The 60,948-nt window shown below is 40.7% G+C and overlaps 7 protein-coding genes and 2 long non-coding RNA genes across 12 annotated transcripts in view; 1 reads left to right on the forward strand and 8 right to left on the reverse strand.

Annotated features, from left to right (window-relative positions):
* LOC118227038 (non-muscle caldesmon-like) overlaps window positions 1-5,450 on the reverse strand; it is a 12,174-nt gene extending 6,724 nt beyond the window's left edge. For both annotated transcript variants that reach the window (XM_035417122.1, XM_035417121.1), the window contains exons 1-4: window positions 5,200-5,450; window positions 2,177-2,419; window positions 760-1,090; window positions 395-531 (exon numbers count right to left, since the gene is read on the reverse strand). In XM_035417122.1, the coding sequence (XP_035273013.1) occupies window positions 395-531; window positions 760-1,090; window positions 2,177-2,419; window positions 5,200-5,258 (770 nt within the window). In that variant the 5' untranslated portion in view covers window positions 5,259-5,450. The remainder of the gene's footprint in view (window positions 1-394; window positions 532-759; window positions 1,091-2,176; window positions 2,420-5,199) is intronic.
* A 5,146-nt stretch (window positions 5,451-10,596) lies between these two features.
* Window positions 10,597-14,675, reverse strand: LOC118227073 (troponin I, fast skeletal muscle-like). 2 transcript variants are annotated; one of them, XM_035417189.1, is made up of 7 exons: window positions 14,602-14,675; window positions 12,431-12,466; window positions 12,158-12,194; window positions 11,751-11,879; window positions 11,451-11,540; window positions 11,156-11,332; window positions 10,597-11,044 (listed from the first exon to the last, which is right to left on the reverse strand). In XM_035417189.1, exons 2-7 carry the CDS (start codon window positions 12,436-12,438, stop codon window positions 10,955-10,957), a joined length of 531 nt encoding a protein of 176 aa, XP_035273080.1. In that variant the 5' UTR covers window positions 12,439-12,466; window positions 14,602-14,675; the 3' UTR covers window positions 10,597-10,954. The 2 variants fall into 2 exon arrangements, with proteins under 2 accessions (XP_035273080.1, XP_035273081.1); XM_035417190.1 differs by having other exon boundaries at window positions 14,606-14,673.
* A 1,399-nt stretch (window positions 14,676-16,074) lies between these two features.
* LOC118226936 (troponin I, fast skeletal muscle-like) lies at window positions 16,075-20,890 on the reverse strand. Its single transcript, XM_035416939.1, has 7 exons — window positions 20,786-20,890; window positions 19,427-19,459; window positions 18,215-18,251; window positions 17,514-17,642; window positions 17,171-17,260; window positions 16,892-17,068; window positions 16,075-16,476 (listed from the first exon to the last, which is right to left on the reverse strand). The coding sequence occupies exons 2-7, from the start codon at window positions 19,432-19,434 to the stop codon at window positions 16,390-16,392; spliced, it is 528 nt and encodes a 175-aa protein (XP_035272830.1). The 5' UTR covers window positions 19,435-19,459; window positions 20,786-20,890; the 3' UTR covers window positions 16,075-16,389.
* LOC118226935 (troponin I, fast skeletal muscle-like) lies at window positions 19,426-27,911 on the reverse strand. The gene is made up of 10 exons (XM_035416938.1): window positions 27,879-27,911; window positions 25,635-25,667; window positions 24,993-25,029; window positions 24,496-24,624; window positions 24,000-24,089; window positions 23,368-23,544; window positions 21,761-22,858; window positions 21,595-21,625; window positions 20,786-20,908; window positions 19,426-19,459 (listed from the first exon to the last, which is right to left on the reverse strand). The coding sequence occupies exons 2-7, from the start codon at window positions 25,640-25,642 to the stop codon at window positions 22,772-22,774; spliced, it is 528 nt and encodes a 175-aa protein (XP_035272829.1). The 5' UTR covers window positions 25,643-25,667; window positions 27,879-27,911; the 3' UTR covers window positions 19,426-19,459; window positions 20,786-20,908; window positions 21,595-21,625; window positions 21,761-22,771.
* On the forward strand, window positions 25,767-27,898 carry LOC118226938. Its single transcript, XR_004765128.1, has 3 exons — window positions 25,767-25,907; window positions 26,158-26,241; window positions 27,034-27,898. It is a non-coding gene; the product is annotated as an uncharacterized LOC118226938 (long non-coding RNA).
* A 1,673-nt stretch (window positions 27,912-29,584) lies between the features above and the next one.
* Window positions 29,585-33,626, reverse strand: LOC118228346. The gene is made up of 3 exons (XR_004765459.1): window positions 33,325-33,626; window positions 33,038-33,118; window positions 29,585-29,644 (listed from the first exon to the last, which is right to left on the reverse strand). It is a non-coding gene; the product is annotated as an uncharacterized LOC118228346 (long non-coding RNA).
* A 676-nt stretch (window positions 33,627-34,302) lies between these two features.
* Window positions 34,303-39,063, reverse strand: LOC118226760 (troponin I, fast skeletal muscle-like). Its single transcript, XM_035416619.1, has 7 exons — window positions 38,989-39,063; window positions 37,576-37,608; window positions 36,792-36,828; window positions 36,462-36,590; window positions 35,688-35,777; window positions 35,380-35,556; window positions 34,303-34,998 (listed from the first exon to the last, which is right to left on the reverse strand). The coding sequence occupies exons 2-7, from the start codon at window positions 37,581-37,583 to the stop codon at window positions 34,903-34,905; spliced, it is 537 nt and encodes a 178-aa protein (XP_035272510.1). The 5' UTR covers window positions 37,584-37,608; window positions 38,989-39,063; the 3' UTR covers window positions 34,303-34,902.
* A 3,480-nt stretch (window positions 39,064-42,543) lies between these two features.
* Window positions 42,544-47,281, reverse strand: LOC118226761. Of its 2 annotated transcripts, none has more exons than XM_035416620.1 (5): window positions 47,202-47,281; window positions 46,776-46,866; window positions 45,996-46,070; window positions 44,640-44,824; window positions 42,544-44,018 (listed from the first exon to the last, which is right to left on the reverse strand). In XM_035416620.1, the coding sequence occupies exons 2-5, from the start codon at window positions 46,861-46,863 to the stop codon at window positions 43,131-43,133; spliced, it is 1,236 nt and encodes a 411-aa protein (XP_035272511.1). In that variant the 5' UTR covers window positions 46,864-46,866; window positions 47,202-47,281; the 3' UTR covers window positions 42,544-43,130. The 2 variants fall into 2 exon arrangements, with proteins under 2 accessions (XP_035272511.1, XP_035272512.1); XM_035416621.1 differs by lacking the exon at window positions 47,202-47,281 and adding an exon at window positions 46,969-47,194.
* A 3,360-nt stretch (window positions 47,282-50,641) lies between these two features.
* LOC118228049 (synaptotagmin-1-like) lies at window positions 50,642-59,920 on the reverse strand. The gene is made up of 9 exons (XM_035419259.1): window positions 59,736-59,920; window positions 56,038-56,195; window positions 55,493-55,659; window positions 54,802-54,897; window positions 54,279-54,446; window positions 53,647-53,814; window positions 53,187-53,304; window positions 52,748-52,881; window positions 50,642-51,915 (listed from the first exon to the last, which is right to left on the reverse strand). Exons 2-9 carry the CDS (start codon window positions 56,168-56,170, stop codon window positions 51,676-51,678), a joined length of 1,224 nt encoding a protein of 407 aa, XP_035275150.1. The 5' UTR covers window positions 56,171-56,195; window positions 59,736-59,920; the 3' UTR covers window positions 50,642-51,675.
* Window positions 59,921-60,948: the final 1,028 nt, after the last annotated feature.

Here is a 60,948-nt window from a genome sequence, read left to right on the forward strand (position 1 = left end):
CAGGCTGGGGATCATGCCTCTGTGGTGCTGCATCTGAAGTTGTTATAATGATGACATTATTATATAAAGATAAAATTAACATTAAATAACCTCAGTGGCACCTGATTTGATGCCAGATGATGATGTTAGAAGCCCTCCAAAGCTAAGACAGAAACCCTCCCATGTCTGTGTCAGTTTCATGCAATGCTGCAAAGTAAATCACAATAGGAGTCAATAAAAATGTACGCTACTCTACTTTGGTTTTACAAGGTTCGCTAAAAGTATATGCAATAATCTGGTGCTGCTACTTGCAATGCAATTTAATTGAGCAGACATATGATTTAGATTTTGAATGCACCATTAGCATTCACCTGTGGAGAGAAGCATCATTCTTATTCATGTATATGCACGCTACCTTTGTGTCCTTTTAGTCGTAACTGTGCATGATGTCATTTCCTCTCCTGCTGCATCTCCATTGGAGATTATGCGTCTCTTTTCCTGGTGCAGAAAGATGCTGGACACATATGTTACCTTTGTCTGTTTGTCCTCACCCTGGAAATGCAGAGTTCAGTAAGCATCCTTCCAATCCTCTCACAAAAAGTCCCCAGTAGTCAGCTCTGTGATATTGCACATCCAATCAGACTCAATCATCTTGTTCTTATGCCTTTGTTTTACATACTGAGAATATGCTGATCCTACAACATCAAATATAGTTGTACAGAGGATCTATTCATGTCATGGTTTAAATGGTAGAAAACAATATTCTCTAGTGAAAAGCACCTTTTCCTCTGTTTTTCGTGTGTCCAGCTCTGCCTTCTTTGAATCTGTCCGCTCCTCCTCCTCGACTTCTTCCCTCTCCCTCTGGTCCTGCTCCCCACTCCTCTCTCTCTCCTTCATCGCATACTCATCCCTGTTCTCCTCCTCTTCTTCTTGCAGTTTAGAAGTCAGGTGTGCTGGGAAGAGGAGGCTCCCATCAGCGCTGGGGGCTCCTCCAGGGCTCCGTTGCCCTGGGTGATGCTGATGGCTTCCCCCCGGTTTCAGGGTCCAGTTGCTGAAGCCCTCGTCCTCCTCCAGAGTTGCCTGGCAGCCGGGCTTTAAACCAGCGTCCAGTCTGGAAACAGAGCAGCACAGAGCATCAGCACTAAGAGTCTTTCACTCTTTCCCATTCATTAAAAACCTTGTGAGGAAAGTTTGTTCTTTCTGCTCAGGAATTTCCCAGACAGAATGTCCCCCACATCCCAAGCATGACAGTTTTTCTATGATAGAGCAACAGTGTGCACACAAGCTGGGACTCTCAGATTAAGTACAACAATATTTTCTCAGTATAACCCTTTTGAGAGATAATCCACTGGCATTGTAACATGCTTTAAGCATAGACTCATTCAACATTAAACTTTGATTTACAAATACACCCAAGTGAAATTTATTTTCTGCCTAACAGTTTTCCAAATTAATTTAGCTTATTACTGAAGTTGCTAAACTGCGGTGAATTCATTTAGGTTATTTCTGAATTTACTAAATTGTGCTTGTGAATTAAAAAAACAACAATAATTTACTTGTGAGAAAAAGTGCAAGACAAACATTGGTTGTGTCAAGGTCGTAGTTTTAAACCAAATGTTAAGGCATCGTCTGCTCACCAGCGTCTCAGCCAGTAAAGGTGTCGACTGGAAAACGGTGTGAAGGCATCGAGTGGAACAGATGGAGAAACGAACTCCATCCTGTGGGACAAATATCTGCACACTAGCACATTCTCCCTTCCGTCGGCACAAGTCCTCATTCTCCCCAGATAACTGCGAAGACCTGCCCTGAGCATTTCTACCACAACCAACAGCGTGTCTCTCACAGCCCAGACCCGCTCGTCACGCGCACACACGCTGACGACAGCGCAGCGATTGCGGCATTGCAGAATCGCAGTCAGCATCCCGGCGCTGTTGATTCCACCTTCCTTAGCATTTCAGGCCCTGCGCTAATGAAGCCAACGGAGACGTGGAACTGCTGAACATGCTAATTTTCTGCATTCACCAGGAACACAACACGAAAACAACCCCCCCCCCCGCTGTGGCCTCCCACAGAGACAGTTTCACAAAGAGACAATTGGGACGCTCTGGATGATATCAGGTTCAAACTGCCTATTGTCTCCTTGTAATTAACAGAAGCTGTGAGGCCCAGTTGGTCAACGCGAGTTGTTGTGACTTACGCTCTCTCTTTGTTTGCGGGTGCTCGGTCCTCAGACTGGGGCACGCTGTCTTTGGATCGGGGTTCACTGTTCTCAGAATGGGGCGCAGATTGGGGCGTACTGCTCTCGGGTTGAGGCACACTGTCCTGTAGGGCCCCCCCAGAGTCTGTTCCCCCACCACGGGCGCGTGCCGCCTCCCTCGCCCGCCTGCGGCGCTCTCGCTCGCTCTCCTCTGCATCGTCTATGCTGCGTTGTGCCGTCAGTCTGTCAGAGAGGGATCACGAAGCAGCTGGTCAGGAACTTTCCCATTTTAATGTGATCAATCCTCTCAGTTCACTAGCCAAACAACTTGCTATACAGTATAGATTGTAGCCTCAGATACACTAATCGTTTGGGAATGGGGGTTTTCGGAACTCTGAAATGTCTGTAAATGTTTGAAAATGAAGACTTAAGTACACCAACTTTAATTTGAATTTTTTATTTGAATGGATACTTGTCTTCCATTAGTCTTATTTTTTAAAGGCTCTCATTTGTAGCTAAACATAATAAAAATCTTGCATTCTCAAAAACAAAAATATTTCAGACAATTCATTTCATAAAGAATGTAGCCAATAATTATTGTTATTATTGTACATCAGAAGACATCATTGCTCTTTTTGCATTGTGTTGGGCCTTTCAGAAACATGCATACAACATGTTAATTTTAGATGGGCCCAACATGGGGTTTATAGCAGGAGAGGTGTGTTTTATTTTCAGACTCCCAAGCTAACATGACATCACCTGTTTTTCAAATGAGTATCAGTGTCTCTAATACCTTTGCAAAGCACACTGTGAGGTTCACATTGTGGTCATTAGTGTATCACTGGCCAAGAGTCAAGGTTAATTTAGTGTTTGGGCAGAGACACAGCTTTCCTGTGGCTGTGTCAACAGAAAGGACATGGACACAATGACATTCAGTGGTTTTCTCCTTGTTTTTGCGGACTTCATTTCCTGGATCACAATCCAAGCCCTGGATTAATTTCCTTGTTTGTTTGCAGATAATAAGTAGGAATATTCCACGTGTGATGAGTGAGAATTTTCTTCTCAAAACAGATTTCTTGTCTGCAATACTTCTATGAAGCCAAATTCCTAAACTTAAGATTTTTTCATTGCTGGCAGCAAAATTATCTGTGATTCCAAGTACTGCTTTCTTGCATTTTCTTTGAAGAATTTATTTCTCAGACTCATTCTCAGTCCCATCAGACACTTAAAGTAAATGCACACACTCTTTGGTGATTAAAAGTTAAAGTAATATATAACTGTCTGTTCTGAGATTTGCAACTGAAAGGGTTGTTTGGCAGGGGGGGGATGAGGTCATCGCTGTGAAGCGAGTTTCAGTGCAAATAGAAACCACAGAACAAGGCCAAATGTTGGTTTGATGATGCTGTGAAAACACACTCCAAGGACTTTAAACTCAGTCATTGGAATTTTCTGAAACAGGAGCTTTGGCAATAAACAGCACAAAAAAACTAGATTTTAGGTTCTAGACCATGTCAGGATTGTACGTACATTTACATTTAGACGTTTAGCAGACTCTCTTATCCAGAGCCACTTACATAAGTGGATACATGCAGGTTTAAGAAATGAACAGTCCTGATTTTGTCATCAGGCTCAAACAAAGAAATCCCCCCGAGATTCCAGTGCCTTTCATAACAGCTTATCATGAACAGCAAGGACCTGAAATTTGTTTTGAATCATTTCAGCTTTTTCCACTCCAAAAATTGGTGGGGATTTTTGAAACCACCCAAATTGAGGGGAGCTCCAGGGAGTGAACCCCAGAAATTTCATCCCTGTTTGCTGTCCTGGATCCTGGGGACAATGACCGCTGGAGCAGACGATGGAGGGCTGGATGAGAGTTTACTGGCCCACTCACTCAAACAGAGAAACCCCCCCCCCCCCCCCACACATTCCAGGGCCTCTTATCACACCTTATCAAAGATTGCCACCCCCCCCCCTCCCCCCCTCGAGCCCCTCCCTCCTGCCCCCAGAAACACACCAGCCACACATGTACCCTGCCTGTCTTCTCTAAGAACACACTGCATATATATCTTCCTGTTTTGTGAGTGACAGCATTCTGTATGGTTAGTACTCTGTTTCAGTGCCTCGATCTCTTTACAGAGCGAGGTCTGCAGTGACACCCACACATTAACACCCACTTGCAGCAGGTCATACTGAACAGCAGCCACACTTGTATATGAGGTGCAGGGTCAGTGTGCATGCTTTTTAACCCACCCCCTCCCTGAACAAATGGAGGCAGGAGTGTGAGGTCAGCTTAATGACACTGCAGGCGGAGGGGAGGAAGTGTCACCCCTAATAACATCCATTAGCAGGCTTATTCCCAGGGCCCCAATGACGGGTCCCACCCCACCCCACCCCACCACACCATCCTCCAGCCATCAGCATCACAGTGAGACATAATAAACAGCAGACAGAGAGCAGTGCCTGCAGAATCACTTTCTATTCTTTGTTTTTGTGGGAAACGCTATTATTTACTTATTCACTTCTGCGGCTCTGCATCAAACCACATTTCTTCAAAAGGATTCATAAACAGCATTGGTGGAACAGTTAAAAAAACACACAAACATTGAAAAAATAGTCATGCATTTCAAGTGGTGGCACAAACAGTTGTTAATATATCAAAAATTCCCTTGATGCATTTTAAGGGATACGTCATTTAAACATAAATACTCAGCTAACTTGCACAAGATCAATTGCACTAACATGACTTACTTCATACGTAGTGTATGTGTTGTATGCTTAGCTGTGATACCTCTCACCTATGAGATTTACCTGAATGGCATGCAAACGGCTTACGTCATAATGCATATGTAGCCCTGATGACTGCCTGAGGGCCTCTTCCTATGGGTCTGCTCAGAGCGAAGGGCTCTGACAGAGCTTTGTCTCATCCTATGATCTACTCTACTCCAAACACACTTCTCCAAAAACCAGGGCGAATTTCTAGTGAAGTGCCAGTGCAGACGCTGGCTGCCGTGTGCCACACTCACCTCAGGAGGTTGTGCAGTCCCTGCTTGCTGGTGTTTCTTCTGATGACACTGCCTGACATGTCTGTTTTCCCTCTGGGCTCTGAGCTTCTGTAAAATCAGCTCTGTCTCTGGACGGAGTTCTACTGAACCTAGCTTCAGTTTGATCACCACACCTGGCTTCAGTCAGGTCCTCACTGTGCAATCCCAAAAGGGTGTGTGGTCCCCGGGAGTGACGTGAGCTCTCTCTCTCTCTCTCTCTCTCTCTCTCTCTCTCTCTCTCTCTCTCTCTCTCTCTCTCTCTCTCTCTCTCTCTCTCTCTCTCTCTCTCTCTCTCTCTCTCTCTCTCTCTCTCTCTCTCTCTCTCTCTCTCTCTCTCTCTCTCTCTCTCTCCCTCTCTCTCTCTCTGCTCTTGCAGCTCTCAGATAGGACAGTCCACTGCACGTGAATCTAATTGAGAACTTTAACCCCCCTGGCCCTATTTCCCTCCCTGCACCCATTCTGCACAGTATGGCTCAATCATGAACCATGTGATTCTCCCCGCAGGGATAGTAACCTGATCCCCCACAACCAATCCACCTGCATCCACAAACAAACAAACACACACACACACACATAACAGCAGTAGCAGCAGCAACTTTCCTTTTCAGAACAATTCAATAAGAACAATATGATTAGTCTATAAGGCAATAACAATGCTGCAGAAATAGCAAGATTTTTTTAACAACAGATTTCTGAAGAAAAATTCATGCAGAATTATAGATTATATTATTATTAAGAAATTCAGAATAAAGTCTTTCTTGAAGATTTGTGCTGTCTGTCTGCTCCATATACCTGTTATTGCTGCTAGGCAACAAAAAAGCACCAACAAAAAATAAGAGGAGAGCAGCCCATGCAGCTTCTGATTTTTTACACTAGTTACAGAAGACTATTCTGGTCAGTGTTGCCAAATGCCTGTAATTTAAATCCCCAAAATATTAAATCTCCCAAACTGTATCTTCAGTTCCCTTGGAAAAGTTCATTTCCTCATACCTCCTTTTAAAATTGCCCATCTACCATTGACAGTTTATATTTAAATGAAACTACCCTCATGAATGTTTCACGGGGTTTGCTTGTTTAATTGCTTTTTTTAAATTAGAAACTGATTCAGACACAAGAAAATAGATGAGTGAGCTAACTGTGTAATACACTGCTTTAATCAATGAAGAGTAACAACAAAAAACAGATGTATTGCTCTCTAGGACTCTGGGGGAAATCTCCAGGGCATCGGGGCGCTTCTTTGTCTGTCAGTCCCTAATGAGAGGCTCATCATGGCCAGTAATGGACAGCTGAGCTGCCGATGAAGAGCAGGAGGCAGTAAAATATCCTGTTCACAGGAGCCTGGGTGAAATGGCAAACAAATCTTCAGACTAAAGTAGAATATAGGTAGCATTACAATAATAACAAAATTTCAATGAGACCTTTGTGCAAAATGATGATAGCATTATACATTATAGCCTTCTGTTCTTATATTTTACTCAATCTAGCTTCAACAAGCAGAACATTTAAATAATTACATGGACACACACAGGCATAGGGAATCCCTAATAAAACTAGAATAGTTCCAGGGTATACTTGTAAAAATTCAATGACAGCATCAATCGTACATTTCATAGTAGCAAGCTTACAGGGTGCCAACAACACTTGAATGAAAGCAATACAGAAACACATAGATAGAGGTTCTCTCTGTGGGCAGAGTCTTGTGCAAACACGCCCCCTACTGACAAAGTTGAGAAGTTGCAGAGTATAACAGGCATTTTGAGCGCACTACCTCAGCAACAGACCTGAACTTGTCCACACCCACTGTAGAAAAGTTTATGTCAGGTTTGTTCATTTTAAAATTGTTGGTAAACATGGTGTATTTTATCCATGTTTTCTGCTTTTTTGGCATTGTGCAACAGAAACATAAGCATTATTTTTAATAATTGATGTTGATTATAGTAACTTTTGGCTAATAAGGATTGGGTTTCAGTCAGTGCTACACATCCCCTAGACAGTAGGTAAGATCATGACCCTAGATGTTTCCCTTTTGAACATGTTGGTCTTCATTGCCTACTGTTCTTCTTACCACATGGTAATGAAATCTGTTATCATTAGGTGAGGGCTGAACTTGCCAGGAAAGAATGAGGACAAGAGCAAAAGAACACAAGCCCTTGTATTTAATCGTGAATCTAAATTTCTGTTAAATATCGACTGAATCCAGCCCATTTTCACTCACTGCACTATTCTGAAGTCAGCCAGGGAATTAGAATTGGAAACCTTGTTGCCATGGAGCCTCTGCGTTCTTTGATTTGTTTCCTGAGAGATGTGGCCTACCTTAGGAGAGAGCTCTGACCTTTGTGTGGGAGTCAGCTTGGTTACTGAGACTGACATCGGGTCAAGTGGGTCATGCCTGCCATCACCTGGCTATATTTAACTTGGCATCGAACTGAACAGCATATGTCACATGGAATCCGAGCGAGGGGATAGGCCCAGCTAATATTGACATCCTTAGACCCAGATACTATTGGTCCACCCCTAATGTTACAGTCAATTCATTCAACATCTGTCCTTAAATTTGGCTCATGATAAAACAAAAGTGTTCATTTGCTTTTTCTTCACAAAACAGTTTGGCGAGTTGATTTTGGTGATTGCTGAACTCACCAAAGTGTTTTTGAAGAAAACAAGAAAAACCGGCATGTATTTGTGTGTCAAAAGCAAAGACAAATGATGACTGAATCACAGTTAGGTTAAAGTGCATGTCGCCTCGTTGAAACAGTGGTGAATTGGTCACTCCAAAAATAGCGCAGGGACCTTCTTGCACTATGAAATATAGGGTTGGTGGATATAAATAGTGTGCAAGCCTCCTTGCTGGCTTGCACATGAGCTCCTTGGTGTAACTCGAGAGAGACAGACGTGTGTATCACGGGTCTAAGGGGGCAGGCTGCTGGAACCAGGGTCCCCCATCACCATATATGGAATGTCAATGGCTCTGCTCCCACTGACAGCTAACTTCAACAGAAAAGTGCAATTAAGCTCATTACTGTGAACTTGTTTCGCACGTATCTGATGATTCATTCATCCCTTTATATAATTATGTCCGTGTGTGTGTGTGTGTGCGTGTGTGGTACAGTATGTACGTTAGATATAGCCAGACAGTTACCAGTGACTTTTCGTCCACAAAGTGCTTGACGGGGGATCTTTATTGCCACTTACAACATAATCCAGTCTTTTAGAGACTCTCATTGGCAAAATTAGATTTTTACATAAGTCGTTTCTTGAGCCCTATTGGTATTTAAGTGAGTGCGGCCCCTAATCGTAACATTACCTTACCAGTTATCATGCAATAATCAGCGGGCATTTTGAAAGTTCAGGAAACTGATATTAATGTATATTGCCAACAGACAAACAATCTGGCGAAGTTAATTTTTATGCTGTTGGCACTCAAACTGAAGCATGTTCTTATATTAGTGTCCATTAGAGATTAATCAGCCAACTGTAATCAGTGTTAGAGACGGGGAGCCACATTACATGTTGGTACAGAGTTAGTAGTGGCTATTTGACGTAGATTTATTCTTTGCACGATTTAAGGACATGCCAATTTAAATTAGGCTCTTCCATTAGCATGTGATTCCGTTTTTTCATCAAATAAAATATTGTCACCTTAGTGAAACTCACATAAAATAATTTTAGTGCTGAACTTACAAATACCCTCCATACTTAAAGTGGTAAAATGAGCCCACCCCATCACTGCGTTCTTTGTCAGTTCAGGAGGACACACAAGTGCACACGTCCCCAGAAAGCTTGTGGCCAGCTGTCGCTCGCTTACATTCTACAGCCTGAGCTCTGCTGTCAGCTGTTGGATTGACTTGGTTTTTTTTTTTTGTTGTCAAGGTTTGTAAGCAGATTTACATGATGTCTGCTCATTCATGGGTTAACACTGTCTGTTGCCTCAGGATTTTAGTCACATTTTGGTTGGATAATTATATGTGTTTACATTGCAAAACAAACACTAACATGTTCCTATTAAAGGGGATCAGGCATGGAGAACTAGTTAAATAATGAGCAAAGCATAAATCAGCTTTATAAAACTATAAAGCTATGAAGCTAATACCCTACATTATAAACTGTCAGAAATATTTGTAAAGGCCTAATTCTGCCAGGTCCACTCACACATACTGCTCAGTTTTCAGCATGCTGGTGCTGCAGGCTGAGGATGACCAGATTGCTTGTACCATGAACTATTCATGTAAATATGTAATTACTGAAAATTACTCTTTAAATCAAATAATCCCCCAAGACCATCATTGATACTTATAGGTCAGGCATTGCCCACAGAATATCTGTTTTACCAAAGATCAAAATCCTCCAAGAACAAGAGTAACAGAATCAAAATATCAATGGAGGCCTGAAGCTATGAATACCTGGTTATATAATCAAATGTGTGTTACCCCAGTGAACATTTTTATGGTGAAATTGGGTGAAATGACACCTAGGCATTCAGGTGAAAACCCAGCACCATAGGGTTGAAAAGTGAAAGTGTTCTCACCAGCTAGGACGTACAGTAACATAGCCAGGCTATGTAAAACCAGAGCTATATCGGGGTTAAGCTAGTCTCTCAGGTTAGCTTTCCCTCCCTGTAGATGTCGAGATTCTGGCTTGTGCTCACTGGGACATATCACATGTGTAAAGGCATCTACTACGAGTGCCGGCCGGACAGTGCTATTCCAGGTTTGAATCTGGGCTGCATCCAGATTGCTAGCTATGTCTGTGAGACAGCAGTGGTGGGCCATAGTAAGTTTCATCCTACCAGGGGCACGAGTGGGCTGTAGTTGGTCGGGCTCCTTTGTGTATTAGAGGCCCCCTAGCAGCTAAATGGGGAACTGGTTTTCCAGAATGAAAGATGCATCTCTCCTATCATGTTTCCATGGCAGTTGAGTGGGATAGAGAAACAGAAAAATATGTGGGGGCTAAATACAGATTTCTTTATGCTTCCTGAACAGGACCCATTGGCACAATGGTGTTTGCTGCTCTTTGGCCAGAATGTGAGTCCAGTCTATGGTATGCATTGTGCAGGCATAATTATTTGGCCTTCATTTAATTTTTTTATTAAATTATGTATTATTTTATTAACCTAATTAATTAGGCTGTGATACATAAGTGCTGTCATTGAGGTTAAGAAGCAAGCAGGCATATTCTCACATCAAACACACCAACCTGCACTTGGACTTACTGGTATGTCTGCTCCAAGACCCAAATTAAGTAGTTGCCTAAGATCTCTGTGTCTTTGATGCATTATCATAGCACACAGTTTGGCCTGCTGTTGCATAAGAGGAAATTATATAATAAAAAAACAGGTACAGCTGGCAGGCAGCACATACAGTAAGAGAGAGAAGAGGAAAATGTGTTCAGATATTTTATGTACATGTAACAAGGTGCAATGAACCTGAAAATATTTGCAGCAAGGTATATTTTTAACTGTCTCCAGAAACTATGGGCAAGTGCAAAAGCTGTGATTATTAGGCTATAGGGGTAGTAACAGTGGATTAGTAACAGGGAACACTGACTGCTGTCTGCTTTAGGCTTTATCTCTAAACTGCTGTCTAAACCATCAAATAATTAAGACAAGTGGAGAGCCTAAATAAATATTATTGTGCGTTTTTCATAAACATCCATCATAAAACAGACTCAGTGGAGAGCACAGTGCTTCTATTTCAATAAGTTCAATGAAATAAATAGTAGCCCAGGAATGGAGGCTAATTTAAGCCTCTGTCTCGAATATCTTCTTCCTGCCGCCCATGCCGGCCTTATCCTCGATGTTCTTACGCCAGTCACCAACAGACTCCTTTTCCTGTAATGTCAAAGTGGAGATGTTATACAATAATTTATTATTTATTTATTTATTTATTTATTTATTTATTTATTTATAATATTGTTGCTCTGAGGCCAGAAATGCACCCACCTCCTCTTTGACCTCCTTCTTGACCTGTTTCAGGTTGTTCCTCAGGTCCATGTTGACCTTGTGTTTGGAGCCCAGCAGAGCTTGCAGCATGGCATCGGCAGACATGCGCACTTTCTTCAGAGCTGGCTTCTTGAACTTGCCTTGCAAGTCAACGACTTTAATCTTCAGATCATCAATCTGGGCAGAGAGAGTGATAAATTCAAGAGAATCAGTGAGGCCTGCTCTCACATTTCTTCGACACATAGGTTGAACAGAGGGGATAGAAATGGATGGCAATAAATCAGAAGGGCTGTACCTCCTTGATAGATTTGTTGACTTTTGTTTCAATGTCATATCTCTCCTCATCAACTACATCAATACTCTTGTGAAGTTTCTTGCACAGTTCCTGTGGGTAGGTAAGCAGGATATATCATTAAAAAAAAACAAAGGTGGAAGTACATGGTTTTATTATTTCCTTACCATGTTATACATTGCATTGTAAGTATACATTATGCTTTTTAAGATACATTGTCCTCACGTACAGTTGTGACTTGGGCATGCTTGGGTAGGGCTGTGTGTAATTGAATACAGATGTGCTGATTTGACAGCTTCACACCTGCAATTCCTGCACAGATGAAGGCAGTTCCAGTGGGGGGCAGTTGTCTTCCATGTACTGAGCCCTTTCCTCTGCTCTCTGTTTCTTCTCATCTTCCAGTAGGCCCTTTGCAATCGAGAGCATCAAGCTCTGGAAAAGAGAGGTCAGAGCATATGTTATTGTTCAGAGACTAAACAAGCATACAGTTCTTGTTCATATATATATCATAAATAGTATGCATCATTACAGGAACATCTTTCTGTTTTCAGATTCCTCTCCTGGGAATGTTTTCAAAAATACGATTACAAGCACACGTGCCTTTGAGCTACTCAGAAGCACACCTCTTTGAACAGAAACATATGCTATCTAACACTTTCATGCCTATAAACGTTTTTTTTTTTTTTGTAAAATCAGAGTGGGCTGTTTACCTTCAGATGGTGCCTACGGCTCGTTGACAACTTTTTCCTGTAGAGAGGAGGTAAAATTTAATATGCAATGAAATGTGACTGGCACTGAGATTTGGTGGGGTTTACTTTTCACCACCTAGTGCCAAAGCTAAGCTAGTATTATGACTCCAGAGAAGCCACAGGTGGTCCAAGTGAATAATTTAATGAACAATTGAAAAAAAACCTTAAACACAAAAAAGACATATCTGTCTTCTCTTACTCATGAATTTTAAATGTGTGCAACTGCATACTTACTCTGACATCTTGGCCTTCTTGGATTTCCTTAAAACCCTATGAAATAAAATCAGATTATGTTATTAAAAGTTTAACATTTCTATGTAATTTTTACAGTATTTTCACACATGTATTTTCTCATGCTGAAATCATATTAATGTTTTTGGCCAGAATTTGCTAGAATATCCTGCATTATTGAATAACAGAGAGAATGACGGTGCGGTGAATACGACTAAAAACAACTTTTCTAAATTTAGGCAGGGTGTGGGAACCCAGCTGTCATGCTGTGTCACTCTTCTTCAGTGGCACTTTCTCTGGGATGTCATTAATACCTGAAAACATGACAGCTGCCCATCCTGAATTATGACATAACATCATTGAATGGGGTTAGATCTGAGTCATACATTTAATCTTAGGTTCCTTGGCCAAGACTGTACTCTATATTTGGTGTTCTATATATACGTTTAAGTGTTAATTCAAATATTGAGTGCATGTAGTCGTTACAATCTTGTGCACCATAAATTAATCCTTACCCCTCAGACACTTTCACAAAGGCCATTTAAAAATCTAGCAGCTATCCCTTAACGTTCCAACGTTGCCATTGTCAAACAGACAGACAGTGACTGTCCCGACTGTACTGGGGAGCTCATTAAACCACTAGGGGGCAGAGTAGAGAACATGTGATCCAAAAGAGGCTGAAGGCAGACCTCTTGTGATTTTGTGGATGTACAGAATAATTTTCATCATTCTGAACAGCAATATGTACCAAATTCTAGGATCTTGCAAAGCAAAAAACAATAAAGAGCATATTTTATTTATTTATTTCTACAGGAAAAGTTTAAATCCCAAAAATGACAAGCCCTCTTTGTGAAGATGGATGGAATTTTACAGCTGTAGGGCTGTACAATATAGTATTGAATATATCACAAATGTTTGACATTGGGTATTGCATGTTTCATGCCCTTCTGGGGGATATTGGGACAACTGCATACAAGCATGACCGCTCCTATGTTTAGCCTAAGAAAGAGATGCCCCAGCACACTCGCAGTATTTTAAATTACAACAGCTGAAGATCGTTGATATATTATCCACACTGTTCACTATTCATCCATGTAAAATGGAAATCAACTTCAATGTTACTGTCAGTGTTAAAGCAACCACTTGGATTACTTAAAAAGCAAAACAAATTGATTCTTTCCTCAAACATCCTACTTTGATCATTAGAGAATACATAACATAATTTGATTGGCTACCCACAAGCAGTAATAAAACAGCCAAGCAATATCCATTGCATTTATAAGTGGTTTTTTTCTCTCTCTTTCTCTAAAGGCATGGACATCAGATACAATTGTTTTCTCCAATAAGACAATTAGCTCCTCACAATGAAAGGGTGCATCTCAAGTTTCTTCCTTTTTTCATCATGACCACATTTCATTAAAGAAAATATATTTCATTAATAATTTGCATTGTTATGGCTGATTAGCTTTTTTAAAAAATCCTAGGCGTAATGAACTTTGAAACACTGATGGACAATATTGCTAAGACACAGTGAACATAAAAAATGTATATTTTTTAAAATCATCACAACAGCAAAACAAGACATCTGCATTGTTTCCATAAGTAAGATATTAAACTGAGCTTTCACACACTTTGCAGTTATTGCGATTATTATGGTTATGGTTCTTATCATTTTCATCCTTATTGTCATTGCATATGTCCAGTAAAACCATGGAAAAATATTTTCCAAGTCTGAAATGGTAGAAAGATTAGCGAGAACCTTAACTCATAGGCTATAATTCACACATCCATGCATCTCACATTGCTGGCCAAACTGCATTCACTTCTTCGGATAGGGGTTTGACCTCAATACTATATGATGCCATGATAAATTCTTTTAACAAGCCCCAAATTCATAACAATTACTGTGTGTGTGTGTGTGTGTGGGGGTAGGTGCGCGTGCACATGTATGTGTGTGTGTGTGCGTGTGCATGTGTAGGTATGTGTTGACTGCAATCAAAGCATCTTTGTTCACAGCCACAAGTTGCCGCTGTTGCGTTTCAGTGCAGATTATTTGTTTTATATAGAAACCCTGGCCAGAGAGAAACCTTTCATCCAAATTTCCCTGTGATGCTACACCCCAGGCAGCATGACAGTCAGACAGGACATGCTGAATGGAACAGAGAAGGGCTCACCTACGGGAGAAGACAGAGATCAGGGCAGATTGGGCGAGGAGACAGGAAGGAGGAAATGCCAGGGGCAGGTGGAATTCTCTGGGAGTTTATACTGCATTCTTTACTGACTCAGCAAAAAGACTGCCGTTCTCTAAATGGAGTGCAATTCAGTCCTGGCCAATGGGCCGGCACTGTCCTAAAATACCCTCTTCGCCCTTCCAGAATGACTCTTTGCCTCACGGCAAGTTGGTGGGCTCTAATCTAATTTTTGCTGAAAAATTGTCTACATTGATCAATTTCAATTCCTTTTGTCTCTGGAACAAGTCAGTATGACGAAGTCATTGTTTTAATACCTTGGTTATGTTTAAGGTCATCTAAAATAATTGTTTGAACTTCTATAATATCTGAAAAATATTTTCAACTGAAAATTATGGTGTGATTATACAACATATAGAGGAGTTAATACCTCACTAATATTAAATAAATGTTTGAATTAATTTTAAAAAGTTTTTAAAGAGTAAATAGTAAAAAAAAAAAAAAAAAAGTCTGGGGTTGAAGAGAGGATTAGCACTACTATGTGGCCTGGAGTGGCACAAACACATCTTGGGTATCAAAACAATGTATCATGTTCACAGCTGATGGCAAAGCACAGCCAAATAAGTCAGCTCACAAACGGTTGGACAGATCTTTCCATTTTAACAAATAAAATAACAAATGTCTTTTTCTTCAGAGAAAGAACTGTCTTTAAGGTAGCACAGTAGTATTTTCAGTCTTCACCATGTTCCTAGTGCCTTAGAAGTTTCAGTCTTCAGTTTTAATCTGCACATTCGATTAACCACTTATCCCTCATTGCACATTGCACACGGTCACATTGCATGTGGTCACATATACTGTCATCTGCGTGTGTCTATTCAGTATATCCAGTTGATCCCTGGTCATTAGGTGGACCACACAGGGAACTGAACCCAGAACAGGGCACCAGATGCCTGGGCACCTGTGGCCACTGTCTGATTTCAGCGCATAGATTCATTCATCAATAACACCACAGCAAAACGTTCTTCATTCAACTGGAAACTCTGAAACTGATCCATATCACCATTAGTAAAATGATAGTATTCTACACCTTGATATAAACTTCATTCATCAGTAATACTGCAATGACTTCCATTTACTCTGTAACAACACCCATACTACCTTAAAGTCATCCATCATCTATATCAAAGCAACATCCATTAACACTAATTAAATCCTATCAAATGAATCAAATTCATCAGTAGTGTGACTGGAGCATTCAATAATATATATACCATATAAACCATATACTTGTTCATTAGTAATGTCACAGAAACATTCATCAACGAAAGTAAATAAGTGTTAACATATTTTCCTAATATGTGAAATTGTTATCTCCGTCTGCAGGTGTGGATGCCTTTTGAGCAGCAATAGTGTGCATGATCAGGTAAGCGTGCAACAATCACATCAGAACTTTGGAGGTTCCATCAAAATATTTATTAGCTACAGCTGATTTAGCAGCAGTTCTCTTTTAAGTAATTGTGATGTGACTGTAAATCTGTGGCTCCAGGGTGCTAAATGGGGCAAAAGGAAGTTAAACAAAGACACTTTAGGTTGTCCCACTACACTGTACCTCAATACAAACATGAGCATGTGTAAAAACAAAACAGAGTAATCATAAAAACAGAGAGAGAGAGAGAGAGAGAGAGAGAGAGAGAGAGAGAAAGTGAAACAGTCCCAGAGGAGGAGCAAAAGACCTAAAGCAAAACAAACTATAACTCAGCAAAGAAGACTCATTTAAGCCTCTGTCTCAAATATCTTCTTCCTGCCATCCATGCCAGCCTTATCCTCGATGTTCTTACGCCAGTCACCAGCGTCCTTTTCCTGTCAGAGCAGAGAAGAGGAGGTCACAAGTGATTACATTTTTTTTTACAAACTCTAAGCAAGTTAGACTACTATTTTAAATGTTAATACTACACAAGCCATTTTTGCTAGTTTCTATGAGTGGTCCTTCATAAAAAATGTATTAATCCTTCAAAGATGCTTCATAAAACCTTCATAAACAGGACAGAATTACTCATAAATCAATACCATGTCAATGACCGCAAATTGGCATAAGATCTGTTATGTTATCACTGATGCAGCAAGAGCCACTACCATGACATACCAAGTGACTCACACCACCAGTGCCTATTTCATGTAAATACACACCAGGAAAGGAAAATATGTGGAATATTAACCGGCAGTTCTTACAGAAGCTGCCCTGTATTGTACTAATACTCTCCAGAAGTGCACCCACCTCCTCTTTGACCTCCTTCTTGACCTGTTTCAGGTTGGCCCTCAGGTCCATGTTGACCTTGTGTTTGGAGCCCAGCAGAGCTTGCAGCATGGCATCGGCAGACATGCGCACTTTCTTCAGAGCGGGCTTCTTGAACTTTCCCTTCAGGTCAATGACTTTTATTTTCAGGTCATCAATCTGGGCAGAGATGTGATTCATACAAGAGAGTCAGTGACTCAGAGAGACTTCCTTCAACAGACAGGAAAGGGAAGTGGGAAGCCTAGATCAGAAGGACTCTACCTCCTTATTGCACTTAGAAACTTTGGCGTGTATGTCATATCTCTCCTCATCAACAGCATCAATTTTCTGGTGAAGCTTCTTGCACAGATCCTGCCGAGAGACATTCAGAAAAAAAATTCAGTGACATGCATTTCAATTGTAGTCTATTACTCATTTCCAGCTATATCACCTGTACATACTTCATGGCAATGTGATGATACATAACATACACATTGACACTTTACAAAATCTTTATTAAGTCCAAGTTTAATCTCACAGTTAAGAAATGAGGATCGGATGTGTAAGGTTTGTGGACCCTCTGGAATGAATACGGGCATGCTGATTGGTTGGGACGGTACAGCACCTGCAGTTCCTGCGTGGATCCAGGTAAGGACAGGGAGGGGCAGTTCTCCTCCATGTACCTATCCCTCTCCTGCTCTGTCTCGGCTGCTTCCGCCTCCAGCATGCTCGCCGCGATCGAGAGCATCAGGCTCTGCAAAAACAGGCAAACACGTGCATGATGTCACTCCACCAGACAGACACAAGACTGTTTCCATGCAAAAAAACATGAACTACCAAAAAAAGGGCACCAGCCTGAAAACTGCCTGAAATAATATTTCAATAAAAAGCATTTTTTATACTGGAATATGTTTTCATAAATGTATCCCAGGCTATTAAATCTATTCTACAAAAATTTTTTTTTTTTTACTTTGTTCCTTTTTGGAAAAAAAAATGGATATCAAAAAAATATAAAGATAATGATATTTATACAATAACATAATATACATTGCTGATATTAAAAATAGGTGAGGGGAAAAGTCGTGAACAAGTCAAGTAAAGAACATTTTATGGGATGCTGGAAGGGACGACAACCCATAATAGCACACACACACACACACACACGCACAAACACACCTACATGCATAAATAGACAGACACAAACTCACACACACACACACACACACACACACACAATGTTTGTAATTAAGTAAGACAGCAGAGTAAGCCCATGTGAGAATGAGAAGAGGAAGTGGCAGAGCTGGATTTGAACTCAGGAATCCCTACCTTCAGATGATGCTTTCGACTGTTTGTCATCTTTTTCCTGTTGAAAGACAAGGAAACCATTACATGTAATACAATTCATTCCATTTATGAAGAATGGAAATGGCACTCACAGAAAAACTACTCAAATTAAGCTGCTGCTTCAGTAAGGCAACCCTGATATCAGAACCAGGCTATATTTGAACACCATATAATAGGTATCTCAAATTCCAATCCTAGGAGAATGCAGCACCTTCAGGTTTTTGTAGTTTCCTTTTCACATTTTGAATGTGCTGAAGTAAACATTCTTTATTTTACTCAGTTTGATTTCTTAAATAAAAAAACTGGCCATTATTGCCATGTTGCCCAATAAAAAATGACAAACTAAAGAGGAAAATGAAAGGTCAGACATAAAGATGAGCTGAATTAATGAACTAGCCTGCCGGACAGAAATAGCTCAAAGTTTGGGCGGCTTGATTTAACAGGGGGCAGGTGGGTCAGGGGGTATTTTTGGGGTTTTGAAAGTGACCAACCCCAGCACAGTGTCACACATGTCTGCCTACGGGTGGTTTATGGTCCTCCTCTTAAAGATTGGGAAGAATGAACCAAATTCTAAATGGGGTTGAAACTGGAGCACGGAATGAGCAGTGACTGTGATTTGTCTAAGCTAACCTGTGGTTGGGAGCTGAGTTGATGGGAGATGAAAAGCTGGCACTCAGAGGGTGTTATTTGGGTGATTCTTTTAGATGACAATAGTCACTCTGCCGTATTAAATATTAATTTAGCCTGCTATAAATGGTCATATAACAGATTTGTTTAATTTAAGATCACAGCAAAAACTGATAGTATGCAAGCACTCATTTGCTTCTTATTTATTTATTGTACCATATTTTGTGATATTTAATGTTTGTGAAGTATTGTCAGACAGATTGTTTTTGCTTGCTTGCCAGACATGTTGCTACTGTACCTTGAGCAGTGCCTCCTTTTTATTGTAATTGGGAACCCCAATTAAATAAAAGGTTATATAAAATAAAGAAACTCCATTCAAACAAAAGTATAAGTTTCAATAATAGATTCACTTCCAGTCTGATTGTGGATTACAGGGGAAAACTATGACAGCAAGGTAATTTCAGCTGAGAAATCAGCTGAGCTTTGAAAGTGACAGATGGTGTTTAAATTACATGATAATTGTTAATATTGTTATTACATATTATTTTGAGACAGATTGACACTCACTCAGACATCTTGTCAGGCTGTTTGTTTCACACCCTGCAAAAAAAGAAGAAAAAAAAAACATTGTCATAAGTTAATTTATATGCATCTATAAGAAGCTGTGTGTCCCAGTGCAAAAGATCTGACCTAAAAATGAAAGCAATTACACTACAGAATACTATTTAAATATTTAGGACTGGCTTTTGTTTTTGCAGGGCAGAATAGACGGTAGCAATTTGCATCGTCAGAGGAAATACAATCCCCAAAACAAGAGGTGCGTCTATATTTAGGGATGAATGGGAGGCCCCAGCTGTCCCGCTTCACTCCAGCAGTGCACATTTTTCTCTGAGTCGATGCAACAGCCCAAAATCTCCAGAATTACACATTTCAACAGGCCTTTCTCCTACAGGAGATTCAGCTGATAATGATAGGAGCTTCTCATTCTAATAAATACATGCAGTGTCGTCACTCATTTGTCCATAACAGAAATGTACGGTCAGTTTTCTTTAAAGAAATACAAATAAAAAAATTTAAAAAGCAAATGGACCCTTACAATTAAAATCATTTAAATACAGAAATATTCCAAATGGCATTTAACAAACCAGACTTAAATGTGAATTGGCAACACTAATATTAGACACATGTAATCGTGTATCATCAAGCATTATATTATTCTTAGATTTACAAACTACAAAGGAACATAATACTCTATAAGATTCTCAATCTCCACATACTTCAAAGTGTACCATACCAATTTTTTTTAGCAATTACTGCCACAGTGTTACTTCAGAACATATCTATACATCTCCTGTTCGTGTAAAATGTTCTAAAATTCTCCTGTATGATCACACAAAAAGCCAATGAATGAAAGCCAAATGATTTATAATAAACATAATAATCAGGCTGTCCAACCACTGAAAAAATCTTGTTTGCTCTGAACTCAAACAGGGTGTTTTCAAGTTGCCAATGACTGTTTACAGCATTGACACATTGCATGAACAATCCATTGCATGGAATCAAATGTTTGGGCTCCTCTGTATTTCTTTACCATGACAGCTTTTCCAACGTTTTGCATCATTTATCGATGTGCTGTATAATTTTTCATTTAAACATATCTTCTTCATAAGTTCTTGCGATTCAGCTTTTTTTTTGTCACACAAAGTACACAGAAGAGCAGGGGGATGAATAAGTCATCTTTGTGAATAAAGGAACAGCTGAATAAGAACATCAACAGTTACTTTAACTGACGGATGAGTCTGACTCAACTTTGGCATCGCAGCACTTGAGATAAGTGTGTGCATAGAATAAGTGTGGAGTTGGCAGCAGAGAGACAGTTCATCAGCACACAGTAAAGCAGGTAGAATGAAACGAAAAGGTTCTCACCAGCAGGAGGAAGACAGGAGTGTGCAGGCCTGGACGAGGGCTGGACGGGTTAGACGAGGACAGCTGAACAGCCAAGGTGTATATATGACTGCAGGCCTTCTGTTGTGGCCCAGGACGCCCTCTCTTTAAGGAAGAAACTCAACAGTTCAAAGGTCACTGAAATGCCTGAAATAACCATTTCTTCCCAGGTCCTCAATTATAAATAACCCTTTAAGACAATGAATAATTCCCCCAAGGTATCTTCAAAGACACTAACTCAGAAACCATATTTTTCATCACGGAAATTAATATTGTTTACTGATTAATGTATTAAGGTGAGGTGGGGTGGGGTGGAGAGACTAATTTGGGGACTTGGATTTTCTTGAAGAAGCTTATAATTCATGATTTTATTCTAAGTGGTGTGTGGTTTTTGGGTATATGAATTGTTGGAAGCCATTTTTTTTAGATGAATCTTTTTTTTGCATGTTTGAGGGAAACAGTGGTGCTGGAGGGTTGGATGTATTTATTTTTCTGTCTGTAATTGTAGAAATTCACTACATAAGATAAATACATAAGAAACTAATAAAACACGTATTAAAGGATGATTGAGAATGTAAAAATTCCATTATCTGAAAAAGAACAAATGAGGAGAAATGCAGCACCACCTCAAAACAACATGTACTACATTTTACAAAGACATATCTTTAAAATTACATTTAGGCTGGCCTTAGTCTCTTCTACAGTGACTCAATTAGCCAAATAAACAAAGGCAATAAGATTCCCATAATAGCTTATGCAATACCCTTCTGCAAATGATCGTTCTTGCTTACCTGGCCATGTTTGTGTGTCAGAAGTCCTCTCCTGTAGTGAAGTGCACCCTGTCCTTCCCATTTCACAGATAATCATTTTTGCATTGACAGTTAGACCAAACAAACAAATGCAAGTCTCATTTCATTCTCCAGTTTTCATTTCTGAAGGTCATAAAGTGTTGCTTACCTCAAAAGCTGAGGAGAGTAACCATCGCTGAAATCCACCAAGTTTACAGTTGAAGCAAATCGTCCTATTTTAGAAAGATAAAGTAGTAAATAAGACGATGTGTGTGCAGATTTTTCCTGTTAAACACCTTCAGTATTCGGAACCCATCCTGAAGTGAATAGCTCGTTATCGCCACCCTGTGGTAAAATGCTGAAAATTGCATGAAGTTTTGAAGTATTCAAGCAACAATTCATTTGGGTGCTGAAAAAGTAATTCCACTACGCAACCATTATAACCCATTATATTATTAACTATCGCAATTTAAAAATGCAAAACGTACAATCTTTCAACCATCAATTACCTCCATTTTTTATTTTTTGTCATAAGCAACATTGGTCATCTGCTGGTTGGATTATGGATTATTATTTACTCCATGTTTCCATGTTTTCTTCTGGAAAGGCCTTAGTGTTTACCTGTGAATGTGAATGACCACTGGCCCCTCTCAACCTTGGCAGGAGTGTTGAGTAGAAAGAGACTTTTGCTATCACATGTACTGTACAGGGATCTTAGCTGGAGCTCCTATTAATATCACAACAGCCCACCAGGAGAGTGATGACCAGGTCAAATGATTTCCTGGCCAGGTTTTCTGTCTATGAGATTTTGACCATTCATCCGAGATCTGAAACTGTATACTGAAAACATCAGTAACAAGGAATGTAAGAAAAATTAAGCCATAAAACTGCAGGTTGTCTTACGGTTGTTTATTTAGTAGTAATTCTCAGCGAAATACAAAATTTACTTTCCCCACCAAATAGTTCTGGTAAAAATGTCTGACCTGAATCTATTGGAGAGGAAAAGTATAGATTTGCAAAATCTCACTGGTTACATACATCTGCCTTTTGTGCTACTCAACTGTATAAGCCACAGGAAATAAATAAAGCTAAAATTGAGGGACATCTGGCCAGCAGGAATCCAAAAATTCCAACAATCCAAAACAATCCAGCAACCAATAGCCCAGCAAAGGAAGCTAATTTAGGCATCTGATTCAAACATCTTCTTCCTGCCGCCCATGCCGGCCTTATCCTCGATGTTCTTACGCCAGTCACCAGCGTCCTTTTCCTGTCAGGAAAGAGCATGAGAAGTAGTGATTCAGCATTTAAAAATGTGAGTCCTTTATCTTGTGAATGTCTTCATTTTTCAAAAAGTTCCAAGACTGCATTATACAAACACACACACACACACACACACACACACACAAACGTGGTGTGTGTGTGTGTGGTGTGTGTGATGCAACCTTGCAACATCTCACACCAAAAACCCATCTTCTAAAAAGGATAACACTTCACACATCAAGCACAGACATTAGTGACTCATGATAGCACAATTAAAAAGCTGCAAATGATTATGGGAACACATTTTTTGGGTTAATTGAATGAAGACACTTGATATGTGATTGCTGCATATTCCACTTACACTTTGCAGTTTGGCTAAAGCAACACGGCAAAGGTCACAATAACAAAATAATAATCTTCAGAGGGATCAGCCATTTTACAGCTAAAATAGCATGCATGTAATCGCCCTGGGCTATGCAGGGGGTGTAATTACACACTGTGTGGAAGGACGCCCACCTCCTCTTTGACCTCCTTCTTGACCTGTTTCAGGTTGGCTCTCAGGTCCATGTTGACCTTGTGCTTGGAGCCCAGCAGAGCTTGCAGCATGGCATCGGCAGACATGCGCACTTTCCTCAGAGCAGGCTTCTTGAACTTTCCCTTCAGGTCCTGCACTTTCATTTTTAGATCCTCAATCTGGACAGTAGCAGAGCGCAAATATCAGTGATGTACCTGTATTTTCACATATTGGATATCATATGGTGTAGGGTAATAGACGTAAAGAGAACATAACAGAAGTTGATTGTTGGGAAGGTAATAAATGGAAAAGTAACGGCCGGGAAGGTGACGGTGAAGGTTGGGCAGGTAATAGTTGGGAAGGTAACAGTTGAGAAGGTAAAGTCCAGAAAGGTGAAGCTGGTGGTTAGGCAGGTAAGGGCTGGGAAAGACATGGTTGGGAAGGTGATGGTGACAGTTGTGAAGGTAACGGTTGGGAAGGTAGTGCATGGAAAAGTGATGCGGATGGTTGGGCAGGTAACGGTTGGGAATGATACGATTGGGAAGGTGGTGGTGACAGTTGGGAAGGTAATGGTTGGGTAGGTAACAGGTGGGAAGGTGATAGATAGGATGATGATGGGGGAGACAGACTCTACCTCCTTGTCACACTTGCTGACTTTGCCCTCCATGTCGTATCTCTGTTCATCGACCGCATCGATCTTCTGATGGAGCTTTTTGCAGAGTTCCTGAAGATATACTTTCCAAATAAGCCAGTGCGTGACTGCATACATCGAGGATATTTCTCATATATTCTGCATTACTACGGTCCTCAGTCAGACTCAGAAACCAATGAGACTGTCTAGTGTAATGTGGCGGTGCTAAATTCTGAGAGCAGGTATATATCCTCCTAAGACCCAGCTATTCTATTCTTGTCCTCTGTAGGGGACATGAGTCTCTGGTCTTAATCTCAAGTTTGAGCCATGCTCAAACTTACACTACAAGCGACCTTCAATAAAAGTTAAATAAATAATATTTTTGCAGACATTTTCACTGCAACGTGTTTTTTTCATCCTAGGCATGTGTATTATGTCAATGTAGAAAAGGATGGTCTCAGGAAGATAAGCAGCCTTTATAGTTTGGTCAGCGTCATACCTGCAGTTCCTGTGTGGAGCCAGGTAAGGACAGGGCGGGGCAGTTCTCCTCCATGTACCTCTTCCTCTCCTCCTCTGCCTCGGCTGCTTCAGCCTCCAGCAGGTCTTTGGCAATCGCCAGCATTAAGCTCTGGAGACAGAGGGAGGACTGTGTGTTATTAACAGATCCACCCAGCTAGACCAATGTCCTTATAAACCTGTAAGAACTTACTTTTAAAATTCAATTTACATTTTTGTGTTTATGTGGGTTTTCGGTCAACCGTGTTAGAGATTCATTGTTTTGACTCCAGCGCCAGGACAGGATAATACTATAGCCCAAATTCAATAAAACAATGTCTGTCATACAGTTCCCAGAAACAGAGTTAAGTGCTTTAACACCTGAGCCACACAGAAGCCAGGATCAGTAGTGCTTTAATAGTGAGATAACTGGTCTGACTATCTGCAGGTGTGCAAAATTGTAAAAGAACAGCATCTCTGTATGAGACACAAGTTATTTACCTTCAGATGATGCCTCCGACTTGATGTCATTTTTTTCCTGTTTGGATAAGGAAAAGAAAAAAATGTGTTGGCAAAGCAATCACGTGCATGTTCGTGAAGATTCTGACTGAGTGCTGTATTTGTAGTGCCAAGGGAAATTGTTCAGTAAGGATAATACATTCAGCTGTCTATTCCAAGATGAATAACTTCAATTATTTTCCGGTACCAATTCTAGGAGGGAATACGGACTTGTGTTGGAGTGGCCAGATAGACTGTCCACATGGGGGCAGCATTGGACCAATTATTAGGTTTCGAACGTCAAGCGAAACCAAACACATTTCGATGTTAGAGAATTTTCTTCGGCTTTATATCTAAGTCGATACAGGGAATTGGACCACACGGTCTATCAGAAGGAGTCCTTAAGTAATTTAGGAAGTGGCAAACTACTGTGTCTGTACTGTCTGCATAAAAGCTTTCCTTGTTTGACAAAGAACAGACAGTGAAATACTGTATGATCACTTTGCATGCTAACAAGCCGCTAAAGTACTCATTGCAATACTGTAGTTTCCCTTCTTTATTTAACACCTCTTAAAGTCATGCAGTAATTTGTATCATAATCTGGGATTCAGAATTTCAAGCAGAGCAGCTGAGTATAGTACTTACTCAGACATGTTGGCTTTTTATTTGTTTCACTCTGTGGAAAGAAAACAGGAGGAGACCATTTAATTTAATTCAAGCATGTCAGATCTTTTGGCACACAGCTTCATTGTAGGAGCTGCTGAAGTGAGAAAACTGTTATCTTTATAAGTAGTTAAAGAAAAAAAAGGACAAAACACAGCTTTAAGGGTATTCAATCGCCTGAGCAAATTTACAAGATAGCAGCAACATGTTCTCTGCATAAGAAAGAACACTTTCAGTTTTTTGAACAGCAGTAAGGTAAGAGTAGTTTTTATTAATTATCCATTGCATTTTGACGGTTATTGTTGTTGGATAAGTTATTGGATAAGCAGGATAATAGCACTGGGAGAGTGGCCATTTGTCAAATCTGAGAGGTCACATTATCCACGTCTCGACTGAAGCCCAACATATTTTGCTGAAAGAAAACACACCGCTAAACTTGGGCGACACACTGGAGGTGCAGCTGTCATCTTGGGTTGCTGTTGTGACTGGCTTGTCTTGTTTGCAGGCATGCAAGGCTGGGGAACATGTCTGAAACACTGTCGCCAAGGCGATGGGGGCTGCACTCACCATACACCATTAAATATGAGAAGTACGAGAAACTGCTATTCTTGAACACAGAATGTTGACAATATCCCAAGGCTTACAAATGATCACACATAAGTCTAAGAGCTTAGTAAAAGGAGACTTAAAGTAGAGGCGATTTGACTGAGGCTTTTAAATTCAGTGAAGGGATAAACAAAGTGAACAACAAGAGATTCTTCAGATTTAGTTCTGTTAGTAGAACGAGTGGACATAAATGGAAATGAGCAAGAGGTAAATTCCGCACAGATGTTCGGAAGTATTATTTTACACAGAGAGTAGTCACTATGTGGAATAGCTTGCCTGTAAGAGCTCATGTAGTAGAGGCAGAAACTCTGGGGATTTTCAAGACCAGGCTTGATATGGTGATGGATACTACATAGTTTGTAGGTTAAGCAAGCACTAGATACATTTTAGTGGTAGGAAAATGGCGAGCTTTTTTGGGCTGAATGGCCTGTTCTCGTCATTAAGTTAAGTTATTATCATTCAATATCCAAAACTCATTATTAGTCAGTGAATTAATTGATTTCAGTTGGACTGAAAAGGTGTATGCCCACACATTTGCACAAACAGTACAGCATGATACAAATAACAATTAACAAGATCTTTTAAAATCTATAAATATTCATAATAACAGAATTGCATTTTACATATACAATTACAGATATAGAGATTATATTTTGCTCAATCAATGTTTGGTGGTCATGCTCTGTAATTCCATATCAATAAACAGCTCCAGCACATCACACCATCAAAGCAATGTCTACTGTGATTTTGACTTCAACTTTGACCTTTGGTACAGATCTCCATCTCGCTTTCCACTGGTATCTAAGCACAACCTGCCTCACAATGAATGCTACTGCAGCTCCTGTTTCATGGTATTTTGGAAGCAAGCCCATCATCACTCTCAGGTAAAAATGGTAGGCAAATGGGATTAAATAAAAGAAAAATTAGGAAACTGATCATCTGGCACCCAGGGAATCTCACGAGAAAAGCTGACAGAATGACACATTATATTGTGAATGCACCACCAACCGGTTTCATTATTACTTTGTTTACTTTGTTTATCAAAGAAATGGGTTTATATTTTTGGTCATTAACAATAATTCTGAACTTCATTTCATGATAGATCAAGTCAGTATCAGTATATTGCTATCATTTGTATCTATCATATGTTTTTGGTTTTGATTTGATTGATGGCAATCAAAAAATCTGAGTACAAATTGTCTTGACGTAAAGAGTTGTCTTGAATTTACAGAAGAGAAGTTAGTAATGGTAATAGTTAATTAATATTAAATTTTAAAAATTGTTTTGTTTTATCACTACATAAAACAAAGATGTTCCAAAGATGTACACACTCAAACACACACAGGCAGATCCCTGACACACACGGAACTCAGAACAGTTCCTCACCTCAAGTGAATAAACATACTATAATATATACCATAATACAAATATGGTGCAAATATACCAGCACTGACATCAGATACTCATACACCAGTGCCTGTACCCGTATCGCTGCTACAGACCTGCCAGGCTGTTAGCCATTAATCTCAGAGATGCTATAGCACACCGGCTGAGTTTGAAGAGTCACAGCAGGACACAGGCGGTGGTGGGACGGGGCCAGAAAAACAGAAAAGTTCTCACCTACCACAGACGACAGCAACAAGCAGGACGACCCCGGGGACTGGTACAGGCCATCGACATGCCAGGAAGATTTTAATGGTATTCAGTGATGGCTCAGCAAAACTCTATGGCTCTGTTTAAGGAACTGGGTTCCTCTTCTGACCAATGGGGTCAGGAGCCTCGGAAACATTATCCACCTCCCCCTGCCCCCTCCCATTATAAATAACCCTTCCTTCAACTCTGTTATTCTTATTTTATTACTTATTTATTTAGCAGACACCTTTAAGCCTGAAAGCAGGATGGGTTACACAAGACAATGACCTCTTCATTAAGGAGTCTTTAAATCATTGCTTCGAATTAGCATCGGTTTGTCGTTGTGGTGCAGATGTCATTGTGATTTAATTTTGTTTTATTGGTAAAACATCCTGCAATTCAATGAATTTTATCCTAAAGCATGAACAGTGGCTCTTCACAATGGTGGGAATTTTTTTGGCAAAAAAAGACAAGATTGAGACCTCACAAAAATATAACATAAATATTACATGATTTATATAATAATAATTTATTATTATTTATTTCCAACAGATGCTGTACACTTACTGACCTTTTAAATGCATGACAAGGCCTTTGTGGTCTAGGATGGTGTTCACATTTTCAGCTCTTGAAAACATGACTTGAAAAAGATTAAAACAAATGGTTCTGACTAAATTAAATGAATGCTTGTATTACAGTAATGACCTTATAGTATTTCTATCAATTATGTTGTGGCTGGCTGGAGATATAGGGTGATAGAATTCTTCAAGTCAATGATGTGGCAGGTAACACATGTTGTGTTGAGTTAATTCAACTAGTACCAGCGCAGTAGAGAGTAGTATCTGTAGTATCAGGCATGTGCAGGGGTGGAGGTGAGGTGCTGCTGCAGCTGCCCAAGCACCTGCACCTTTTGCCCTAAGTGCCCAACATGCCTCTTTGATGTGATTTATTTTTTTTTTTTTAATCTATATTTGCATTATAACAGTTGCCATCATTCATTTTGATAACATATATAACATTTTTTGTACAATAACAGGGTGTCGCGGGGTGTTTTTTCTCCAGGCTGGAGTTCCCTTTTCTCACTTTGAGCACCTGCCCCCAAGAGGTCTCTGCATGGTCCAGCATAGGATTTACACTAGCGCGTTAGCATAAAGCATGTGTATTCGGAATGCCAACGCTGTGGCCCAATTAAATATGCTACTCTGCGTAGCTGGCAGCTGCAGTTGGCACTGGCACACTCTGGATACAATACCACAGGGGGGTGCATACGCATATGGAAATAATGTCTTGTTAGGATGAGACAGCCAGCTCTCATACATTAAGTTAGGCCTTCTTAACTTCAGCATTTTCTTCTTTTACAAATATTTGCGGTAAGAGGGGAGAGTCAATTAAGAGGCAAAAACTACTAAATGAACAACCAATGAAACAGCCTTGCTGGCACTGAGGCAAAAAGACCCAGCACAGTCAAATAAGCACTAGTTGTTGACTACTGAAATGAGTAAATACAAAGTAACTACACATTACGCTTGAAATTCAGGGTGTGTTCACAGACTGTTCATATGTATTTACTGACACCCACAGATTCAGCTGCACCAGGTTACAGATTGACAGGCCTATTTGTTATCCTTTAAAGGTCTGTATATTCTTTACACCCACCTCCTCTTTGACCTCCTTCTTCACGTGTTTCACGGTAGCCTTGCTTGGAGCCCAGTAAGACTTGAGTTACATTCCTTCAGGGCTGTTGTGCTCAGGAGCTTTAGGGGGGAGAAATGTACATCTTTGAGTACAGTAATGTCAGGGGACTGAGTATTTACAATGGGTTGACATGTGAGCTGGCTGGTCTCAGAGTAACAGAGTAATTGCTTAATGGGTCAAGATGGAGTTGGGTAGTTGAAAGGTGGGAGTGCACCATTTACAAAGGGTTTACCCAGGTGTAATTATTGTGATTGGTGCTTGATTTTGATTTTTGTTTGATTTTATGGAGTGTAGGTGTGTCTGATCGCGGAGTATACAACTTCCTATACACTATTCATAAAACAAGAAACCGTCTGGAATCAACTGCAGATCTAACAACCTGGTTGGTCTTATGATCTGGATGTTCATTTTAATTTCACAATGAAAATCTAATTAAGTTTTATTTGCATTTAGTAAGTAATTAAAGCTTTAGTCATTACATTACATTACAGGCATTTGGCAGACGCTCTTATCCAGAGCGATGTACAACAAAGTGTATAACCATAACCAGGAACAAGTATGACGAAAACCCTAGAGAGAAGTACCGGTCCAAGTGCAGGGAACAACCGCATAGTTCAACTTGGGCCCTGAAGGTTAAACTGTTTAACACTAACACAAACGAGAACAGCAACAACACAGTCTATGCAAAAATACAAGCAGTAGTTAAGACAGGTGCATTAACTAAGTCACCTACAAAACAGCTACCTAGTTACAACCCTAAGCTTACAGTCATTTACAGGGGGGGTAGGGAGGGATGGGGAGAGGTGCAGCCTGAAGAGGTGAGTCTTCAGTCGTCGCTTGAAGTGGGTCAGTGTCTCAGCTGTTCTGACCTCAACGGGCAGGTCATTCCACCATCGTGGGGCCAGAACAGACAGGAGACGTGTTCGGGAAGCGCAGGTGCGAAGAGGGGGAGGTGCCAGGCGTCCTGAGGTAGCAGAACGGAGGGATCTGGCTGGCATGTAGGGTTTGAATATCTTGTGGAGGTATGCTGGGGCTGATCCCTTGACTGCCTGGTATGCTAGGACCAATGTTTTAAATTTGATGCGAGCTATAACAGGCAGCCAGTGGAGGGTAGTCAATTATGTATGTATGTAGGTCTTACTTCAGTATATTGGCTGTACAAATAAAAGTATGATTTATTGATTTTCCTAAGTTTTATTTGTGAGAAATGTTACTCCGTGGCATGTCATCCATCTGTAATTGTAGAAGACTGTTTCTTCCTCACAAAAATTTTAGTAACTCCTGTTTTAGACCTAGTGGAAAAAATGATTAGCATTTAATGTATTTTTTAAAGATCACACCCATTTTAAAATAGGAAATATGCATCTGTGTAAAATATGATACTGGAAGGATGAAACCATTTTTTATAGCCTTAAAAAATACAATAATATTTTTATGTGAGACACAAAGTATCATTCAGAAACCACAGCCTTGCAGTCTTTATCTCTGACAATTCACATGTTACATCAAGCAGATCATAATGGAAATTTGTATGAAGAAGTTAATTGACATTAACTCAAATATTTGACTCCCTAAACATTTAAAAATGCAAGTATAGTGTGTCTTAACTTGGACTGTGGGTCTGTTGTGTATTGGAGGCGGGTGAAGGAGGGGGTGGTGGTGAGACTATCTTGAGTCCCGGTGCTTTGAAAGCATTCTGTCAGAAGATCACTGAAACCAAACACTGCATGACACCCTTAGCCCTGCCTTCTGGAACATACTTCAAATGGCCAAGACATTACAACACGTCTCAGAAGTAACTGGTGGCCTGCCGGGACAATACGAGCATGCACGCATTTCATAAATGGAATCGAATAAGCGCCTTTCATAAAAATTGACCGTTTAATAAAAATCACACAGAAGCCAATGTTTTCAACCACAATTAGTGACTGCCCATATTTAAGAATAGCAAAAGAAATGTGACTATATTGAGATAATAAACAGGGGCGGCAAGGTTACACAGCAGATATGAGCCGGCCAAAATTTAAATCTGTCTTATTCCACATTAATATCCTAGTGAATAGTGTAAAACATTGATATCCAGATATTTTCAAATGCAGAGGCAGATCCTGACTAGTTGTTGCGAGTTCTGGTTAGTTTATCGTACTTTCAGAAAATGGCTACATATGGAGGATTTCAATATGGTTTCACAAATACTGATTAATGAAAAAACGGTTGGTTGACCATGACATATTTAATTAAAGAAAGACCATGTAATTTAAGCAGTGTGGACACTGTAATTTGAAGGTAATATCTACATTTGACTCTTAGTGTTGACAGGAAGGAATTTCTGGAAGATCACTTACTGATTTATTGCTAGTAGAGGTTTTCCATTTTAACATGGCAAATCATCGGACTGTATATCACACAGTCATGACTGCAGCCACTACAAGCCACACTTCACACTTCTCAAACAGTTTTTTTCTTGAAATATGCATTATTCCTTCTGTGTCAAATATTGCAAGCAGCATGACATTTAGCCACAGCAGTTTGGGAAGATGGCTTGCTGATTTACTATGCAAAATATATTATTTTGGAAATAAAGTAATGCGCATTTCAAATCAATATTATCAAAAAAAAACATCACAACCTTTATGCAAAATGCTTGTAAAAGGACATGATGTTACATTCTGCTGCCACAAGAAAGAAAAAAACATTAACATTTATAATTATATACTTCAAATTAATTTTATTCAGATGGTATAATCCACTTCATAAATTCACTAGCATCCTCCATTAGCATCCTCCAGCAATGCCAGTAGCAATCAAATGGCATTTATATGTGGCCAGCCATGGGGATTAGATAACATAAGCTAAAATTAAAAAATAATTTACTTCTACTCCTTACATACATAAAATCCAGGATGCAGAAGTTTGAGGGGTCCATAGCCTTGGCAATGAGAAAGCATGGAGGTCAGATTGGGAGGAAAGACAGGTTGTTTTCCACCTGTGAGCAGAGGCAATGAGACCTACAGACTGCGTAGAGACAGGAGCGAGGGAGGGATGGAGGAGGGGATGGGAACGAGGGAGGGATGGAGGAAGGACCAGAGGCCACGGGTGGGCACAGAGCTCAAGAGCTGAAATACATCTTTCTACAGGACAGTAGATCCTGACTGCTGTCGGACTGATGAGCTAACAAGGTTGTGAAATGTAGCACTATCCCATTCCCTCAGTTTATATAACCCAAGATATGCTGCCTCTTTACTATTTATTTAGCAGATGCAAACATGTAAGGTGATCACTGGTTTTGACATTTTGCTTCAGCTTTGAAGTTACGGTCAAGAAAATAATCACTGTTAACATTATTTTTCAAGGAGGACATCTTTTCTTGTGGATCTAGCTCAAGTCATCTGAATGACTTATCTGTGATTGCTTTATGTTCTGGTACTGTAATTACTGTAAAAGGCACTTACCACTGTGAAATCAAAATGACTGAAGTCTGTAGCTTAGCTGCTTCTTTGCATTTCTGTTGTCTGATGTTAAGACAGTCCATTCTGCAAAAAACAAATAAAATAAAATTACATAAATAAATAAATAAATAAATAAATAAATAAATAAATAAATAAATAAATAAATAAATAAATAAATAAATAGATGAAAATGGTTAGGGACATAACATATTTAATTCAATTTAATTCTGGATTCTGAATCTACGTCTTAAAATGTTCTTCTTTCTAAAAGAGTCTTCTTTCTAGCTCACCAAAAAGCTTGGACAGAAAAGGTCTTGAAAGCACTCTGGGTCCTCAGTGTTCAGCACTTCAGTTTCATTGTGGGGGCTGACACACAACCATGGCGCTGTAAGCATGGAGAACAAAAGGCTTTACACAACTCTCCAAATAACTACAAATCTCAAAAAACAAAAAAACAAACAGCTTTACAATAACTGTACAGATAACTTTACAAACACAAAAATGCTTTCACAGAACTCCCCAAATAACTTCACAGACTTCAAAATACAAATACCTTTACAGAAACCTTGGCCAGCAAAAAAAAAAGTTTTAATTTCCCATTAATTACCATATGCTAATGCCAAGTTGCAACTTTGTAAAAATGAAAGCTAGGCTTGTTACTGTTACAATCCAGAGGGAGTAAAGAGTTAGAGTGACGTTCGACATCTTTGGAACCTTACCTTATCTTGTTAGTCTATCCAAAAGCAAACACTGGAACTGTAGAGTTGTGTACAGTCCAGGACACACCCAGTCCTCTTTCACCTCGACACCCAGTGGAAACATGCAGCAAATATTGGTATTGGCATAAGACTGGAAGACACCTACTTCTCTCAGTGTAACAGAACTACTGTGTAAAAACACTACTAATATTGTATACTATGAATGCTGCAATAACAACTGCTGGTTGTATCACCATGGCATTTGTAAATTTAAAGAGATGAGAAAGTGGCTGCCAACAAATTCATGCATGTTTGTTCTTGTCATATTTTTATTGGATGTAATTAGTTAGTTCTGAGCTTTCGTTCTGTCTAATTTCAGAAATAAGCTTGCTCAATAGTCCATATTCTATCCATCAATATTAATCTTAACAAACATAACATGGCCTTAAATTTTTAGAATCAGACCTATGTAACACAACCGTGTTTGAAAAATGCCAAGTTAATGTGAACAAGTGTGGAAGGATTAAATACGGCACATCTTAGAAAAATCAAAAGAAACAAGGAGTTTCCTTTAAATAATTTATTTTCACAATACAATTTGAAGCAGAAATACATTTCTTTTAGAAAACTATCCATCCATCCATCTATTATCTATACCCGCTTATTCCTGGGCATTCCTGGGTGCTGGAGCCTATCCCAGCGTGCATTGGGCAAGAGGCAGGAATACACCCTGGACAGGCCGCCAATCTGTCACAGGGCATACACCATTTACTCACCTTTCACTTACATATTCATGCCTATGGGCAATTTAGAGTCTTCAATTAGCCTACATGCCTGTCTTTGGACTGTGGGAGGAAACCAAACTCCACATAGAAAGGTTTGGGCCAGGATTTGAACCTAGGACCTACTTGCTGTGAGGAGACAATGCAACCCATGCCACCCCAGAAAATGAAATTTTAAAAAAAATTGTAATCCAAAGTCCTATGGGATTTTAGCTGTGATGGTAAAAGACAGGAAACTTTCAGGCAGAGGCCTGCCTGCTGGTCTTCTAATCCACTATACCCTACCCTAAAAATAGAGAGCAATAATTAAGACAGAGAGATGGAGAGCAGTGTGCTATGACTTCGGTTTATGGGGTAAACAAACCGCAGCCAAGTTATCAAATGCGTTTTAAGACTCAGTCTCAAACATCTTCTTCCTGCCGTCCATGCCAGCCTTGTCCTCGAGTTTCTTACGCCAGTCGCCGACATCACGTAATTCCTTATCCTGCAAAGGCAGAGGAGTACAAAGGGTACATAGGTGAGAATACAATATTATTAAGGATTGTAACACACTTACATACCCCATACACACATGCACATGCACACGCACAGGCACACGCACACGTACACGCACATGCGCACACGCACACGTATACACACACACACACACACACACACACATACACGCACACCCACAGGTCTTTCTCTTGCTTTCTCTTTCTCTCAAACACAGCATACTCTAATTACACAACACTCATAAGTGACAAAGGTGTCTGGGTAATGCAATGTGCTCTCTGCATTGTAATGTTGTAGTTTTATAGCGCTGCCCAGTGTTGTAATTCTGCTCTTTGTTGTATTGTTGCTCTAGGTCCAGAAGTGCACCCACCTCCTCTTTGACCTCCTTCTTGACCTGTTTCAGGTTGGCCCTCAGGTCCATGTTGACCTTGTGCTTGGAGCCCAGCAGAGCTTGCAGCATGGCATCGGCAGACATGCGCACTTTCCTCAGAGCTGGCTTCTTGAACTTTCCCTTCAGGTCCTGAATTTTAATCTTCATATCCTGGATCTGGGCAGGAGCAGAAGAAGACACAGAGTACAATCAACTATTTAAATACTTGCATGCAGACAAAGTGAAGGAGATCCAAACTGAAAATAATGGATTGGAAGTTAATGAGAAGGTTATGAGAAGGATTCTACCTCATCTTCACTCTTTTGCACTTTTCTTTCTAAATCATATCTCTCCTCATCCACTGTGTCAATCTTATGGTGGAGCTGTTTGACAAATTCCTGAAAAGAGATGTTCAAAGAAAAAATGTCAATAAAGCACAATCCTTAATAAAGGAAGATTGTTTCTCAGAATTTTCCAAATGATAATTCAACCAATGGTGACTGATTTTTTCACTCTATTGAACTAGAACTGTCTGCAGTAAAATTGTCTACTATTTTCCCCATTACATCTTTGTCATCTATGGTTGCTTGTTGCTAGGCACGTCATGGCATGGGTTTGTCATGGTATGATTCCCTTATAATAAATTCTGTTATAACCATGGTTATATGTCATCAATGACTAACTTAAATGCATGCCTAAAAATTAATAGAATTGATACAAATTTTGCAATCACATGCCTCAGTGTTTTCTTATTATGAATAAATGTCTTAATGTTACGACTTTGCAATATATTTAGAGAAACCGTAAAACTTATATTTTTAAACCAAACTACCAAACCTTAGTGCACAAAACACAATATAGCATCTGTAGTGCATTTCCCAAACTGAAAAAATCTTGATATGATTTTGTTTTGGACACATGGCCCAATGCACTACATTGATTACCTTTAATTCGGATTCTCAGAATTGGGTTTATAGACAGAACTGAAGAATGTTGCGTTAACTTGTGAAAAGCTATGAAAACTGTGAAGTCTATAGGCCCATTTAAAATGTGCATGGATAGTTGGCATCATGGCATCTCACCTGTAGTTCCTGCGTAGACCCGGGAAGGGACAGAGGGGGGCAGATCTCTTCCATGTATCTAATCCTCTCTTGTGCTTTCTCTTGCGTTTCTGTTTCCAGTAGGCCCTTTGCAATCGTAAGCATCGCACTCTGGGGAACAGTGATAGGAAGCATAGCCCATGTCACCATGAGTTCAAACAAGCACAGTCCTTTATGAATGTACAAAGGAAATGTGTATTTTTAGAGTTTCATATGCCTATTGTCAGATCTACAGCCCTGTCTGCTCTTGAATCAGTCATTTAAAATGAGCACGTGTCACTTCAGTCACAGGGAAAGAAGCATGTTCTGTACCTTCAGGTGATGCTTTCGACTGGCCGACATCTTTTTGCTGCCAGATGATGGAATGAAAAACACACCAGTTCATGAGATCATTATAGATTCATTGGACACAGAGATGGAAAATCCAGTTTGAGTATTTCGTTCCAATCACCTGGATTTGATAATTAATGCAATTCCTCAGCCAGGTTTCTCACTGGTTTCCCTTTTAGTGATGCACAGCTAATGCACCCTCACATCTGAAGCCCCACATCTCACCTTGGTCTCCACTAGTTCACCCTTGTCCATCACCTGTTCACCTGCTTCACCTGCTGTCATTTAATCTCAGGATGGACTTAAACCACACCTCCCCCCAGTATAGCATCCCCATCTACTGGCCAGTTTATGCCCTGCTCTCCTTTACAGCAGACCACCTACACTGACTCTGATGTGTTTATTCCCAGCCATGGCCCCCTAGTGGTGAGATGAGCTCCTATCTCTTGTTAGGTTACAGTAGAAGTCTGAAACTTAAGCTTCTCTATAGCACATATGTTCCTGGCAGGGAATATGGTTGCCATTTAATGCATGATGAATACATGTAAATATAGTCCACTCCTCCAATGAACAAGAAATACAAGAACATTAACCACTGCCAATTACAACCATAATTTATTAAAACATTTTCCAAGGATGTTTCCCAGTGTGACATGATAAAATTTGTAATAAAAATGAAAGATTAAAACATCATCAAACCAACATGCACGATAATACTTTAAACATGATTGGTAGTAATTCAAACAGAATGCTGTGCTGTACGTACTCCGTCATCTTGCTTGTTTATGTGTTTCCAAACCTGTGAAAAGACATAAATCAGCGTTTTATTAAATATCAGTTTTTCTATCCTAAAATAAAGGCACACGGTCAGCCAGGTTTCAGTTATATGAAGCTTATCCCTTTACCTCATTTTATTAGAGATGTGAGGCTTTAAACATATTTCCCTAAACCTTTATACCTGACATACATATTTAGGTATCAGGTATTCCCTAATACCTAAATATGTATGGCAGTAGATATTTATTACCAGTAATGAATTCAGACTAAATCCTGGGTGATTTGATACATCCCCAGGTGATAATGGACATACAAAACCAAGACTAACGGTGGTGAAATCCTGCCATCTACTACCCCATGATGACTATTAAAGTACATCTTCGAGGGACATCACATAATAATAAACACACTGTTAGCCCATCTCCGTGGGTCACACCAACCAGTTTAGTCCACCTGAATCATAACAACCTAATTAGCAAGGTAGTATTTACATCCAGAATCAGGGCCTATGGCCATTATAACTATGTTAACTACTGAAATACATTCAGCAATCATTGACAGCTAGTTGCAAACTAACATTTTAGACAATGTTTAAATAAGCTTTTTCAGGCCAGTTCACTGTTAAATAAAGTAGTTGGTACTAGCAAACCCATACCTTTTGTTTACCTAAAATTCAAATACCTGATTCTTTCTTAGAAGGAAATGGCAAGTGGTATGGTTTCAAGTTCTTTGCCACATGGTTTATCTTTTCATTTTGTTTATTTATTATTTACTTTATCACCATGAATATTGTTAATACACTACAGTGTGAGCAGAATTAATACAATACTCAACATACAGACATCCAGAGTTTATCCTAATATATACGAGTGAATTACTTATGTATGAAGGTCATGTTTCCTGGCAAAAAACAGATATACCCTCAACTCTAATCAGTTCATTTGTGTTCCACATCATACTGTACATCCATACTGAATGAGATGCAGGTGAAACTCAACCAGCTAGGCAAGGTTTCAAAGGCGCCTGGCAATTTTTGCAGTAAAGTTTTATTGATATCAAAATAAACACCACAGTATCATTTTCAGAGTCTGTGGCTTTCAGAAAGCCCTTCCTCACCAAGGTGTTATTTTCTATTATATACTGTTGAAATAATTTATTCAAACGCGCAATCTAGACACAACAAGACAAAATAGGCAGGAAACTTTAAATGACCATCTTAATGAATTGGCAATATACATCAGCAATGGTGATGCAAGCCATATACAACATACAAAAAAATAATAAAATAAAAATAATTAATAATCTGATTAATCTTTCAGACTTTAATCCACATTTTTACATCTAGCTCACAACAGGAAAGAGGACAGCAGAACAGCTCAGGTAGAAAAGGAATGATTCTCACCTGTGAGAAGAGAAGACCAGGACAGACCCTGAAGGATGGGAGAGGCTAACTAACACCAGCAGCTGAAATGTTAGGGGGGGGTATATATTGTGTTATCTGATATAAAAGGAAACCCCCCCCCTCTCTGCTTATGGTAGCGGATTCCGCTGCAGACCAATTGGCTGCCATTTAAATGAAAGATAATATCCCCCTCCTTGCGTCTTTATTATAAATAACCCTTCCTTTACCAATGTGACTATTATGATGCTATTTATTCATTCAGATGGTGGACTTGACTAGTGGGTGAAGACTTTTGAGATGGCAATGGGGTGTGTAACTCAGTGAAGGGAACCAACATGCATTTGTTGGGGTCTCCATAGGTCTTAAAAAAGTTGAAATCGTTGATTTTGTACAGACCACAAGGAAATTTTTGATTTTCGGATGTTTCTGATAAGATACACATTTCATACAAATAAAACTCAAACCTTTGTAAATTCAGTGACAGCAGTGTTCTGTTTACCACATCATGCAATCTTCCATATTACAGAACGAAGGTGTGATTTTTAATGAAAATGTGGAAGGGAATAGAGAAAGCTGGATGAGCAGCCAATGCCTGGATGAAGTGAAGGAAAAGCATGACTAGCTCACCAGGGAGTGTGCCAGCAGTTGTTTACACGCTCACATGAAACTCTGAAACAGGCACACAACATAAAGGAGGTAATGGGATACCAGGCATGTAAGGTAAAAGGCAAATGGGAGTAGAGGGAAGATCCATTTAACGTGTAGCTCAAAATCACATATACATATTTCAGAGCACCACGTGTAGCTCAGCATTGATTACAGAACATTCAGTCATCTGGAAGAGAGCTAATGTTCCATGGGTTAGTGTCCTGGGGAAAGTGTTCCATCTGGGAGTGGGTTTCAGTGCTCTACCAGGGAGTGGGTCAATTTATTATTCACAGTGAGTTTCAGTGTTCTACCAGGGAGTGGGTCAATTTATCACTCACAGTGGGTTTCAGTGCTCTACCTGTCTGTGGGTCAATTCATCACTCACAGTGGGTTTCAGTGCTCTACCTGTCTGTGGGTCAATTCAACACTCACAGTGGGTTTCAGTGCTCTTCCTGTCTGTGGGTCAATTCATCACTCACAGTGGGTTTCAGTGCTCTACCTGCCTGTGGGTTAATTTATCACTCGCAGTGCATTTCAACGTTTCCCTGAGAGTAGGTCAGCATTGCAGTGGTTTCCTGGAGGTCCTGGAATAGCAGAGCTCACAGTAAGATACAGGACTATAGACCAGGCGAGGGGGAACTGCAGTTGCCAGAATCACATCCATGCGCTGACAGAGGGAAGCATCTCAAGGGGCTAAACTGCTAATCCCCAGGGGTAAAACAAAGGAATGTGTTTTAAATGGGTTGACACAGCGGACTGGGAAAGATAGAGTGGAAAGTAGTTTGGATTTCATCTACTTAATTTCTGTCAATCCCAACATAGCTCTGACTGATTGGAAACGGGAGAGCAGCCAAGCCTGGCCGGGAGCCTCAGGGGGCGGGGCAGGGCGTTGCTGGTATGGGACGGATGGATGATCAGGAAAATATTACAGAACAGAAATGAAATATGGGAATTATAATCATTAACTGCAAGCAGAATTTCATTGCGAATCATTTAATGGTCTTACCAGTATCTGTATGGAACACAAATGGGACAAACTAGTGTTTCCTCCATATCAAGAATGTGAATATGCAAATAACCCTGCTGTGAATAATTCCTTTAGAATAAATTGTTTCTCTCAGCCAGTGGGAAGAAATGAAGAGTCAAATATTCAGCTTTAGTTGAGAGTGCATAATTGAAGGTTCAAGTATTGTCAATTGTCAATTCCTCACAGACTTGAAGAGTGGGAATGCTGATGAAGACAGAAAATAATTTATAATTAGTCACAATTTTAGGCATGTAACTAACCCTTTTAATAAGCCAATATCACATTATTTTATGGTATCTTCCTTCTCTGGTCTGAACCCTTGTATGCCTCCCAGGAACTGAAGGCAGACAGCAGTTGAAGAAAACACTGAAAATGAAAATTAAATAATAGCACCCCAGTAAAATCAACATAAACAAATATAAGTCAGATACAATCTTGAGGGAGAGAGAACGGAATAGATAGATAAGAGGTGCAGAGCAGGAACCAGCAGTGTGAAAATAAAAGTTACGTGAAGGGGGGGGGGGAGAGTAGTAAGGGAAGATGAGCCGGTACTGGCAGAAACAGACTAACAGCTGTAAGACGAGGGGTATGCGGTAAGAAGGTCAGCTAAGGAGGTCTGGTCCAAGTACAAGTACAAGATGGTGCTAACAGCTAAACAAGACGACGGCTGCACAGAAATAGTTCGCATATGACTTGATGTTGGGGGGGGGAGTAACAGCTGGTTGTAAAAAGCTCCGCACGGTCTGCTTTGATAGGAACACAAGCTCAGCACTCAAGTTTTTAATGGCCTTTCACAGGCCGGACTCCCTGAGTCTGATGATCCCACGCTTCCTGACGTGAACGCACACACGCACGCATTCCCTCTCTCACACACTCCTGCTCACACACACAAACAGAAGACAGAAGAAATAGATGACAAACGTCATGCTATCATCGATACAGACACGACCATTCCACAAAATAGTGAAGAGAATAAAGGAAAAACAAAAAAACACCATGTAGAAAACCGCTCACTCCATATACAGAGAGGGGGAGGGTGGCGAGGGATGGTGGGGAGCCTCACACAAATGCCCAAACTGTGAGTGTGGAACACAGACATTCCAGATTCTAACCAGACATTCCAGATTCTAACCAGACATTCCACGCACATGCTCTCCGGTCCTCTTTTTTATTCTAGAATATGTCAGTGTGGCTTGTGATGTGAATGTTCCATTTGTAAAGAAAAAAAATGAATAGCTGGTTGGTTTGTACAACAAATATATGAATTTTGACCACCCCCCACCCCTTTAATATACCATACACAACCCCTAATTTCATATGCGTATACAACCTCAGACACAAATTCTGTACATGTGAACTGGGGAACGTGATACAGCTCACAGCCCATTTTTCCAGTATTCTACCTAGACTTGTGCAGATGAACTAAATTGGATGTCAGTTCTCAACCTAAAGGCATACTATGCACTATGCTATACAATATAAAATAACCACGATCAGCCATATCTATGATGCCCTGGCACTCTCTCTCAGGCTCTCCACACAGTGCTTCTCCACCTGTATTTCTTCTCGTCAAATGTTTTTGGGTCCTTTCTGGGTGTGAAGCTCTTTTCTGTGTGAAGAGGGGTAGGTGTGGCTACAGAGCCGGTGGGGTGGCATCAGGTTTCAGCTGAGTGTTTGTAGCTAGCTACTGCAATGGTGGAGGGGATGAAGCACAAGTACTGTGAAGTGAAACGGCAAGGCAACAGGGCCCATTCAAGAATGAGTAAACCATGAAATTGCTTCTCCTTGATGGCGATAGCTATCGAAAAGTGATATAAAAAAAAAAATATATAAAAATAAAAATGGATATAAAATATAAAAATGGAGGTGAGTGGGCAGGGTTGAGGACTGAGGAATCTATAATTGTAAACACAGGACCACAGTAAGGTTAAAAATCCTGCATAGTAGGCCTTTAAACCCTGTGGTTAAAGAAACAGGTGATAACTCATCCGTACGACAGTCCTAATGTACCTTATGCTCATAGAGGACATTTTATTGTTATGTATCACCTTATCAATGTCTACAATGATGAAATCTCAAAAATATTCATAAGGCCAACCAGCAATGTTCTAGAAGAGCTGCTTTGAAGAGCGATAGTCTGTTGATGCCACAAAAGCCAAACTTGATTACAAACACCATCAGACCAGCTGACTGCTAGTTAAACATGTATGCTATTGTGCAAGTAAAGCATTCAGCAGATGATTTTGGATGACTCCAGTTTATCAAACATTAAATCTAAAAACAGAGACTATGTGGTCTTTAGAGAGAAGAATAATAGTAGGCTTGCAGATGAGTGCATCTGAGGAGTGCACCCCTACTTCAGTTTCCTGCAGTTCTCCTGCTATGCTGAAGGGTAGGGGGGCATTAGACCATAAAAGAGTCCCTTTTGGATCACCGATCTGCACTATAACACTAAACACTGAGCCAGTCAGGTCCAGGCCACTCTGCGGGAGATGGCCTGTTTGCAGCTCTCTGGGTCCACGCTGGCAGCGGGCCACAGGGCTTTCTCCAGCCCGATCAGCAGGTTCTGGTGGCTCTCGGTGATGTTGACCGGGTGCCGGGCCCTGAGCAGCTCGTAGGCGGCGACGAGCCTCATGTTGTGCCGGACCATGAGGTACTGGATGACGCAGGTCGGGGCGAGGGAGTAGCCGTCGCGGCAGTGCACCAGGACACGCCGCCTCTTCTCGGCGGACGCCGCGATGCACTCGTTGATGTCCTCGAAGCTGCGCCGCTCCAGGGCGGGGTCTCGGTCCCCGAGGTCCACCTTCAGGCGGGACCAGGTGTGCCGCGCCCGGCGGGAGCAGGTGCAGGGGACCAGGCAGAGGCTGCTCTCCCCCGGAAGGCTGCTCATGTCCACCACGCTGTCGATGTTGTTCCGGCACAGCGTGCGGCCGCTGTAGGCCGCGTTGACGTTCCCCACGTAGATGCAGTCCGTCACCTTGGAGATGACCGGCTCAGAGTGCTGGAACTGCTCCGTGCCGCCCTGCTTGGGTTCTGTGGCCTCTTCCCCTCTGCCCCCAGCACCGCCCACTCCCACCCCGGCCCCGCCCCCAGCTCTGCCCCTTCGGCTGCGGTTGCGCCATTTCTTGGAACTGGAGCGAGAGGGAGGGTTGGAGTCTGACTCTGAGCTGCTGTTCCAGGGGGGAGAGAAACGAGAGAAGGCGCTGGAGGACTTGTTCTTGGAGAGGGAGAGTGGCTCCACGGGACTGGAGAGGCCCGAACTGGAGGCTGTGGTGGACCCTGACGCACAGAACAACGACGCCCTCTCCAGGGAGCCAGTACTGCTGGCAGCTCCTGCACTGTGGGCCTGCTCCATCTGAACGTAGGTATACAGACGCACACAGATACAGTCAGATGCACACAGACACACACACATACAGACAGATACAGACACAGCCAAGGCAACATTGAGAAGACTACTAATTAAAATACTGAGAGTAGAGGAAAAACACTAGCCATAATGAAAATCTAGAGCTGATTTTGGAACTATATATATATATACATATATATATATATATATATATAGGCCTGTGTCAAGCAATGGCCTAGACTGCAGACATGCTAATGGCATTAAAAAAGAATTCAAGGCTTTTTGAGCCTTTTTTTCAGCATTTTTAAATGTTTTTTTCACTGTCCACTGATCAAGTTGACTCTTTTTGACATGACAGGCAGATTTAAGCGGAATCAAACCACCTTTACAGAACAAGATAAAAATCAAATGCTGCTACTAAACAGTCAGACAAGGAGGTACTGTTGAGTTTGCACAGCTGGATTACAATTACAGATTAGGAGAGAGCATCAGACAGTACAGATGGAGCTAGCGAGCCAATGGGCAACCAAATATTTACCTGGGATAACAGCACGAGCTGCAGGTCAGCAACATACCTGTCTTACCTGGGTAATGAGGTACCATGTGCAGAGCAGGTGAGTAGCTCACCTGGGCTTTGAAGTTGTTCTTCCACTCCTGCGTCTCCAGGGCCTTGAGGGAGACGCTGCTGTCAGAGGAGACGGAGAGGCAAAGCGGCCGGTTGGCACGGGGAGGCAGCTGGGGGGAGAGCGCCATGGCGACCTGCCGCTGCTCTGGCTGTTCCTGCCTGCTCATGAGGAGGTTTGGACAGGAGCCTGATGCACGCACACAGAGGGGATAGTCAACACCGGGGTCATCGGGGCAGGCCAATGCCACGCTTTTTCCACCTCAGTGAATTAATGAAAATTACAGTACGGTTTTAGTGAACTGCCATTAGTTCAAAACATGGCTTCCTTGGGGCTGCTGGATGGCTCCTTTGGTTAAGGCACCGTGCTGTGGTGCGTGGGCGAGCCTCACGGCCTCGGATGGAACCTGGACAGTGCCAGAGCCAACTGTGGCTGGTAGCTCCATAGGGAGGTATGCAATTGGCGCCTGTGTTGCCCAGGGAATGGTAGGGTTCAGTCAGATAGGGTTTCTCGTGCATTTCTACATTGTGATCACCGTGGGTCGATGATAGATTGACAGTAGGCTGCAGTCAAAGCCACATATGAAAGGTCTTCCTCCTACGCCACTATACGTCTGCAGTGTGAAAAGAAGCATCTGGGACACCACGTGTTTCGGAAGTTGTCTACACTCTCGCGAATGCTCAGCCGCATTTTGGGCAATATTGCCATTTTCAGTTTTACATCCTGAATGAAACTTTGCTTAAACTTCCTTTCCTTTATAATGCACCTTCACCACAACACTACAGAATTTCTCCATGACTTTTGAAATCACATCATTTTTATCAATATGCGTGCAAAAGGGGTAAACTTTATTACCTTATATTTTTTGACTTGACCCCCGCCCCCCCCCCCCCCCCCCCCGACTATCCATTGCTCCTCATAACCTGAATGCTCTCATTCTTAAAAATCGTGCTGCATTGCACATATGCCTGTGTGTTTCCCAAATAGCAAGTGTCAAACAGTATCCAAGGTCCCACAGCTCAGCAAATGGACCATCGTCCCCAAAGTTAAACATTAACATAGGAAACGCCAGCGAGCTGCTGCCGTTCTAGATTAACAATGCTCCAGGAAAATGTCATTATTTGCATATGTCACTAAAGCTAGCTAATTAGCACTGATAAGCTGTCTTTCCTATATGACAGAGTACAGTAAAAGCATGAAGTTTTGAATCGATTTACAGTTCTGACACGGTTGTACAGACCTGCTTCAATAAAGCAGTACTGCTGCAAATTTCAAACAAGTTTAATCACACACTTCCACTACAAATGCCTAGAATTAGCCCTGTCTTCCCAAACAGAGCAATTACAATAAGACAACTTACCAGTAGCACATTCTGATCGTGTTATGGCTGACTGTAAACCACCATGGATCTTGAAAGTATTTTGAAGATGTTTGCCTATAAAACAAGAGAACACTACAGATGTTGGACCTACTGTGAAATAATTAAGACACAGATTCATTCAAATTAACAAAATATAACACTCGAAAAAAATGAAGACATATTGAGGATTTATTCTGGGCTTTTAAAAACAGAACGGTACTTTCCAGGAAGGAACTGCAGTGTCAGATACAAACAGAACCCCACAAAGATCCCACAAAAGAGGTAGACATAATAAAATTTGGTAAATAAATGACTAAATAAACAAAATAATGATAATGGTTAAATAACAGAATGTGTACGTTACAGAACATGCAAGAGAAAATTTCCATAATGATAAGAGAATGACAATATCTACTGTGATAAAGAACACTGATGAACTGATTTTGTGATAGACGTGACTGACATTTTACATAAGGGGTGTCCAATCTTAATCTGAAAGGGCCGGTGTGGGTGCGGGTTTTTGTTTCACCCTAGCACTACAATATCCGATTTAACTATTTAACTAATCATGGTCTTCGATGAAGATCTTGATAAGTAGAATCGGGGGTCTCAGTGTTGGGCTAAAACAAAAATCTGCACCCACAACGGCCCTTTTCGTATAAGCCTGTACACACCCCTAAATTACATGATGTAGCCTATATTTGTAATAGACATTTCTATATTTGTAATAGACGTTTTGCATCAAATTTTTTCTAAAAGACTTTTGAAAATAGTATTTACCTGTCCGGCCGTTCCTTTTGGAATTCAGTTTCTTATCCAGCAGCCTAAGTGCAATAAAGTCTTTATTCCATTTGTCTATCGACTCCATTTTCTGGAATGTTGCGGAGAGAAATTTAATTAGCAACATTTATATCAATTGCTAAAATCCATCTAATCAAAGGCATTCTCAGAAATAACTCTACCGATTAACAACCTAAATAACTTGGCTAGATATCTATCCCTTCATTTTGGATGACTTTAATGCCGTTGCCCAGCCATTTGAAACTTGTAGACAACTAGTTTGCAGTCACAGCAAATCGACGTCGGGAAGTTGGCCAACTTCAATGATCACGCATTCTAATGACAACCTAGAGCAAATATACCATTTATCAAGATAAGCTGCATATGAAATACATCACAACGCCATCAAAAAATAAGGAAACTTAAATTCTTTCGCCATTCATCCACTCATTCTATGCAGCAGTGTGGCACACACGAGTAAGAGAAGCTCACGTGCCGAGAAAGGGATTGTGGTCCGATATGAGTCGAAATAACTAAAGGCTGGCTCGGCAAACCCGCTTCCACTATCATTTTGTTAATATTCACAGAAATGTACGATAATGCTTGGTGTGATGATTTTATGCATGTTATAATCATGACCAACAACATTAACTAAAAGAGAGATAAACATAAAAAACAGTGACCCAAGTAAAAGTGGGGTTCATTTTATACATTTGTTGTAAGAACCCACACATCGTGGAATTTGTCATTTATAAATTGGCAGGCTGTATACTTATTGACGCTGTTTGCTATAATTAGTTTCATGCATTTTTCATTAAAAAGATATATAGACAAATGTGTTGTCAGGCGTGGCTGCTTCTTAAACAATCACCATCAGTTTTATAGCTGTACTTTGTCACCGTTTTGGTGGTTTGTTGAAAATGGCAAATGGTTGGTTCAGCTAGCAGGACAACAGTCTGGGTAAATGAAATCAGTTAAATGTACGTTTACAAAGAAATCCATGTTAAAATGAATAAATTCTGGTTTCATAAATAAAGGATTAAAAAAGAGAATTAATGAAATGTTACATGACGGAAGTCTTCCCAATAATGTGTCATGCTGAAGCTACTGATTGGCTGCAGATTTCAGCTTGAAACACCCAGTACCTCTGTGATCTATGATAGGACAAACTCTCAACAGACTCTCAACATGCTGCAGTTCCCTTGTTCTCCATCATCCAAAGATAGAGGAACCCTGTTGAGGGTAGTTATAGCCACCAATCTGAACATATTATATTTTACTGTTTTAATCTTCTGAATACGCCAATAAGTGCATCTTCAGTTTCAGGTGAATTATTATTTTGCCAATGATCAAGTTCCAGCCTTGGACAGTAAACCACACAGTCAAAATCTGTCTTACCTTTGTCTTACCTTGGAACAGAGCACTGAAATAAAATGATGGATGCTTTGTTTACCCTGCTTCTCCAGCTATACGGATCCTGCTAGTTTCCTCGAGTTTGCTCTGTACCACTACTCCTCATGCAGCCACGCAGAAGGGAAGAGACATTAAGTGCAAACATTTACGTAGCGGCCGCACGACTCCCTGTAATTGGACAGATTCACCGCTCTCCAGGTATCCTGGTAACGCAGGCTAAATGGTGATGTCACCTGGATGCGAGCAAGATAAGCACAAGAGGCACTCGAGCCATTGGCCCTACACGAGTGAAGTGCGCACCATGCTTCTCGTGCGAGCAACAGGTGTCCATTTTAAGAAAACAATCACTGTTCTCTGGACTTGCCTCGTCTTGTGTTTCCCTGTTTAAGACAGGGGAAACTAACGATGATCTGATTCTTGGAACTGCATGCATGTTGCCATATAAAGGCAATGCTGTAAGCATAAATTATTTTGATGCATATTGCAAATCCCTGTTTTTTGTGTGCAGGATAGCCTTTATTAGAAGCCTGTAGAGTCTTACGACGCTGAGAGAAATGAGATAATGTGAAGAAAGAGCGCAACTAAAATTAAGCTGCTGTGCAGCTAAAACACATTGATGTGAAGCATAATTACAAATTGATGTGATACCTGATTATAAAATATCTGAGACATCTGGTGGTTGAATAAGGAGTCTGGCCATTATGGATGCTCGCTTATGCATGGAGATGGAGAAGGAGCGCGGCTCGGGTGGGTGGCCAGCAGCCAGATTAGCATTTCAAACTGCTCCCGCCCCCCCTCCCCCCAGCCCTTTCATCCAGAGGGATCGCTTTTCACCAGCACCAGTGCACATCTGCCCAGGCAGACCAGACCAGACCACACTGTTACCACGGTGCTGTTCCCCCAGCTTCACTCCTTTCTTAAGTGGCCATTGTCTTTGCGCCTGGTTGAGGTTGTTTTACATACGCTCCCCAAACCCTGTGAGCGCGCAAATTTACGAGGTAGGAGGGGGACAGAACCGTGCATGTGGGGCAGACGAGGGGTGAATCTGAATTTAATGCCCTTTGATGGACAGACCCACATAAATTTGCATTTGAAGTGAGCAGAGTGATCGTATTGGTTTGCTTCCTACTTTGGTGGTTTCAGGGACTATTTCAAAGGTCTGTAGTCTTTCAATGGACATGTACGGCTCTTTTGCTGTGGATAGAAAATTCAGTTGATTGATTGGTTCATACAAGTTAGGGCTTGACAGAATTCAGTGGCTCCACCTACTATGGCATTACTTGTTTTCTTTTTACATCTAATCTCTTATTTTCTTCCAAATCTGAAATGCCCAGCCAAATTTGTAGGCCGGTCCCATTCTGACAACGTCTGTAATCAGTATGACTGAGTTCAGAATTGTCCACATTTGCATGCAGCTAACTTTTTTCCCGGCAAGGTTGCATTTAATCCACAGTTCATGCAGCCAAACTGAAGGCACCAGATTGACCAGATGATCCACCAATGTGTTCTGAGGTGGGCAAAGTGGTTGAGTAAAGGTTTGGCTTTGCAGGTGTACCCAACCCACTGAACAGGCCTAATGTGCAACAGATCTGCTCAGTAACAGGCAACCATCTATCTGCATATTTAATTAAAACAAATACAAGTTTAAAATATGTCAACCATTGGCATTCTCAGATTTGCAGATGTATAACTTCTGGACTTAATAAGAAAGAAAATACAGAATAAGAAAACCACACCTACTGTACGAACAACATGTCTCACAATTGAAATCTATTATCATTGATCTGTCAGCATAAACATCAGCAGCTGTCCCTCAGGGTTACTGTACTCCAATTACAGAGGAAGATTAAAAAGTGATAATGAAGCCACATGCGAGCTGACTAACAGCCTATATTGTTCTGTTCTTGTTGGTGGAGCGACCTGCACTGCGGTGTGTGTGTGTATGTGTTTATGGGTGTGAATATGTGTGTGTGTATGTGTTTGCGTGCATGCGTGCGTGTGCGTGTGTGCATGCATTCATGCGTGTACTGATTTTTCACTTGAAGCTTTGCTGCTTGGTGTCCTTGGGACAGCATAAGTAGTGTTTGATGATGAATAAAAGCAAGCAGCTATGAATATGTCTTGTACTTCCTAGTCTTTCTAGGCAGCCAGTCTCATGCCAAGCCATGCTCCCTTCACATGCACATTAACTATGCTGTTTTATACTCTAAAACACAATGGCATGTCCCACTTTGCAGAATACAGATTGAATAAAAACATCTGTATGCTGAAGTTCCTATATACTGTACATTTTTTACCATCATAACTAAAAAAAAAAATCTAAAAATAAATGCTTGCACATCAGTAAAAAATGCATTGGGAGCCATGGAAGTGCATTGATTGATTCCTATGAAAAAATGTATAAATGAATGGTGACTGCAATGTCTCTGTGAATTTTTTGTAGCCGAAACATTGGCAGTTGTATGTCCCATTCATCACTGGAAAAATTAGGTTTTAAACAGTCTTTAAAATGACAAGAATGTTCATGTTCAGAGGGAGCATGAGTGTTTTATGTATCAATGGCCTTTAAAATGTGAATTTTATTCACGTGGTTTATACATTAATCTTTTCAGCAAGGCTAGCCTTGTTTTCAACTATGTGCTTATCGGGTCTGACAAAGGTAAAATTTAGAACCATGCAAACTGCCCTCTCAGCCAAGTCTTTATTACTGTTACAAAGGGACTCCGAAATGAACTGCTCTTTTTTCAATGATAGAGGAAAGCGCTTTTGGCACAATTCACATGTATAGCATACGTGCCTATGTGCACTTCGGGGCAAACCTGACAATTCTTTGGGCTGTGTGGTTTGCAAAAGGGCCTTCAGAAAGTGAATTGTTTGTGTTGAATGAATGCATGTGTGTGTGTGTGTGTGTGTGCATGTGTGTGCACATGAACCATTCAAGAGTGTTAAACCTAAGTTTAAAAATGGAGAATACACCTTATGTATTGATGCTCAGAGTTTTATAAGAACAAAAATACCCACTCCCCTCAGAGTCTATTTTGAGTATAAAATTAAAATTAAAATCAGCAGCTGGGCTCTCCCCTCTGAGTCATGTTCTACTCAAGGTTTCTTTCTATTACCAACCACAATATGACAATGCCCTTTGTAAAAAAAAAAAAAAAAACTCTTATACAAATAAATTGAATTGAATTGATCATTATTTCTCACCAGGAGAGGATACTTGAAAACTTACAAAAATGAGACAGGTTGGATTTATAATCCAAATTGTCATTCATCATTTACATGGCAGTTTTAATAACAAAAAAAATGGCACTTTCTAGTAAGTCATTTATTATAATGCATACATGCAGTATATCCTAAAATGTACACAAAGCATATGCAAATATACATAATGTATTTAGAAATGAATGTGTTTATGGAAACTAGACAAACCACAAACGTGGCCCAAGAAGAGAGATAAGTGTTTGTGTCTGCGCTGGCTGGCCTTTCAGAAGGGCTTTTTGGTGAAGGGGATCTTCAGGGCGTGTTTGAGCGCCAGGGCGTTGTCCACCTGCTCCGCAGACAGCAGGGAGTGCCACTGGGCCACCGGCCTGCGGGGGTTGGACAGCATGTCGGCCCAGTGACGCAGCTGGTTCCCGCTGGCCGAGCAGCCCAGGAATATTTTCCCGATCGCGTCGTTCCGGCTCATGTTGTCGTGGTCCCACACGGAGATCACCAGCTGGACCTTCTGCAGAAACAGAAGATCGGAACATCGGAACATTCTCAGGTGAGAAAATGTCATTAAGCCCAACTTGTCTCAGGTTTTTCATATTAATATATATTTTCATGAGCTGCATTCAAAGCACTCACAAAAAATTCTAACAAGAATCCAAAAAACATCTATTTCATCAATTACAACCAAAAATGTATGTTTCATAAATAAATTATTTATACAGTTTGTAGATATATTGGCAGATTGGACACCACAGCACCCAGGTTAATGTGGGCCATTACTCCAGTGACAGAGTGAATCTACTTGAAACCCAAAATGGTTATTACTATTATGCTGACAACAGTTACATCTTTTTCTAAATTACTTAATGGCAATTGAGCATTATGAATTGGGATGATTGATTAAGAAAAAATTGATTAAAAACTGGCTCAGAAATCCTTCATTGCACATTCTGTTTTTAGTGATGTCCTTTATGTCTGTTACATTTTGAACAATTAATTTTCAAAAATTGAAAAAAGCGCTACATTTGTGTATTTGCTTTGATATCTTTACAAAGGCATGTATCCAATAATTGCAGAAATATTTTAACTAATTCTTTAAACACCACTATTGGCAAATTGAATGTATGGTTACAATGAAGTAAAAATAAAAAGCACAACATAAGAGACAACATAATCTATGAGCCAGACATAAGGACCAGAATCACATATAATAAATACTGTATATTAGCAGAAAATCATAATTTTCCAGAACTGAATAGAATTAAAGCTGAGATTTATGCAGTCTTTGAAGCATATCCGAATGGTATAAATCCTGTGTTGTTACAGCAGTAGCTTTCATTACTTACCTGTATCTGATCAAAGGAAACTTCAAAGTTAAATGATTCGTTGAAATAAGGATTCAGTGTCTTCTTCTTCACTGATGTCTTCTTCTTCTTCCATTTTCTCTTGTCCAAGACCAGCTGCACTTTCACATACGGGTCTATTGGTGGATGAAGAGGCAGCATTACTGAGACTAATCAAACAATCTATCCGTCAAACAGCCAACTTATCCACGGCTCACAACCTGTCTCACAACCTCTGTTGTTTTGTGCATGTGTGTGTGCGTGTGAGTGTCTGTGTCTGTGTGTGTGTGTGTGTGTGTGTGTGTGTGTGTGAAAGTGTGTTTGAGTGCACTGATTTGTCACTTCAAACTTTGCTGCTTGGTGTCATTGGGACAGTACAGGCAGAGTTTGATGAGTGAATGTGCATGAATGTGTACGTATGTGTGGGCACAGCCATATGTACCTGATAACCCTCCAACGTCCATCTTCTTCAGGTTCTTGGCTTCCAGAATAATGACAGTCAGCTTGCTGGCAGTGGGGACGTAACGCAGAGAGAAGCAAATGTCCCCCAGGTTCTCTTGCTGTTAGACAACAAAAGGCAACATTCAAAACCCCAATAAGCAAACAGCATCACCTGCCCGAGTGCTGCAATGAGACGGGCAGTCAATAATAATGAGCCTGTGTGGTTATAGCGCTGTTGATATGGGGGCGACATAGCTCAGGAGGTAAGAGCGGTTGTCTGGCAGTCGGAGGGTTGCTGGTTCGATCCCCGCCCTGGGCGTGTCGAAGTGTCCCTGAGCAAGATACCAAACTCCTAACTGCTCTGGTGAATGAGAGGCATCAATTGTAAAGTGCTTTGGATAAAAGCGCTATATAAATGCAGTCCATTTACCATTCCATTTACTTGTAAGCCTCTGATTTACCTCAAACTTGGAGGCCTCAGTCAGGTCTCTCCACTCTTCAATCACATGGTTCCAGTCAATAGTGCCGAGCTGCAGTCTCAGTTCGCCGATGATGTCATGTTTGGTGAACCTGTTGAAGTCAAACACCTGCATCACCAGTGTGGATTCATTGAGTTCAGCCAGCGGAATCTGCAAGACAGGAAACAGGCCGTGAGCTTTACAGTAAATAAAGCAGACCAACATGTGAAAGCATGTGAGTTTCTGAAGCAAGAAATATGAGAAGAATATTTAGATGTTATATTGTTATATTTACATTCCATGCAATAGATTTAAGTTTTTTTGTTTTGCAGGCTGTAGTGTGGATGACCCTCTGGACTGCAGCACTGAGACATCCTTGCCCACATTATAAATAATGGCCCCAGCCTATGGCTGAGACAATGACCAGTAGCAAGGATGTTTTAACAAAAAATAAGTGTATACAAGAGGGAGGCAATCTGGGATTTTAGTAAAACAGTGGTGATTTACAGAGTGGTCTCTGTAAGCTTCAATTCTGAATGACAGGTCATTTTCACTTAAAAAAAAAACATTCTTCAAGGGTGTACAGTATCAGCAATTATTCTGTTTTTGAAAGTTGAAACAGGCATGTGTCGCACCTGGAATTTGAAGAACTCGTTGAACGCTGGCTGGAGGGTTTTCCTGAACACCTTGGTCTCACAGGTCTTTGACTTGTTGGGGAGGATGTAGACTTTGACGTAGGGGTCAGACGTACCCCCCAGGTCCATGGCCTTCAGCTCGGCGGCCTCCTTCACTCCCACTGTGAGCTGAGAGAGGAGGCAGGGACAGGGGACAGTGAGCGGCGTGAACGCCTACTTCAGGGGACACTGGATACACATCAAAGGAAGCCCACGCCAGTTTGATGTGAATTGCAAATACCACTTACACATCTGAAAAACTGAAAATATACAGTTAAAGGACACGTACTGGATGTTGAAAATTACTGGGTCTATAGCGAATTAAAAGCTAAATTAATTTAATTAAATTCATTTAAAGTAAATGTAGACATTTTTTTTAAAACTAAGACCTTCCTTGAGATATAAAATTTATAAAATAAAAGATTAAAAAAGTTTTTTTATTGAGCGAGTAAATGAGTGAACATTGAGTGAAAGCGGTGTGGACCTCAGACGTTTCTGCTTTGTATTCCAGCGAGTACAGGATTCTTCCTTTCTGCTTGTCACGTGATCCATACTCCAAATCATCCGCATCCGGCTGGACCTGTCAATCACATCATATTGTGCTCATTGTACAGCACAGGTATGCTAATCGCAGCAGGAGTACTCAGTGCTTTTCACAGTCAGAGCGCAGTAGCACGGGTATTTATTTAGAGGGATGGCTAATCCACTTGTGTACTTAAGAGTTCAAATGGAACAAAACACTTTCTGACTCCTGGGATTCATCATTACTTCCCGCAATGTCTGTTCATATTTGCATACTCTCCATACTCCTTACACAATCACCCACAAACATATTTAACAAAACACATTAATAATACTCCAAGTCCTTTGTATGTTCACATATACATACATACATGCATACATATATACAGTACATACAGTACATACATACTTCCTTCTGTACATGAGAAATATATGCATAAAATATTTACTGCATGCAATGCTGTGGACCTCTGAGTTTGTGTGCAGGTTCCAGAGAGCACAGCTGTGTTTCTATTATGAGCAGCGTTTCATATATAAGGCCCAGTACAGACCCAGTAAGGCCGTATCCTGAAATGGAAAAGTATTCAATATTTCACAGTGAAGACCGAACAGAAGGCAGAGGAGCATGTGACACAGCTGGGGGTCTGTCTCACCAGCGCGGTGGTGCTGGAGCCGTTTACGCCTTTCAGATCTATCTTCTCCTCCTGCTTCTTCCTCTTCTTCTTCCCCTTGCAGCAGCATTTCACACAGATGCAGAGAAAACAGACCAGGAGAAACAGGAGCCCGGCGGCAAAGATGGCGTAGACTGCCCACCTAGGCACTGCCCAGGGGAGGGGGACAAAGAGAGGCACGTAGCTTAGCTTAGCCCTGCTGTATTCACGGACAACACCGCCACATCCAAAGTGATTTCCGTGCCGTACCCACAGCCACAGAGGCCATTCTGTAATGGCTGCCTGGGGCACATATTTACAACATGATACCAGACCAGAGCCAGAGGGAGGATTAAGAGGAGATAAACTTGTAACAAGTGAAAATTGAGAGCTATGAAATGTGCTGTTGGTGTGGAATTGGATATGACATGTGTACAACAGGTGTAGACGGCAGAGCGGCATCTTTAATGGTGGCCTGGAACTACCGAGGGTAGGGTTTGGGGGGGGGGGGGGAGGAATCGGAGCACCGCGGCGGGCAGGACACTCACGCGGGATCTTGTTAAGCAGCTGCTCAATGAACCCGGGGGGTGCGGCGGTGGTGCTGTTGAAAGCCCTGGTGTGGGTTACAGCAGGGATGTTACCACTCCGATGAGGGTATTTTAATGGGGTTTTAGTCGGCATGGTCTTTGGAATGAAATGATGAGACCTGGAACAAGATGGATAGCAGACACACGCTTTTCACAAGAGTGCAACCAGTTCATGCCATTCATTGCTTAGCTTCTCCTCCGCTAGCGTCTTGGCTGGTCTGAAATGATACTGCTCCCTTCCATACAAAATACACAGAATTGCACTGATGATTATGTAGCTATGGTAGTGACCACAGTGCTAGACCATAAGATCTTCCTTTTTTGCCCTCATGCCTCATACATTAGAAATCAACATTTCAACTTAATTTCAGCTTTTGGTTACAGGACACACATATATGCATGCATGCACACATGAAAACACACATCCACACATAGACACGCATCACACATACACACACGAACATTCCTGCTAACATACAGCACATGCAAACACAAGCATAAATTAATCCCATGTATCATACCCAATTAATCCCAATCATGCACGACTTGAAAGGAATTTAATAGGAAGTTTCTCTAACAGCCTTGAAAACCTGCTTGCCCTGACAAAGAGCGGAAATTTTGCCCCCAGCCCAGCTAAAGAGTGGAGAGGCCTGCTGACAGCCGGCCATTAAAACAGGGCGAGCTTCAGACTTCAAACATAGGGCGTGGGCAGAAAAACAAAGGACCCAAATGCATTTCTGCGACAAGAACGCACGTACACACACGCGCGCACACACACACACACACACACACACATGCACGCACACACGCACACACACACACACACACAAACATACACTCACACACATGCTTTTCTAATGACATACAGTGCAGGCCATAAATATTAGGTCATCTGTAGTTTCAAAAAAAAAAAAACTTTAGGAAGAGAAGAGTTCAGATAATATGTGCAAATTCATTGAATAAGAAACCAAAGTACAAACTGTTTTTTTATTTCTACCAACAATAACACAAAAAGATGACTTTTACTTAAAAATAATCTTAGACATGACTTTCCTCAAAATAGACTCCATTGGCTTTAATTACAATTAAATGAATCAATCGAAGTCCATCCAATCATTTTGCAAAGTGGGAGGTGGAGGTGTCGTAAAATCTTGAGTGAAATCTCATCGACCTTAAGTTTTCCAAAAAAAACCCCAGGTTTCATAATACCATTGGTATTTCAAGTAAAATAGGCATAAAAGTTGCAAGAAATATGGCAAAGAAGAAGGAGTTAGTCTTAGATGGGTAGGGCCGAGTAAACATTGTTGCAAAAAGGTTGTTCCCAGTGAGTAAGAAGCTTAGAATTTCCAGGTGCAGTGTTCAGTACACACTCAGAAGGTTCCAGCTGATGGGCAGAAATATTAACAGGAAGATGATCAGGAAGATCAAGAGGAAGAAGACAAATATCTTGTGTTGCTGGTTCTTTGCCATTTTTTGTGGGGAATAATCTTGCCACAATATGTTTACTTGGCCCAACACATCTAAGCCTAACACCTTCGTCTTTCCCATATTTCTTGTAGCTTTAGTGCCTATTTTACTTACACCGCAGGCCAATGGTATTAGGCTACCTGTGGTTTTAAAAAACTTATGACACTATTTTGTGGACAGCCATGTCTAAGATTATTTTTAATTAAAGCTAATTTTTTTGAGTAATTGTAGGTAGAAAAAAAATGTGTATACTTTGGTTTCCTCTCAGAAATGTAATTACATTCATCATCACAATATGCACAACGCCAAGGCAAGAAGGCTTTGTGTTGAGAGCATACAGAATAAAGGAAGCGGAAATAATCCAAACACAGGTAACAGGTGAACACTCAACTACAACACTCAAGCAAGTTTCACAGACACAACACCTCCCTCGATACATGCAAGAGCAGCGAAGCAGAAAGTTCCATCCACATTTCCCTGAGCATGTTAGCATTGAACCGCAGCCAATGACCGGCTCAACCTCTACTTGTTCAGTCACCATGAGGTTCTGTACAGTCTGGACCAAGAGCATTGTGTGTTTTTGTGTCCCTGAGTTTCTGTGTGGCCCAGACTGAGAGTGCTCATTGTTTCTCTTTTTCTAATTCGGGTCCTCCTAATTAGGACTTCCACAACAGGCAGAGAGGAAGGAAGCCATTTCCTCCAGTGCAGTGGCCCGGCAGGGCTGTGTTGTGGCACTGCAGAGTACTGGGTTCACTAAAGGAATCCTTTACCTCTAAAACTCAGACCAAAAGACAGCAGTAGGAAGTCAATCCCTCTGATACAAAAATGTTTTTACTGTTGTAAATACCATTTCAGTGTGTGTGAATTTATGTGGCCTTTTGTGTAGGCCTATGCCGTAAAAAGTGTACTAATGTGTGTTAATGAAATGTGTGCTAAGTGTGCTAACTGATAGTTCTTTTTAATCAGGGACTCCCAACCCTGTTCCTGGAAATCAACCATCCTGTTGGTTTTCACTCCAACCCCAACACAGCACACGTCATTCAACAGCTAGAGATTTTGTTGAGCTGCTAATTAGTAGAATCAGGTCCCATTTTATAATTGATCTATGTTCTATGTTTTGAAATGCTTTTGTTGAGTTAAACCATTTCACCATATTATCACTGGATATTATGAATGCATATGCTTAGTCAGCGTGGCATGTTTTGTCATTAAAGTTGATTTGACTTCTTCCCACAACTCATAAATAATGAAAGAATCCTTCAGTACTTGTATTAAACCAACCAAAGTCACATTTTATCAACTGTTTCACATTTCAATAACTGATTCACTGTATCATAAATCACATAATAAAGGGTGTAACCAGGAACAAAGCAAAATATCAGCACTCACTGAATCAAATGTCAGACTTAATTTGGTTAATATGATTCTGCTTCAGATGAACACCTTTGAAAACACAGACAACTTAGTGTACTGATAAAATGTACATGTTTACTATTAACTATTTCTGCACCTATTTTAAGACTTGACCTTATATGTCCCTAGGTGTGCACATGTATACAGTGTGTTTGTTAATATGCCTAGAAATAATTCAGCCCCAATTGAACCTGTAATATGTCATCTGTATTAGTCAATTCCATGTAAGTAGAGCAAATTACTTTAGCAGTCATGAATACATTATGAGGAAACATTTTAGCATTCTGATGGATGAAATATCAGTAACCTACATGCTGAGGAACTTTTGATTTCCGAAGAAATACCCTTTCCTTTGAGTACAGCCTCTGTGTAATTCTAATATCCAAACATGATTAAATTCCAATCATATGTATCTCACCACTTGTAAAAATCCAATCCATATTTATTCCATACAATACAAAGATATTAGATAATTTACTGTATCCATAACCATATTCTTTCTGCTATTGCGGTTTTATAGACATCATCATTTATAGTCATCATAGATCATGTGTGATCATCTGGGAACCATATTTTACACAGAATAAATCAGGTGAGCATTGCCTTCACAGTTACACTACACATGTAATCATAAATGTAGATTTCCTGTGGTTCACCCGAACTTTCATATTCCACATCTGTTGGTTACTGAAGGCCTTACCCAAAACTCCTTGTGCCTTGTATTTGTTTTAAAACTACAGGGAAACTAAAAAGGGAAGAATCGTAAGGTGGTTTCCTACCGTATTTCCACCAAAGACAAATCTGCTCCTCCTAAGGGTGCCCCTCTCTCTCGCTCACACTGCCAGTGGTCTATTCCACTTCTCTGGTAACTTCATGGCCTATTAAAAGTTATTGTTCACTTAGAGAGCGATGAAGAACAATCCATTGTGGCTTCCGCTGTGCACTGCAGTGAACGCTAGCACGGAGCCAGCCACACCTCATGTTTACACACACTGACCTGCACACCGAGAAACGCACGCTGCATTGGTATGTGTGGAACTCCACCCTAGGAAAACCTCCATGGTGAGTCAGAGGGATAAAATATAAATTAAACTAGGATGTTTCCCCCATGCACTTTCCACAAACGAATATATTTCACAGTGTACAGGTATTGTAGCACAGAACTATAACACCAAATAGCATCATTATCTTATTGCTGTACCTAAAATACATCATCCATAATATTCAGGATGCAATGTTAGTGTAACTATAAAGCACAGCTTTCAATGTCGGTTGGACTACTACAGTGTCAGATGTTCAAGAAGTGTAATTAGTACAGTTTACTACTAGTTCTTTATGAGCATTCAGTCCATTGCCCATTATTAGGATGAAATGAAGAGCAGTTTAATTGCAAGTTAAATTCTTTCTTTTAAAAACTCCACCACAGACATACAGTATATGAGGAACCATTTGAGGAGGAAAATGGCTCCCTCTGTTGATCATATATCAAAATTCCAGGCGATAAAAGAATATACAGGTGTTGTTGCTTTTCGCTTGCAATATAGGTCTGCTTTCAGTATAGATACTGAAAAATCACGATTATGAGAGCTGCATTCTGTATTCACATGATTAAGAGAACTGTATTTGGTATTTCATTACATGATTAAGCAAACCTTATTCTGCATTCAATTACATGATTAAGATAACTGTATTCTGTATTAAATTATATGAGCAAAAGACAACTGCCCAAAGAATCACACAGTGAGGACTTAACCAAACCTCGTTGTGCAAGAGCAACTCCTCTGGTGTATTGTGGACCTGCAATCAGAACATGCATGTCTGCTCCTCTCCATCTGATGCATGTACAGTCAATCATTCAGAATCTTTGTGTAGAAGATTAAAATCAGGTTGCTTTGTCACACAACCAAAAATTTCCAGAAAAATATTTCTCAGGGGGAAAAAAATGAATTTTCCACTAATCCCAGGAAATCCAAGAAAAGGCTGGAATCCACT

This window comes from Anguilla anguilla, chromosome 5 (assembly GCF_013347855.1).
Source record: "Anguilla anguilla isolate fAngAng1 chromosome 5, fAngAng1.pri, whole genome shotgun sequence".
NCBI classification, from domain to species: Eukaryota; Metazoa; Chordata; class Actinopteri; order Anguilliformes; family Anguillidae; genus Anguilla; species Anguilla anguilla.

Coding starts and splice junctions, on each gene's coding strand:
- LOC118227073 (XM_035417189.1), bottom strand. Junction 11,880..12,157: donor GCCGTAGGCACCATCTGAAG/GTAAACAGCCCA, acceptor TCTCTTTTCCAG/AGCTTGATGCTCTCGATTGC. Junction 11,045..11,155: donor AGAAGGAGGTCAAAGAGGAG/GTGGGTGCATTT, acceptor TTGACATTACAG/GAAAAGGAGTCTGTTGGTGA.
- LOC118226936 (XM_035416939.1), bottom strand. Junction 17,643..18,214: donor GTCGAAAGCATCATCTGAAG/GTAGGGATTCCT, acceptor CTGTTTTTGCAG/AGCCTGATGCTCTCGATCGC. Junction 17,069..17,170: donor TTTCTAAGTGCAATAAGGAG/GTAGAGTCCTTC, acceptor ATCTCTGCCCAG/ATTGATGACCTGAAAATAAA.
- LOC118226935 (XM_035416938.1), bottom strand. Junction 24,625..24,992: donor GTCGGAGGCATCATCTGAAG/GTAAATAACTTG, acceptor CTCTGTCTCCAG/AGCTTAATGCTGGCGATTGC. Junction 24,090..24,495: donor GCTCCACACAGGAACTGCAG/GTATGACGCTGA, acceptor GTATATCTTCAG/GAACTCTGCAAAAAGCTCCA.
- LOC118226760 (XM_035416619.1), bottom strand. Junction 36,591..36,791: donor GTCGAAAGCATCACCTGAAG/GTACAGAACATG, acceptor ACTGTTCCCCAG/AGTGCGATGCTTACGATTGC. Junction 34,999..35,379: donor AGAAGGAGGTCAAAGAGGAG/GTGGGTGCACTT, acceptor CTGCCTTTGCAG/GATAAGGAATTACGTGATGT.
- LOC118226761 (XM_035416620.1), bottom strand. CDS start 46,863: ATGGAGTCGATAGACAAATGGAATAAAGACTTTATTGCACTTAGGCTG. Junction 46,071..46,775: donor CAAAAGGAACGGCCGGACAG/GTAAATACTATT, acceptor CTTGTTTTATAG/GCAAACATCTTCAAAATACT. Junction 44,825..45,995: donor ACGATCAGAATGTGCTACTG/GTAAGTTGTCTT, acceptor TGCGTGCATCAG/GCTCCTGTCCAAACCTCCTC.
- LOC118228049 (XM_035419259.1), bottom strand. CDS start 56,170: ATGCCGACTAAAACCCCATTAAAATACCCTCATCGGAGTGGTAACATC. Junction 54,898..55,492: donor GCTCCAGCACCACCGCGCTG/GTGAGACAGACC, acceptor TGTGATTGACAG/GTCCAGCCGGATGCGGATGA. Junction 52,882..53,186: donor GGACGTTGGAGGGTTATCAG/GTACATATGGCT, acceptor ATCCACCAATAG/ACCCGTATGTGAAAGTGCAG.